Consider the following 72,089-nt stretch of genomic DNA (forward strand, 5'->3'; position numbering starts at 1 on the left):
CATGAATGAATTTCAGACACTTCCAAAATAGCAGAAAGCTCCTTTCACTGCTGCGTCACCCTGCTTCTGTTTAGGTCAGCAATATTTAAAGCTGGGGTCAAAAATAGTGAATTGGCAAATACCACTTCCCCTCTTTGCTGTTTGTTTGTGCTCGCCACGCTCCTGCGAAGGCGCAGTGCGGGGGAAGAAGCGATGAATAAGTTAATCAACGTGGGTGCTAGCGACAAGCTCTCGTTTGATTATTTTTTTTTTTTCTTTTTAATTCTTTCAGGTAAAAAATGCACCTATGGCAATAAATGCAAATTTTACCACCCAGAGAGACCATATCAAGCTCAGCTCTCAGTTGCTGATGAGCTCAGGGCCAAAATAACGGTCCCGTTAAGCCTGGGGAAAGAGGAGGAGAAGCGTAACTGCTCGCCGTACAGGACTCGGGGAGAGCCTGCAGCGCCTGACACCGGCGCAGAAACGCTGCGAGAAGCCAGCGGCCGTGCAGGGGCTTCCCGCTACCCCGGGCGGTCCTGGGGGGGCTGTCCTGAGCAGCCGTCTGGCATCTGGGCCAGCGGCCGCGGCTCTGACCTGGGGCTGGACCAGCCCTTGCTACAGCCAGAGCCGCTGCAAGACCAGCCGCTCCTGGAGAAGATGTCAGCGCTCTCCATTGGTGATGACACCTACGGCTACCACCGGTCCATACATACCCCTCAGGGCAGAGAGGTGGCGGACATCATCTCTCATCGCTGTGGTGACCTCAGGCACAACCAGTACTCGCTTCACCCTGCTCCGAGCTTGGAGCACGCCGGCTTACTGGGACGCCCTTTCCGGCAAACGGTGCTCGCGCCTGTGCGGGGCGGGATGCGCCCCGGCCACAGCTGGCCTCAGGAGCGCTGCGGCAGGCACAGGATGGGGCGGAGGAGCCGCTATGTCCCTGACGGTGCTCAGCACCAACAGGCCCTGGAGACTCGGCACCCTGTTTTTCTGGAGTCCGCAGCTCTTCCCCCTGACCCGCTCCACTTGCACAGCGAGCAGCAGCAGCACTGTTGCGCCAGCCAGCCCCCACGGCAGCCCTTCCTGTCAGACTCCAGCAACAGACTGGGCTTCTTCCAGAGAGCCTATGCTTACCCCGATGCCTCTTACAGCGACTACTGGCCCACCCCAGCTGCAAGGCCACCCTCTGCCCAGCAAGCAAACGTACACGGGGAGCTGTGCTCCCTTTTCCCTTATGCTGAGGTGAACCATGTCATGGCTTTGTACCCCGATATGAAGGATACTGCTAGCTTGACGTTACTGATTCAAAGACACAGAAACTTGTGAAGCCTCCAGATCAAACCTTTCCCAACAAGCACAAGTCCTGGGGCAAAACAGATGCTGCTCTGAGGTTTAACTTAGCATGGCAATGGCTATAGCTCTTCCAGGAGCACAAGTTTAAGCATCAATGAGCTATGTGTGTCTTATGGGGCATGAAGTCAAGGCAAAAGCCCTGGGATCTCATTCATCTCCTGGGGAAGTGAACAGGAGGGCTTGGGGTAACTGGGCTGTCACCATTTGAACCTCACTGGTGACAGGGTTCAGGATGGCATGGTTCTTCATTAACACCGTGAAACACTAGGCATGTTTTAAAGTCCTAACCTGTTGTTCAAATGACCGTAAAAGAAAAGAACCATGCTCCACGGTCCCCAGTAAAGGGCTCTCCACAGACCCCCCATGACTACTTACTCTGCTAGCATAAAAAGTAATTCGGCCCATATTTTCCCTAACACAGGGCTGTGCTCTCTGCTGGAAGGCATCTTTGGGTCCCTGTTATTGCCAGATACAGGCCCAGCCCTGTATCAGTCAGCTTTCAAAAATACAGCTCATGTTTATAAACCAATGCTGTGAACACATAGAGTCACTAGCAGAGGTGGTGGGGGTACACCAGAGCATTTAGAGGTAGCTGCAGATACGTTTCTTAGGGATCATGGACAACATAAGTCAAATCAGGGAGGTCATCTTCAATTAAGTCCTGATGTTGACTGAGGGCTCAGGGTTGTTAATTCAAAAAAGAAAAAACCTAGGTGATGCCAATGGAAAAAAACCCCAACTTTAAAGTGTCTGTTGTATTGAACAAGAAAACTATTGTTGACTTAACCCTTAATTACCAAACATGGTCCCACAATGCAATTATGCAGCTGATTTATGAGTACAAGCATGTTGGGACATGTTTGATTTTCAGTAAGCTGTAAAGCTGCTAACCTCTGCATTCTTCAGGTTATAATTCAAATATTAAGGTTGATCCTGAAGGTTTTTGGCATTATACCGAAGTTTAAGTATGTCAGTATGACATGTTTTAAAAATGCTTTAGTACATTATAAAATGGTCATCTAGAACAATTTGTTTTGAATAATGTTATCTTTTTTCTTTTTTGTGGTGGTTCCCCGCTCCCCCCCCCCCCCCGCAATTCCTCTTGGCATTGATGCTTCATCAAGTCCAACATTCAGGTGGGATTTACAAACTCTCTGACCCTGCAGTATCTCTCTTAGGTTCTTCTCTGAAGTGATGTTGGTCCCAGGCAGGAATTAAACACGGCCCTCAATGACAGCTCTGACTTCTCTTGCTTTCAAAAAGGTGACTAAGGACTAGTTATTTACCTTTAATGACATTATCACATAATGCATCTTTTGAAAGTGGTGATAGTTCGATCTGTTTCCCCTCTGGAAATCACCAGCAGCTTTTTTTTGGTGGTGGTCGTTAAAGAATCTTCAGGAAGTAAGTATACTTATCAGTTCAATCTCTTATGGCCATGTGGCTGGCTCCAAGAAATTCTAATTTGGAGGTATATTTTATCTTCACAGTTTTTTCCAATGTGTCATGAATTTTCCACTAATTATACTCATAATATATAACTGGATCACCAGAATAGCTTGTATATTTATCCACTGCATATTACATCAAGATTAGAAATGACATTAAAACAAAACTATGGAATAAATGCCCTGTGAAATGCTTTGAAAAGTACCCGAGTTCTACAGCCATCGTTAGTTGCGCTGACATATGCCACGCGCAACGTGCTGAAGCGACCTCGGACATCTCATGGATTAAATGCTTGTTATGCCTGTGCGAGGCCCATTGGCTTGCCCCACACCCCGTACCAGAGCTCTCCTAACTACTGCTGTACACACACACACACTGCCGTACACACACACGCACTCGCAGAGAAAGTGCGATGCACAGCAAACAAATATCTTCCACATACTCAAACAGAGCAAGCCCTAAATGACAGCATTCAGAAAATATACATGCAGGATATAACCGTACATGTCAACATTTATTTTTGTGCCTGGAATGTACATTACATATTCCAGCACGGAAAGAATTTAAGATCTATAGGAAAATTGGCGTGCTGCCTTTATATAGTGCCCTCGGCTTGCCGCAGACGTGCATAAGCTTTTTCTCCTTTTCCTTTGAGGGTGCGCAGGAATGTGGTGGTCCTTCAAAACCCTCTCTTGATGTTTTATAATGTATTTTTCTTTTGTTTCTGTCTTATTTACTGGGGAATCTTTCAGTGAAACACATGGAACGTGCATTCTGCTGAGAAAGCGTCTGAGAAAATACATCAGACTTTGGCACTAGACAGAGCTTGGTTTCTTTTGGCTCTTCTGCTCACCAGCAGGGTTTTTCTCATGGAGCTTTTGTTCGAAGGGCAGCTCAGCAGCAGTGCTGCGTCACTGCCTGCTTGAGAGGAGCAATGCCGCTGGCCGAGAGCCCGCGGGGAGCACGGGCTGGGTCGCTGCTTCACCACAGCACGAGCAACCGGGAGTGGGGAGTTTCTGCTGCAGAGCCTTTCACGCTTTCCAAGACAGGAGGAGTGCTTTCTGGCTTTGTCAGCTCCTGAGGTAAGGAAGGGGCTGCTAGCAGAAAGGAGGCGGCAGCTTTTGCACAGAGAGGGTAGGAGGTTGTTGCTCTTTGGTATCTCTGCTGAGATGCATTCGAGTCCAGCTCTCGCTGCCAAGTTGAAAATGAATCCATAAATCCCAACGGGCTCGGAAACCCCTTGACACTCTTTGCTTTTTGGTTGTCAAGACTCTCTTAGAAGAAGCTGGAAGCAGCGGGAGCAATTCTCCAGGAGACGGGCTGCTTTCCCAAGAGAGATTTGCAGAGTTGCCAAGTTCATTTTGAGATTTAAAAAAATAATAATAATGAAAAAAAAAAAAAGTCATAGAAGAGAACCCTCTTCCCTTCTCTACTCTTACCCTTTTTTCCAAAAAGTTAGGAAGCCATAGACGCCCTCCTTTGTGAGGGGCTAGGGAAATTAGATACAAATATTTCACTGAAAAGCCCTGGGTGGAAGTCACCCCTGCAACAGCTCCTCAGCATAAAAAGGGGGAAAGAGGGTGGTCCTCTGCACCCGACGCAGTCCTGGGCAGCCCACAGTACCTCCCTCCCGCCTTTTCTGAAGTATAGAACTATCAACCATCTCCCTCACAGAACACTGATGACAAGTCTACTAATTTGCTGAGTTTAGATACCATAAGAATTAATGCCATAAGGTGGTCTATGAAGTAGACGGCAATCTTGCTCTGTATCAAACACTCGTGTTTGCTGATGATTCTGAGAAGTTTTGCTAATATTTTAACTCGCTTCCCATAAGAGCTGGCAAAATTTGTAAACAAACATTTGAAACAATCACAAGCAACTAAACAGAAGATAACAGGTTTCACAGCTTCTCTCCTTGAAAATGCTGGATTGCTAGGGAAGAACGGGCAAGCCCTGTACTTCACCAAGCGTGACAGACCACCTCCCCAAGTCAAACCCCCCCCCCCAAAGCCTCCGCTGAAAGCCTTTAGCAGACAGACTGCTACGCTGGACACGGGTCCTTCACGTACATATCTCTACGATAACAATTCAGATATTGTCTTCCACCTTTTGCACGGACTTTCCCCACGGCAGGAGTCAGAACATCTCAGCTTTATTCCTGGAGCCGTAACTCGTTCCCTCTGCCACCGTAAGGCCTTCGCGTCTCTGTCGACATGCAAGACCGCCGCCGCATCTACCTCCTGGGCGCCAGTGGGACTGGGATGCTTTGAACTCCTGAGAAGAAGAGTTTAGTATGACAGCATCACTTGTCCTTCGCGTTATTAAGAAAGCGTGACGGCTGGCAATCAATGGTGAAGGGACTTTTATAGCATTTTAGCCTATAAATCGTCCCTCCTCCGCCCCGAGATGGGCTCCCTGCCTTGCAGTCTTGCAGCAGGCTCGGAGGAACTATTTAGTGATCTTTTTCCTCCTGTTCTCAGGATTTCCACTTTATGGAGTGGGTCACAAGTTTTACAAAACATTTCCCCATCCCAACCCCTCTCCTTCCACCTCTGCAAAACCACACGCCCCCACCCATGGCCACCCCAAACTCTCGTTTCGTGCTCCCTTTGCTTTCCTGCTCCGGGCGCTCACCTCTTCCCTTGCTGTGCCACGTACTCGTCCCACTCAAGCCCAGATAGCATCCTATCTCTCCCTTCAACCCTGCCCTCCAGCTGGAGGGTTTTTTAGGGGTTTCTTTCCTTTTTTTAAAAAATTTTCTTCTTTTTTTTAATTTTCTTTTTTTTTCTTCCTTTTTTAATAGTGTTTGGTTTTTGTTGTTGTTAAAACCATGCCATAGATACCTTTAGTCTGGCAGAGACCCGATATGCTCAGGCTGCTTTCCTTTCCTGGGGAAGGAAACAGGCAAAGTTACATTCACAGGTCCTTGTATTGACTTCGTACGGCTTTCTCTTCTCTGAGGATCAAACAGGATGCTAGCAGAAACTCAGCCACCATATGCTCTTAACTACCTTAAATCCTACTGTAAAAGCAACATTCATCCTTCACCTACCATCACCAAGATTGTACGTTTGAGGGAGTTACTAATGCTACTGGTTTCATACAGAAGACAAATGGTCATTAGGACATTGAATGGCAGAAGAAAACTATAGAGTAGAAGCAGGGAGCAAAACATGAATGGCATAAAAAAACCAGTCAAACTGGACAAACGGAAATAAATTTTCTCACAGAAGACCAAAAAAGTATTAAATAAAATTACAGAAATGTAGAGACGGTAGAAGCTAATAAGTAGTGATAAGACAACAGGAAATGGCCTCAAGTTGCACCAGGGGAGGTTTAGATTGGATATTGGGGAAAATTTCTTTATCGAGAGAGTGGTCAGGCATTGGAACAGGCTGCCCAGGGAGGTGGTGGAGTCGCCATCTCTGGAGGTGTTCAAAAAACATGTGGATGTGGCACTTCGGGACACGGTTTAGTGGGCATGGTGGTGCTGGGTTGACGGTTGGACTTGATGATCTTAAAGGTCTTTTCCAACCTTAGTGATTCTGTGACTCTGTATGTTACATACGGTATGATAAGCCTTGGAAAGGGACTGCTGTGCAAAGTAAGGCTGAAAAAGGTGGCTGCCATCCATCTGCACACATGCAACACTGAGCAAAGCAGGGCCCAGCTCTCCCGTGACTGTCAGCTTGCTGAGTTTGGTACCCGTGATACCTGCAGAGACTCCAAACAACTGAGAAAAACGCTAAATAAGAAGCGGTATCAACTATACGAACGAACTGCAATGTTGAACACAAAGACAAGACTAAGGCATGGTCACCGTCTGGCAATTTGGTTTCCAGATCAGACCCAGTTTTTTACTACAGGAATAACATTGTCCTCACACTGTCGGCAGGAGAGCTGCTGGGAGATGAGAACCGCCTAACAGGACTAAAGGGCAACCAGCACTTGCTGAGGGGGTAGCAGGAGAAGGGTGGAGGAATGCGATGGCTTTCATCATTTGAAATGGTAAATGGCAAAATGCATTTCATAAATAAAACCACATTCTGCAGCTCCAGGGAAACTGAAAGTATAAATGCCACCATAGCTTGGCAAAGGCTGCAGTCCATCCGAACACCGCTCCAAAAGCAGTGCTAAAGAAATTTTTAGCAGGGAAGCAAGTTTGACTATGACTTGTTATTGCCAAAAAATACACAGCCATTGGCAATTATAAATGTTACTCAAAACTATCATCGGCATGAGAAATACTGAGCTCTCCCCACAGGAGGTCCTGTTAGAAAGAGACTGAAGGGAGTACAGAAGCTTGTAAAAATGTTATTTCCAGCAGGGAAACATTCTCGGAGAAGAACTTCAGCATCTGAATATCCTTTTGCTTATAACATATGACACATGGTGGATTTGGAGCCCTGGCTTCATTTAAAGAAGCAGATGGAAGATCTTTAAACCTTTAGCGTATCTTTCTTAAGTTAGGACATGTTTAAGCCTTGCAGAAGGGGGGAAAAAAAGTATAATTTTAAGATGAAGTCAAAATAACATAATATTATGGAAAAAAGGGACAGAGAATCCAAGTTCTAGACGAGTAGAAAAGTAGGAAAAATAACCTCCGGTGGTTACTTCTGTTTATCTTTCATGACACTGCATATGCAACCAGGGACGGTGTTTGGGAGACACTCTTTTAGGTCAGCATCTGCACTTCGATGTTCTAATATTTGTATTTGTCTAAAGGAGCTTAGAGTTGTTGAAAGAAAAACCACAAACAGCCAAGTGGAATGCCTCTAGGAAACGTTTAGCAACTGACATCTGTAAGGCAGACCCCAACAATATATTTTTTAAAAAAACACGATGGCCAGGTCTACCACAAGGTGTCAACGTGGCAGCACTAGAAACGGGGTTGACTGCTCCGGGGATGACTTTCACCAGCCAGGCCCAGCCACTCGCACGGCTCCCATCATCAGGCCTCGCGCCCACTCCATCCGTGGGTCGACCGGAACCAACGCGCCGCCGCAGCGCGCCTTGGAGGGCCGCACGGCAGCGTTCCGGCTGCGCTCCGCGGTGCCCTGGGCCTCCTGGCCAGAGAGGCTCCCGCAGGCTGGGCGAAAGTCACGTACGCGCCGCAGGCGAGGCTGGATTCACAGCGGCTGAACTGACGCTGCCGCCTTCCGCGCTCTGCGTTTAACCGGCCCTGAAAGCGCGCAAGGCAGCTCCGGCGGCCTTAGAAGCTGCCGCACAGCGTCATGGCCACGGAGCAGCGAGCGCCAGCTGGGGCTCATTGAATAACCCCCCCTTCAGAAAAGGGGTGTTCGACCAAATCCACCCTTCCTTCCGTCATTCCTTTCTCCCCTCGCCTGCGGTTCAAGCTGCGGCTGCCCCGACGTCAGCAGCGCGGGGCTGATCTTGGCTGGGGCCCAGGCGCGGCTGCCGGGCTTCCCTCGCAGGGCGGCAACCCCGGGAGAGTCACTCGGGGTTAAGCTTAGAGCTCCAGGTTGGCACATTCTTAACGCAAGCCAAAAATAAGTGTGAACGGGGATCAATTTTATGAATTTGCTGAGCTGCCAATTATATTTTAAAAGCTGAAATCTGAAACCAGGTTTGCCAGTGGGGTAAGTATCCCAGCCAACCCTTAGACAGAAATTAATTGGAAAAACACTTTCTCTTCGAGTCCAGAGAGCATTGCCTTACGAGCGCTATCGCTGAAGTCTTTCCGCTATTGGTCAATCTGGACACAGGTGATTTTTAACTAATTAATTTATTCTCTTGCATATGTATCAAGAGTCAGGCAGATATACACCAAGTATTCCAGGCACGCAAGCGTAAAGGCAGCGTCGAGGGGGGAAAGAAAAGCAAGCTTCTTCCAAAGCACTTCAAAATGCCACCATTTCCTAGTGCCTGCCTTCTACACCGTCTTGCCTTGCGTTTTTGGGAAGCGGGGTCACCACAGCTGTACAGCTGGCCAAGGCCCGGTAGCTGGCTGGTGCACCCACACCTTCGTAAAACCGAAAATAAAACTCCCCGCGAGGCAGGGGAGTTGCAGCCTTGTTTCTAAGGTCCTTGCCAGAGGCAAAAATAACCCCCTCGGGTCCTGCTGTCACATCCCCAGCAACGCTGGCATGAAGGCAGGATGTCCTGAGACTCTTGGTGGAGCCGATTCCCGATGCTGTGCCACCCTCGCTTTCAGTTATTCATGGCCTACTCGAAATACTGCATCTGTGGTACCCAGCAGAGCTCAAAATGGAGTCTTTTTTTTTAATGTGTGTGTGTTCTGGAAAATGCAGGTCTTGTCCCATTTCAAGGCAGAATTTAAATCACAGTCATTAGTAACAATATTACTAAAGTTACACATGCTTTCTAGACTTCGTTGTTATGTACAAGAATGTGTAAAAACAACAGACACCCCCATCCTTTTTGCACACATCCTGTTAATTACAGGAAATTTTTACTCTTATATGTTTTTGATACAACTGCTCTCCAGAGATCGCCATGGTGAAAGCAAAGACTGCAAGAGGAATCAGAATCAAATAGGCCTCAATTATAACTGATTTCTTAAAGAGTTAAGTTGAAATCTTCCAGAGGACACAGGCGATGCTCTGGTGTATTTAGCCCCCGCACAAAGTCAGGTTACAGTGCACTGATACAGAGCTGGGACCTGAAAGGGCCCACAGCCCAGGCTGCACGCAGGGCTTTGCCAGAACGTCCCCGGGGGTGCTGCTGTGGCCCTGCCCAGAAACGCTGCTCTTCAGTACGCGGCGTCCGAAGTGCAGGGTAACCTGCGCTGACGGCTGCACACAGCTGAAAGCAAAGGTTCCCACAGGCTTGATGTGATTTTGGTCAAGCATTGGATCAGGCTGCCCAGGGAGGTGGTGGAGTCACCATCCCTGGAAGTGTTCAAAAAACGTGTAGACGTGGCACTTCAGGACACGGTTTAGTGGGCATGGTGGTGTTGGGTTGGTGGTTGAACTTGATGACCTTAAAGGTCTTTTCCAACCTTATGATTCTGTACGAAGCAGGAAACACCGGCTCCTCTCCTGCCTGCTCAGGGTCCAGACAGCTCTACATGGGATTAAGGCTACAATAAAACACTGCCAGCTCAGAGTTGCCACTCAGCAGCTCGTCTACATTACATCAAGCCCTACACCACCACACGCTCTAGCAGGGAAGTCAAGAACGAGCCACAAAATACAGAGTTTGGGAGCTCTCCGTGACCATACTATGATATAACCCCTCACAGCGCTGCACCAGGCTTAGCTGCTCCAGACTGGAAAGGGCTAAAAATGCAGGAAAAGGAAAATCCATCAGCCTCAGTGTCAGAGGCTGATGAAAAAAACATCTGGAAAAGGTCAGCAAGCACACTGGCTCATGTTACTACTTGAGGACGTGCAGAAGGAACTAACTGTGCCCGTGTCGCTGACAGCTGGCAGGCACTCTCTCAAACCATCAAGCCTGTAGCGTTGCATGGGGTTGTTGTGACCCAAGTGCAGGACCCAGCAGCTGACCTCAGCCCATCAATCCAGCCTGTCCCGATCCCTCTGCAGAGCCCTCCTACCCTCCAGCAGATCAACACTCCCACCCAACTTGGTGTCATCTGCAAACTCACTGAGGGAGCACTCGATCCCCTCATCCAGATCATCAGTAAAGATACTGAACAAGACCGGCCCCAGAACCGAGCCCTGGGGAACACCGCTTGTGACCGGCCGCCAGCCGGATTTAACACCGTTCACCACAACTCTCTGGGCTCGGCTGTCCAGCTGGTTCTTTACCCAGCGAAGAGTAAACCTGTCTAAGCCACGAGCTGCCAGTTTCTCCAGGAGAATGCTGTGGGAGACGCTGTCAAAGGCTTTGCTAAAGTCCAGGTAGACAACATCCACAGCCTTTCCCTCATCCACTAGGCGGTATATATACACCTTCTCATAGAATGATATCAACCGCTGCAGGCCTTTGTCTGTAACTTGTTCACTTGTGTGTTTTACTCATTGTTTTCTAAGTTTGCAGCAAATTGCTTTTGCTCTTAAAAAAGATGAAAAGAAAAGAGGTTATGGTAGTAACAACAGAATCCAATTGCATGGTGAAATGAGCTGTGTCACCTACCTTTGAGACCTGGCTAGTCATGCAATCAAAATTCAGAAAAAAATAAAATAAAAATCAACACTTGATAACATCTTCCTTTTGGCCTCAGATTTAGAAGCCCTTCCCCACTAGTTAGAAAAATGGCAGCAGCGACCAGTGGGCAATGCTGAGATGAGCCATTCCCTGTCACCCCTGGCAAGTGTGTGTCCTTCTCACGCCACAACACAGGATGAATGGCTCATTAATAGCTCCAGAGAGAACAGGAGCATCACGGAGCCCAACCCTGCGAACGAGTAACAAGGGCACTTCCAGCTGGGGAGGGGGGTGGTGCAATCCCTGCTCCAAAGCATTACTCATGCCTTTTGTCTTAAAGTCTCACGAGATGAATTTCACATGTGAAATTAAAAGATTTAAGCGAGTTGAAGTCACCACTTAGCAGCCTACCACCTTCTGGGGCAGTACTAGAACTGTTGAGTGTTTTAAAAACCAAGAGAAAAGCATGGTTGCCATGGGGTGACCGATGTTCAAGTGAGATCTAGATGCTAATTCAAGTCTTGAACGAAAACCACCATATGCGCTCAAAAATCAACAGGTTCAATCCTGGTATTGGTCCAGGAAAAGACTAGGATGAAGAGATAGGAGAGTATCAAATAAGCGAAAGAAAAATAAAAACCAGCATGAAGCAATAGATCAGGAGATGGATGATGTATTTTTCAACAAAACTATGCAAGACATACCTTTGCACGTCACTTATACCCACTTTGAACACGGCTGGGCTCTCGAAGTGGGAAGGCAGCATTCGAGCACGGCATTGCATGGCACAGCCGTGCCCGACCGTTGTTCTGGGTGCAGCTGTAAGTCACGTGAATAGAGAGGTATTTCTCTCCGCCACCCAACTCCGCTGTTGCTTCAGGAAGCGTTTGAGAACTGGAACGCACCACAGTTGCCTTGAAAAAAAGGTAAAGTCTGTTTTTCAGAGCAAAACTACTGGTAAGTTTGGAGCACGATGCTTGACAGCCAGGGCTGTGGGGCTGGCAGAAAAGCACTCCCTGGTGAGATCCCCCGGGGCAGCTGCCAGGCCCGTTAACAAAAGGAAATTCAGTCTCAGCCCTTGCTAGCTGGCTGCTCCGTTTCATGTAGTCCGGAGTCCCAGGGCCAGAAGTGAAGCTCGTAGGGCCAGAACACTGGCCAGGCAGTGCAGCACTCTGTTTCCTTAGGGGTTCAAACAGCCCAAGCAGTTCAATTTAAAAGCGTCAAGCTCAGCAGAAAAAAAAACCCAAAAGACATTACTAATCGTTCTTAAAGAGGGAAAGCTTTTGTCATGGCCTTCAGCTCAAAAACCACGAACATGACAATATTTTCTCTCTCACATACAGGGCAGCTGTGCCAAGGATTAGAAAGGGTTTCTAAGGCCAAGAGTTACGCTGCCTTTTTGATTCCCCCTCCCTAAGTGCAGCAGCAGCTGGGTTGCACTGGCATAGTAAGAATCTCTAATACACAGCCCCACTTATTGAAAACCTTAACATTCAGGAACATGGATAGAAGACGTGAAGAGAGGCACGCACCTCCGAATGCTTTCACAATTGCAGGGGAATCGCACAAGAAACACTGGAAAATGAGAAAGGTCAGACTGCTGCTGTGGGACAGATAGACACCGACCTGGGCAACTTTCTCCAAACCACCAAACAAGTCTGCGACACAGCAAACCATATTCAGACTTCAAGCTGGATGCCTGATGACAGCGTCCAACATCCTCTCTATGGCAGCAATTTTGATCTGTAGACTTTGGCTACCAAAAAGTGATTCTTGCAGACAGAAAAGATGCGTCATGACAATCTTTTCATAAGTGTGTCAGGTGTCTCTGTCAGAAGAGAGTATGCTCCTTCCCCAGGTCATATTTAAATTTGATTTCTGGCCCCAAAACAGAGAGAAGGAAAAGGCTCATGAAAGAAAACAAAAGACGCATCCCAGTTTTAATCCAAATTTTTACTGTAGCTACCAGATAGCTGCAACAAAATCTAGGAAACTTGTCTTGAGTAAGTTGTTCAAGTCTCTAACTAGAGAGGGGAAAAAGGAGAGCTGAAAAGACAGAGGCAGAGATAGGGACAGAGCTGCATGAAGGCACAGGCAACAGCAAAACCTTGGGTTCACATTCTGCACACCGCTCCGAGCGGAGCTGCCATGTCACCAGGGCAGAGCATCTTTTATAAAAAATGAGCCAGTGACACAGAAATACTGCCGAGAGAAACCATCTCTGTAGCAGTGCTGGCAGCCGTGGTAACCTCACAGTTTTTATTTAGTGTCTTCTGTGATCCTTCGACTACTTCCCTGCCCCATCCTGCCCCCATTAGCAGCAAAACCCGCTACTGCAACATAAAGGCTCTGAGAAAACATCTGTTTAACTTTAGGATGTCTTTACAGGTTGCACACACCAGAGGAAGTGTAGAAGCCCTGAAGTGGTGTCAGAAATCTTCCTGCAGAAAGAAGCGCTGGACCTGCTGCTGCTGGAATCGCTGCACAAGGTGGTGGCTCTTACAGCTTTCTGCATTTGCTTTCCCTGTCCTCTCCCACCAACAGGTCCCTTTAGACAAACTTCATTCTGGCCGAGTGCCTTGTGAGTGGTTATTTCGCCCTTTTTCACTACCGTCCACTGGCTCCCAGTCAGCTCCAGCCCCAAAGTAACCGGAGGAGTGGGAAGGGGCACAGCGCATCCAGGCATCTTCCTCGTGTTTCCTCCGAACAGCAGCTCCCCAGAGCGCGTGACAGAGAGCCGCCGTGACACTCGGCAAGGCACTCCGGGAACGTGACTAATGCAAACCAAACACAAACAACAAAAGCAAGACCAGGAAGCTGAATGCTAGAGGCTTTTACAAATTGCCAAAAGATTTTGTAAAAAATAAATCCATCAGTCCAATTATGTTCTACCCAGGATACATCACATGAAATGTCAAATATTAAAAACAGTAACCCGCCCCCCCGCAAAAAGTGCTCCCTGACTCAGTTTACAGCTATGAAGTACAGGGTTGCCACCACGAGTATAGTAGTTTGTAAATAAATTAATATTTTTTTAAATATCAACTGATAAGAGACATTCTGTGAATACAAACATTTGCTTTACTCATTATCTTAGATCAACAAAATATAAAGCCATTATAAAATTAATTCTTTATTTGAAGTACCTGGGCTGATAATTTTCCTAATCAAGTTTTCACTCCGAACAAGCATTCATCCTCTCATCTGAAATACGTGTTTCCCGTCACATCAGAAGAGCTATCACTATTCACTAACCTGTTCTGAGCTCACCTCCAGGTTTACTACTTTAATTAGAAAACACCACATTTTTAGTTTTAAGGGTTTCTTGTTGTAGCACGATGGTACAAAGCTCATCCGGGATTACCGATGCGTCATCCTCCTTTTTGAGACTACGAAGTGTCAGTTTTAAGAAGTAAGTGTCCAACCTCTGAAACTGTAGAAGCACGATATCCCATTTTACCTGCCGGCACCTCTCCTCTGCCGTGGGTGAGCGGCTCTGTACCGGTGCGGGGACTCACTTCCCGATGCCCTTCTCTTCGGAGGACCCTTGTGAACCTCTCCTTGGCACGTGGCCAAACGCGAGACCCCGGCCCGCCATGCAGATGCAGCTGCCCGGTGAGCAGACACAGAGCGGCAACACCTCCGTCTCTCTCACGTTAACGGGAAAGGAGTTTTGCGTCGAACTGTTTTTGGGTACCTCCCGCACCGCTGGCAGCCTCTGAAGCGTGCCTGACAAGCCGCTTCCTGTCCTGTCAAAATGCATATCCGTTGAGTACTCTGCTGCTGCTGTTCCCCAACCCTACTGTTCTTCTGCTGACCCTGCTTAGCATTGTATTGTACAAGTCTGCAAAGAAATCATGGAAAGGAACACATTTTTGGCTGTTGTACCCAAGAATGTAACACATCAACCAACCCAGTCAACCACCACGAAAACACGAATCCCCCCCGAGCAAATGGCTACAGGATGTGATAAATCCATTTACTTGTACAGACTTCTACGGTACCACCATTACAGACCAAGCACACAACAACTCTTCATGGCCAGGCACGGTACGGATGCTATGTTCCAAGTTCCCGACTGACATTTACAGCCTTTTCAGCTTTGAGGCCTTATGTTTGCCAATTTTTAGTTTGCACGTTATAGCGGGGTGCAAGAAAACCAATGCCACTTGCTTCTGCATGTGAAGAACAAAGGACGCGGCATTCCTTAATCCATTTCCTCTCTGTCTCCTTCACACTCTTCCTCAGCTCTGGATCTCTATCAATTGCAATAGAACTTGAATTTAGGCAAAACTTATCAGTCGCAGGCTGGATGTGGTCTGCTGAGTATCTACGAAGACAAAACTGCATTAAAACTGCTTAATATACATTCCTCCATTTGTTACAAATCAACTACGTCAAACTTGTGTTGGCACTATGCTCCTGTAAATGGTGTTGAAAAATAGTATGCAATCACAGAATTTAAAACCATTAACGCGATGCACATCCATAAAAAAATGGAATTAGGTTTATACAAGCATTTCAAATCACTCATTTGAGTAGGACCCAAGTTGATATGCTGCTCTTCTCCTACAAAATCTGCAGTCGCATGCAACATATTATTTTTAAAAAGCTTGCAAGTAATAGGCAGTTTGAACCCATACAGATAATCAGTAATTTTGACTTAAAGTCTTCTGTAACTACACATAGATATCTGCAACTTAAATCAATGAAGAGAATAGGACACGGGTAAAAACAGTCAGCTAAACTGATGCCTGCAGCAGTATTATATTGGCTGAAGATCGTTACATTTTGGATAAATATTAAAAATATCTGCACACTTGATGAAAACATAATTAGATCAAGTCACATTGCTGAGAGTCAATACGTCCAACGTCCAACTGAAGCAGGCACTTCCGAGTTCTACCAGCGCTGCCTCTGAAGGTGGTACTATTTGAGCAGCTCTACTGTAGAAGCAAGCGTATCACTGATACAGAACTGCTCAAAGAAAAACAAATTAAAAGCTATTGAAAAATTGTATCAAAAAGGTAAAAAGTCAAAATTTCATCTGATCGCATCATTGTCAATGTTGTTCATCATTCTGAAGTGTTCCTATAGCACTTCAGCTTGTCACAGAGCCTGAAAGTCCTCAAAACATTTCACATTAACTCTTCCTGTTCTCTCACTCTCCAGTAATTTTTACGTAGTTTACATAAAATATGAGCTTCATGAGGCATTTTGGACTACATAAAATCAAAGACCGTTCCTCAAAGTTAGCAATAAAAGAGCTATTCAAGCAGTCAGGCCTGAAAAAGGAATGCACTGTAGTTGTTCTACTCTGTACCAATGAAAGAAATTAAAAGTTTAAACCTAATTTGTATTCTCTGTTCAAGCTGTAAGTTTCTTTAACAACTAGGAGATAAAGTAAATAAAATGTCAAAGCATTTAAAGTTAGAACCAAGTATTAGTAAGAGTTGCTACAGATTCACAAGATACACTATAGGTGCTGTTAACTAACTGTATTGAAAAGTTTCTGCCACTGTTTTACAGCAATACTCCCATTTTAGAATACCGAAGTAGTAGTATGGAAAGGGGTAAATACTCAGTAGATTTCAGTACTTGGCTTTTTATTTTTTTTAAATTCTTGTTCAACATTTTTAATCAAGTCTACCGTTAATTTGTGTCCAGGCTCCAATGTACATTCAAGGTAGAGGAATTTGATTGAAGAAATGCAATACTGATATGGAGTCTCTCCTTAAAATAAGAAATGCCTTCTCTCTGGGCATCTACAAAATATGCTGAAGGTGGATGTTTCAAGATCATGAAATTGATTAAGCTCACAGAAATAAAACAAATACACATAGACAGGCACAAATACCAACCACGCAGTTTTAAAATTGATCTGTCATTAGCTTGAGACGAAGATATTAATCTTGCAATTAATCTGAGTTTCAGGGGTGCCAGACACTGTACTCCTGGGTAACAGAACAGCTCCACTGACTGGAGACTGCAGAGGACAAATGCTTTTCTAATTTATCTAGAAAGCTGGCAACGAGAGCTGAGGTCAGTTCTGCAGAGCTGACATGACACAGCAGCCTAGTTACCAGCTCTTGGTCTGTTTTGCTGATTCCATTTCTAAAGATGTCCAAATTCTGAAGCTTGACCAAGTGATGTATGTTTCACACATTCACAAAAAATAAACAGGAGCATCTCCAAAAGCCAAGGAATCTACTTCTCCCTTTCTGCTGAAGACTGAAATAATTTATTTGTTGGGGTTTTTGTGTGGGTTTTTTTTTTTCTTTTTTTTTTTTTTACAATTCTAGAGATCCCTGACAAAGACAGTATAGAAATGTAAAGCCATAAATCAGCAAACTACAATATCAAGTTTAACCTTACTGTAAAGGTTTCATTTTTTTGTATTTATCTTCTATGAGGAAAAAATTCAGCAGTGAAATCTAGTTCTATTTCATCCTTCAAAATTTAAAACTTTAAAAACTCCCCTTTAAAAACATACAGTAGCAAAAATGCCAATATATCTGCATCAACTTCAAGGAAGAGCTAATGAAAGACATGACCCAAAACACAGGAAGAACATAAAACCCCTGAAGGTGAAGGTAAAAGTCTGTGCAATAGACAACACTGGAGACTTCATTTCTCTCCTCCCACTATTCCAGGATCAGTTACTGCCCGAGACACCCTCATACTTGTGTGTTGATGGTTCTGCATAGCTACCTGGAGCTAGCATGTACTCACTCTTTTTTTTTTCCCTTTCAGAAAATAAACACTCAAATAAATGCAGGGAGAAGATCAATCACACATTTGATAGGATAAGCAGAATTCCATTTTACATATTTCCCAAAACATGCTTTTTTCACCCATAGCTGATTGGAGTTTGTTGTTTGATTTTTAAATACAGCTGCCCTCCTCACTCCAAACACTGTTTTTCACATGACAGATTAAGGCACTCCAGTTGATCAGTCAGTGTTAAATATTTTTTGATGGATCAGTAGTTAATCCGTTTATAGATGCCTCCTGAAGGGCTTTTACACAGCATCACTGTGTTCCAGGAAAGCCCAACTCCACACACCAAGTGTTTGTCTAGACAGGGTCCAAGTGGGAAACACATGTCCATGAACACTCCACATCTCATACCACTGTAATATACAGAGCACCAAAACACAGTTTAACCATATTAATCCTTAAACTGTGCTTGTATTAACAGTACACAAAGTACGTCATCTATTACCTTGGACAAAGTGGTTGCCCATTTTGAATTAGAAAAATATTTTTAAAACCATAAACCCTTACAGCATGAAGTGAAAAGGGTCTGTGTCTAGCTTACTACTTTATGATTAAGTGAACGATTCTCTGCTCCGGATACAACATTGTCAGTGCAACTTTTTCGGATATATTCCGTACACTCACTGAATTAGCATTAAACAGAATACTGCATGGCAGGAAAGACATGAGATTCAACAAAAGAAAGGCTTAAATAAAATCTCTGGTCATAAGACATTGGCCTAATGTTAATGCTTATTGTTCTGTTGACTATTCTGTTGCTCCGCAGCATGGAAAAAGCAAACAAATCACAAAACCAAACATTAGAATATATTTTTTTTAATTTTTATAAATAACTTATCTGTTACAAAGACAGTTTACCCAGCTAAATCACAAAACCATCAACTCAAGATATCCAAATTAGGTTTTATTAATAAACAGGTAAAAACTGATTTGTCAATCTTCACATAGAACTGCAGATGAAGCTGAAAAACAAGGCCTCATTTTATAAACAAAATGCATTGAATGCAAGTGCTTTGGGTCTACTGCCTAATTACCTGGGATTGGCATTTTCTTCCCACATAAAAAAAATAATGCAAAGCCTTCAAAACAAAGGCCTCTGTGCATCCACATAGATCACTTGTAAAACTCCTAATAAAAGCGTCCACTGGCAATTGTTTACAGTGGGTGACAGTCTACTTTGTCTCTTGCTACATTGTTAACACTCCCTCCAGCCTCACGCTAAGTGCTGCTACATAATTCTTTGCGTGCCGTCATTCATGCATACTGTACTGGAATTCCATTTTCTTGATCTCGGTTACATACATCCCCAATCAGGTGAGTATTTTCCTTAAAAAAATAGATCATAAAAATAAAGAGATGCTTGAGGTTGCTTCAGTGTTCAAGTCTGTTTGATTTCTCTTTTCCAGCCTTTGTTTCAGTTGTCCTAAATATTGCTATCCTTGTTTTCTATAAATACGAGACTTCACCACAAAGTCAGGTTTAGAAACTGGCTGCCAAAACAGGAAAGCATTTAAAGTCCTTGAACAAAGCTCTACGATGCTGCTGCTGTTGATTTTGGCACTGTATGTACTTCCCCAATGAATCTCTCTTCAGGAGTCTGCAAGATACCCAGCAGATGAAGCAAGCTTAAATCGGATGCTGATCTGTTGGTGGGTTGAAAGTTTCTCAGTATAAAGTTTCCTCACGCCAGACAAAATGCTACCTTGTGTCACCCACCGTAAAACTCAGTGTACAGAGTGAACTATATGCATAACTCTTCCAACTTTTCCTGCATTTTTACCACGCTGCATCTGCAGGTCTTCACAGATCATCAGCATTTACAAGAGCAATGTACAGAATGAGCAGAGGAAAGCTATTTTGTGCATAGTTTCTTATTAATGCTCTTATTTTAAGGCATTGCTTCTCTCAGATAAAAGCTTAAAAAAAAGGGACATGATCGTGCTTAAATCACTTAAAGGGAAAAAAAGAAAGTTAACAAAGACTATTACACTATACATACAGAAGTACAAGAAAATAATAAAGGTGAAGAAAAGAAATCACTTAAAGCAGGCTCTAGAGCTATGTACAGTAGGAAAAGCTTTGGGGTATTTCACTGTGTGTATTGTACAGACAACGCATGCAGTTTTTCCTTTTCATCTTTAGATGTGATTGTAGGATTTCTGGCTTCACAGAGATGTTTTCAGGGAAGACAAGGCAAAGAGTACCACTGATTTGTGAAGTTCTTCCCTTTATCGAAGGCACTATGTGGCAGCAAACAGTTTAAATAGTTAAACCTTGTTCCTTTTAGATCTCCTCTGTGCATGTAGTGTTTCACTGAAAGCTCTGAAAACAAAAACGCTAGCACTCTATTCCTTTCCCCTGTCAAAATTCAGTAGTGACATTGGGGCAGAGAAGAGGATGGGCAACACCCAAGCACTGAACATGGTGTGTGTTACTGGGATACTGGTAATACTGTACATGGTTTAGGCAGCTGGCAACTGAGTCTTTCAGCAGATTACCTTTCAGCTGATGAATTTCAACTGCCTGACACACAACACTGAGGTATTACTAGCTCTGTGGGCTGACATTTAACATTAGCAAAATACCATCTTGTCACACCTTCAATTTTACAAAATCCTATGCATAAATGCTTTTTTTGCCCCCCCCAACGACTGGATAGTTCCTTGTACATTTGCTATGGTTTAACAAAAGGTAACGGGCCTGTTGGCTCAGAAATGCCTGGGCATTTCACACTGTTCACAGCGATTTAAGGCCGGATGATTTAAAAAAGTACAGGCAGTACAACTCCACTGAGCTCCCTCATCTTCATCTGTGTCTGGAACAGTCTTTGGTGTTTTCACAATGGACCTCTGATCTGTGACATGAAAGAGATAAGATAAGCAGTTACCAACCAAGAACAGCATGGAAAGAATTTTGCGATGTTTTTTTTTCAGTAACAGAACTATCTTGTTCCTCTCAGAGCAGCTCAGTTATTACAAGTGACAGAGGCAGCTTTTTACCACCCCCTTGACTACAGCTTGATTGTAAGTCAGCCAAATGCCACAAGGTGAAACTATAAAAAGCAAGTTTCCCATCCCTTCACTCTCCTTTCTTCCCTTTTGGTCTCAGTTCAAAGCTGTTGCATGAAAAGGAGAGAAAATTTAGAAATTAATCAGCACAGGAAATGTGCACAAGAATTAGAAGTCTGAGGTCTATGGATAAAATTCATTATAACAAGAATAAGTGCTCTGTAACCTTTTTACATATTTAACATTTTGACCCTAGAATGAGTATCAGCAACTCTTCCTCAAACCAGATAGATACACTAAAGAAAAATCAATGACCAGCTCTGTCATGCTATGCAGTAATCCTCCCAAGCGTACAAGTGCATCTTTTTGCATGATGTGTTAGACAACAACCTTCAACTATCTTAAAAGAGAAAAGATGAAAAGAGAAGAGACATGAAAAAAGATGAAAAGAGAGAAGAGTGACTTCTGAAGCTAAGGGTTCCTGGTTTAGGCAACTGCAGCAAAGCCTTTTAGCCAATTATTTCAACTGGCAAACATCTCATTAACAACTAGCCAAATCAACTGCTGTAAAATGACAGCAACAGCTTCAGGAAGTACAACACTACCGATCACAACTGCAAAAATAATTATTTTTCATTCTTTTGTGAACAATGGTAATTCCGGTTTCAGTCACAGCCTACATCATTGTTAAGGTGAAACTTAAAATGAACTAAAAGTTAAAGTTAATGAAGTACTAAGATTCAGTAGTGATACTTTTTAAAATAGAAGGAAAGAGAAAGGATAGGAGGGACTTCAGAGGTTTACAAACCAGGCAGGGTTAACATTGCATTTTCAAGACAGGTTGTACCAAATTATTAAATACTTACATTTTTGAGTTCCTAGAAGATGAGTCAATGCAAATGTTAACAACTAGTCACAGAAAATTAAAATTAATTTTCTTCTTTGATAAGTTAGTTTTTATTTACTGTAAAGGGAACTACGGCACTGATAGAACTTCTGATAAATTCTTCATGGTTCAGCTGCAAAATGTGTCTAATATGACTGTGTATGGATTTAACTGTACTCGGTATTTTCACTAACAGCTTGCATGATGAAGTGTAAAGAAAACCCTTATAAAGCATGAACAACAGTACCAGTTTGGAGCAGTTACAGTCTGGAGGACAAAAAAAGTCCCATTTATCTAGACCATTTTGAAATACAGAATGATCAAAAATCTGTAAGATGAGATTCTGTAACAACACTTACTGCACACTACAAGGACCACTTACACACCCACACATATATGATGTGGAGAGCTTTGTGGACAGAAGGACTACACAGAAACATCAGTGGATTATTTATTTAATTCGGTGATCTGCCTACGGGTCACGATGCTGTTGCAAACAAGTTAATTTCATTCTCTGCTTTATGTAACACACAAGAGGTAATTATTCTGTTTTATTTGACATCCCAGTAAGGCAAAAAAAATAAGTAATGTGCAAAACTTAATGACAAGCAGAACGTTCAAGACTGACTAGTAAATTCAGCAATACTGACTGCCCTGTTGGGCAGCATTCCTCTCCTCTTCAACGACCTAAAGCTATATTTAACAACAGTCAGAAGGGGCTTTTATATAAATTGTTAATACAAAGTCTACAGTAGCCAGGTAACCAAACTGAGTTATTGTAACATGTCAGTAAATCCCCTCTTCATCAAGGACAATGATGAAATCATTTAAGTGAGTTTCACTCCTCCCTAAGCAATGTATCTCATACTCACTTAAAAACAAAGATGGATGCTTCCATTCACTTAAACAACCTCCCAACATATTATCCATCTTTAAACATACCCCATTTAATATACTTCTCTTTCCTGAATGTATGAATAGAGAGGAAATATGAACGAAACAGAAGCATATTTACTGCCAACACAAATAAAATGGAAGGTTTGTATGCTTTTGAAGTAATCTATTTCATAATCAACATTTAAACTAGACTCACAGAACAGAACTTGATATTAGAGGCAAACCAGATAGAAGTATTAAATCAAAGTTTTACCAGTACAGTACCTTTGGGTTTTGGTGGCACCGGACCAAGAAATCCAATATTATCATAAAAATTATGAATAGCACTGGGATTAAAATGTGGTCCTAAAAATAAAAAAAGAAGTCAGTGCAGCAGTTTTAAAATAAACTTGGGTAAGAAAGCATATCAGGGTTTTTTGGCAGTAATTCTGAAACAGTACTATTATTCTCTCATCACCTTTATATCAAGGTGTCAATACAGACCCGAGTGAGATATTAGTCATGTCAACACCACACTTAAAGAAACTTATTGCCCAAAATATACAATGTAAAGTCAGAAACAGAATCCAGCAGACCAAACTCCTCAAATATTTAACAGCATTTTGTTAGTAAACTTTACCTGAGTTTTCTAAATTGTAACTGTACTGAGATGTGCTATTTACTATGCAGTAGATTATATACTCTTAGATGTAATACTTAGAGGAACTCCTACCTCCGATTTACTGTACCAAACAGATATAAAATCATATGCAATTTGAATATTCTATTTAAGGTCAAGTTTTTAGCGTGGCATTACTTTCAGTACACCTGTTTACTTTTTCCTTATCTACAGGTACATTGTCTGAAGGAGAACTTGCATGGCTCATGACTGAACTGATCTAACAGCTCACCACTGAGGAAAGTGGAGAGCATTAGTCCCTTCTCTCTCACTATTCTCAGTTCTCCCTTCCCATGCCTCCCTCTCACATCAGCTGTAGTAAGCTCTTCCAGCAATGCAACATTTTTTGCTTGGCTAGTGAGCAGAATCAGCTCTGCAAAGGTTCCAAAAAGCTAATACAGAGTCAGAGGCACAGTAAGTGGCAAGAGAGGAAAGCAGGAATAGAGAGGGACCTCCTGTTGGCAGCTTGTGAATTAGCTCAGCTGTCTTAATTTCACCCTCACAATCAAAGGCTATGTCCCTGCAGACAAGGAAAGTGGAAGGACAGCAGCACACTGGAAGTTACAACTATACTTTGTATTTGCTAACTTGAGAGCCTACAGAAAAAGTAGAAGACAAGAGAGAGATGGACATATATGCATGGCTGTACTATTTAGAAGACTTCTCCCTCTTTGATACTCAAACACTGGGGGAAAAAATTTGGCTGTTAAATAAATGATGTTACAAGTTTCTCTTCTGAGCCAAGTGAGAGATAGGAATGACCATGGGATTAGGAAAAATCGTGAAGGCAACAAAACCAAACAGGCTTAGATGACAATTACTTCCATGGTTTCACACAAACTAATGTGATGATTTTGCAAATAGGGTGTATACTCATCATTTGAAACACAGACAATTTTGATACATGCAGACAGTGAAAGAAGAAAAAAAATTCAACATTTACAGTCGCTGATGTACTAAAATATACTGTACCTCTTGCTTGAAAAAGATCAATCTCTTTGGTTAGGCAATCTATGTCTATTTGCAGCTGTCTGTTACAACTTCTTAACTGTTGCATTTCTTCCAGCTGAAAAAACAAATCTGCCTGTTAGGCTAATTTTTCCCATTTTATTATCGGTTATCATTCACGCATAGGTAGACAGCATTTAGTTATTTCAGAAGTGAAGATAAAAGAGTCTTCCCTTATAATGACCTTTCTTTTAATCCAAATGTATCTTACGAAAAGCTTCCAGACCCACTGAATTCTTCTCTCTCACCAGACTTCAGAGCTGACTGAACAACTCCAGATTGTGATCAGGACACAGCCAATGGTCCACCAGATCAATAGCTGTGTCTTCTGGCACTGAAAACTGGTGCATTAATCCTTTTCTTTGAGATTGGTATATGCATGAAGACCAAAAAATATTTTGTGTGGAAAGCAGTATGAGTATTATGTTGTAGTCTGAAACATTAGGTGATCATGCCTTTAGGAACATCTGGAAGGACCATCAGGTCAAACCTTTTGTGACTGCCTTTAAAAGCAACACTTCACAAAGCAATTAGTGAACTGAAAGGTTGTGTTTAAATAACATATATTTAGCCTTTAAACTACACTGTTCACCAGTTTAATTCTATCTATACTGCCTGTCACTAGTGTATTGTCAATATATGAGCAACTGTTCCTTTAATTTATTGTGACAGACCACACTTGTGGTTTAGGTTTACAGCCTACAGACGTTTCAACTTACTGATGGAATTTGGGAAACTGAATTCGATCTTTTCAGGCGCCTTCGTGTTAGATTATTCTCCATTTCATTGACCTCTGATTTTAGTTTATCCAACTTTTTCTTTTGAATCTCAAGTTCTCGTTGAAGTCGCTCCATCCTGGCCTTCTGGTGTACCAGTAAAGCTGCAATACATAAAGTCCCATTTTATCTACTTTATTATCCTTCACATGGTAAACATCAGATAAAGATGAAAGTTAGTATTCTTTTGGGAAAATACAGACCAAAAAAACCCATCACTACAGATTGCTCTTCCATTCTCCTCACAAGAAAATCTCTGCCGTAAGACAGAGTTGTATTTTGAAAACAGCACAAATCAGTTACAGACAAGCAAATACAATGAGAAAGTCATACAACATAAGAAATGTCCATGTAAAATTTAGCTGTAATCTGTAAAAAATCTTTTTCAAAAACCCAACAAATCTACAAGAATGACTACCAGAAACCAACAACAAACATTTCCTTGCATTGTATTCAGCCCAACCATTGTAAAACAGATAGTATGAAGAGGATTTCAGAGAGATGGCTGCAATACAGAGCACTATATATGCTAGATAAGCATCAAGATTTTGATTTTTGTTGCTATTTGGACTGCAACATAATCCAGTGTTCTTATAATAGCATGAGACACCAAATGAAACTAAACCAGAAAGTACTACAAGCAATACCACTGGCAAACATCAGTTATATTTGTCAAAGGCTGCACTGTATGCCATTTTATCCCTAAACTATGGTACAGAACCATTAGCTTGGCTTCTAATTTCTAACACTGCTTATGCCATTTTCTTTACAAACAGTAAGGAGACCTAATTTAGAAATGATGAAGTTAGCATTTAAACCACAGCTTTTTAAAGCTATACAGAATATAAGTAGAATATGCAATCAAATTCATACAATTTAAGCAGTTTATTTCATTAAAGGTAGGTATACTACTAAACATCACCACACGAGCAGATAACACTGCTCAAAGCAATAATCTCCTTCTATGAAAGTGTTAAGCATTTCATTAAATAAATGCAACAATCATTTAAACTTCTGCACAGTTATTCATTCACCCATTAAATTACTGATTCATATAATCTGCAATCAGTTTCACAGACTATGGATACCACTGTGGAAATTATAAAAAAGTAGTAATATGAAGGTATTTTAAAAAGATTTAAATTAGAAGCATTCAAATTTGCTTAGTTAGGTTCCCTGAGTAGTAGCAGAGGAAAAAAACAGCACATCAAAAAGATGCAATTTTCCACATCTTCAGCAAGCAGATCTGCCCTCTGCTGCAATTCCTGCCCGTTCATTCATTCGCACATCGTATTTTGTCTTCCAGAGGTTCTTCAAAAGGAGGAACCATGCCAAACTATTTCTGTTCAGTGTTACAGAACTGCAAGGCCTTACTGAGATTCAGCCTAGGCTTTTGAGTCACATTTGTTCAAAACATACTGAAATGACAAAGCTGCTTGAGCATCTGCTTGGTTTTGTTCAATTTAGAGATGTTTGTATAAATAGGCACTTTTATCTGCGGTAACCACTAGTCATACTATAGTTAAAATTGCAGCTGTGCTCGTATGTAATATAAAAACATAGTAACTGAAATCCCAAGATAAAGATTTTTGTTGAAGACTTGGAATCATCAGATAAGTAGTCTCAAAAGACAGCCTCCCCTCCTGAAAAGCCTTCTAGAAACATCCGAAGGAACTTTTGACTCACTAATGAACTCCAAGAGTGACAAATGTAGCTGCAACTATAAAGAATAGAAATCAAAAGACTACTTTGCCTCTACTCTTGCAGGGAAGAGTACAAGCCCTTTTTCCTTCGACACTTCAGTTTCACTTTTAGATAGTCTCTTCATTTTCACTGACTTGATATTACTGCTGAGGTAACTCCTCGAAGCCCATGCTATGGGTACTTGACCTGCAGCAACACAGCTGTGCTCTACCAACCAGGTTCAGAACTCTGCAGACTTGTCAAACCATGGATGCAGGCTGCTCGTGAGCAGCCTGTATGCTGGACGTGGTAAGCACAAAAGAGTGCTTCCAGGATGCATGGCATGGCATGGCCTGAAGAGTACGACTACATCTTTGGAGGACTTTGCCCTCCCCCCCCGTGTCTTTAAATTACACTCATAAAGGGAAAAAATCCCACAGCTTCTCATTTCGATGTTCTCCCACTTCTGTGGTTTAGAAATTAAGCTGTCACTATGGAACCATACAGGGAGCAGAAGGCACTGATGGATGCCCACAGCACTATTAGGTGCTCTTCATTTTCACATCACTTTCCAGACATGATCCAATTTATTCTCCTAGAAGCTTTGCAACTACTTTACCATTTTACAATTTCAAATCTCAGCAGATTTTAAACACACATTACAAAATTACTATTGTGATTAAAGAAGAAGAATCATTTGATATTGCTGTGGTAAACTTCTACTATTAAAAATAACTTGGATAAGGGACTGGCAAGATATTGGTTTAAGTAGTGGCTTTCACATAGAATTTGGTAATTTTGCTTAACTACCAATTTGGCAGCTGTAGGGAAAAAAAAATGGGGTGGGGAAGACAAAGTCTCCCCATATCCCACTGCAGTATTTATTGATGGAAAACAGCAATTTAAGTTTTCAGCTCCCTCTAGTGTTGATCAGAGCAACTGAAAACATTACCAAAAAAACCTGCAGTGCACCTCCGAATCTAATGCAATTCAGCTACTAGATGTAGTTTACACTGTCCATGAGGAGACACTTAATGGTCTTTTTGATAATCCTGTGCTTCTTGCAGGAAGGAGATTCCACCTTTGCAGGCAGCATAGGCACACCCAAGTTTACTCTACATAAACTAACCTGTCTCGTCATTATTGTACTACAACCAGAATAGATTTCATGTTCAACTTTTTAATTATGTGCAAACAGGGTACTCTGCACATTCAATTTTTTTGACTTCTGCATGTTCACATTCAGCAGACTGGCAAGGACAGTACACTTCAAAGCTCTGGCAGCGACACCGTTTCCTTCGACATTCAAAGTGCACATTTTCCATAAAAAGACTGTAAATCATTATAATTACAAGGAGCATGAAAGTCCGGAGGAAAAATATTCATTTTTCCTTTTTTCCTAGAGACCAACTCAACAGCTGCTGAGTATACTTGTAAGTTCAAAAATGTATGCATAATTTTCTCAAAGCCTGTGAATCTGAATTTTAAACAATTAGTGCTTGAGAGGGTCTTCCGTTATCATAAGTGCTTCTAAGAAAAAAGCTAATCTAGGAACACAATGATTTCATCCTATTCTACAGACCTATGAATTTCTGAAATTTCTTAGTTTGCCAAGTAAGGAGGGGAGGGGAACCCTGGCAACGCAATTATTCTGTGGCAGTAGGTTTGTGAAATTCTCAGGACACACTTATGTTTGTGCACATTTTCAAAATCTGTATTTGAAGCTGCACAAAATTCAGTCATTTACTATGCCATTTCAACAAATCATATTGACCTTTTTTGTTCTCCCTTTCCAATACTTTCATTTAATTTTTAAAAAAGAGCATCACTCAAGAGTGGGGCCTGATATACAAAGCCAAATATAAGGCTGTATTTTTTCTACAATCACATGATGTAATGGGCCCTTGGAGCATGGGGTACAGCTGTATTTCACTCAAGTCTTTTTTTAAACATCCACAAGGACTGGTTAGGATTTCACAGAATCATAGACATTTTAAGAAATCTGTTTCTTGCAGCTGTTTTTTCTTTTTGAAAATGTAAAAAAGCTCCAAGAAACAAAAGCAAGAACTGTGCAAAACTAACTTAACTGTAACTGTGTCAAGTTACTAAACTAGTTTATCGATTAGCATATTTACACTGCTAAGTAAATGTACATCCACATACATACCTATAGTTGGTACCAATGATTAACTATATACATACTGTTCCCTTCTCAAGTTAAAGAAAATAATATGAAAAAGACAGATGGTCAAAAGCCAAGTAGTATTGAACTAAGTGACTGAAGCTCCCTAGTTTGAAAACATCAACCTAAAGATTTCATTACACTATTATATATTTTCTTGCTAGGATGCCTGCCCTTTATACAGATGGAAAGCTATACACAGAATGAACAACTATTAAATAATTGTTTAGCCTCACTATTCAACATACAAATGCATGCACAGTGACTGTACATCACAAAAAAACATTTCTGAGTACAGAATTATCAGTTTCTTACAGGATTTCATTGTTTTTCATCCATAAGACACTTTATACTACAGTAATTTATATATTGAAATATCAGGCAATTACTTCATATTAATAAAACTGATTATAAGTTGGAAATATCTGCTAAGTAATGAGATCTGATACTCCTGTACACACAGAGAACTGATACTAAATAGATTAGCATAAAAATGCATCCTCTTTTGGATGTCCTTTTGGGCACGCATCTAGCATTATTAATTCTTACTGACTTCAGTAGTGGATGAGTGCTCTCAACATTTCCACAAGCAAGTCTGCAGTATCTCAAACTGGAATTCCAGAAAATGAGAAACATCAATTAGCAACCACTTCTGGAAAGTCTGGTGACAGTGAGTTTCTTACCATCACAGTCAGTGGCAGAGATATAACCTAACGTTCCAGGTTAATGGTCAATACCTTAACTACATTGATTTTATGTGAGCACTACCCTACTCCTTTTCACTTCATGTAACATCCAGTTCTGGCAGCAAACAAGACAGAGGTCTGTGGCAGGCTTCTGCAACCCGGTGTGACTTACTGCAGAGAATAGCAGAGGAAACCACAGGAAGAAAAACAGAAGTCTAATAATGCAAAGAGACTGGAGTGTCTACACACACCATAACTGAAGTAGAGCTGTTCAGGTGGCAGACAGCAGCACTTGCTGATAGGTGCAACGCACCTTCTATGGCCCTGGCTTTTACCATACACATGAATGTTTTTCACTGGAACAAAGTGAAGGAAATCTCCTTTGACACCAAAGCAACTCCACCTTCCACATTCGTTCTACCACAAGCCAGTTTCAGTTATCCTGGCCAAGATAAGGAGTGTTTTGAGCAGAAATGGAAAAGCTGATGAAAATACATTTTTCTCTAATCACGGCCAGAGAAACTACTCTTCTGTTTTGGTTAAAATTAAAATGAGACAAGCACCTAGCATGCAAGGGTTTTTTGCACAGTCTGGCTAAATTATAAGCAGCTTAGAACATGGCCTCACAATGGAAAGCATCAAGTAACTAAAATAACTTCTAGCATGTAACAGAAATAAAACCAAGTTTAAAAGCAATAATTAGGACTTCCAGATTCAAGATAATTACGAGTAAATCTATCACACACTTCTCAACTTTCCGAAGATTAAATAATAACAAAAATTTAAAAAATATTGCACTTGTCACAGCAGAAATGGAGGGACACATGCCAGAAACCATAAACACTTCTGAATGTAAAGAACTTCAGAAGCACGAGTGTATGAACTAGTGAAGGACAGAGTAGGATGGTGTTTCCCTAAGGTCATCACAAAGACAAAAGGTGCACCAGCCCACACCATGTATCTACACTTCACCTAAAAATTACGTCTATGTCTTGGCTCCACAGCTGGTATGAGCCAGTCACCACTTTTGAACTCTACACTGCATAGTGGAAATGGGCTTCGCAAACTTGCCTCAGTTTGATAAGCTGGATGCTGATACCTGCAGACTGTAGAGATTGTGTAGAAAGTCAGGTTACAGTAGCCATCGCTACCAGCAGTACAAGAGATGAAGAGCTAGATCTGGTAGAAGTCGGTCTTATCAGAAATGCAGAACAGGAGAACGGGACACCCTTCCCCAACAAGTACCTAAAATGCAGAATGCTTGGGAAGCAAGTTCATGATCTAGAAGAGTGATTAGAGCCTAAGGACAAGACTGCGATTGCTTAATTTCTGGGTATCTAAAATCTTTTAGGACTAAGCCAGCCAGCCAAGTCTCCCTTCAGAGTAAGGAAAGGGAATACCACTTCTGAAGGGCAGTTTGTTTTACTTATCTACAGATAAATAGTTTTCTGAAGTTCTTTAACTCTTCATTGATTGTAAAAGACAGTCTAGGATTATTAGTTTTTTAGGTTTGACACCTCACCTTTAGACACTTGAGTTAAGATGGATTATTCTCTCAAAGATACAGTTACATCCAGAAGTAGTGCACAAGCCATAATCAGTTTTTGATTTACTTAATCACTGTATTACTCCAGATGCAGACCAGGCTTCCAGTGTCCTGATCACTGTACATACTTACACAACACAAAATGGCTAAATTAATCTGAAGAACGTTTAGAGTAGTTATGGAGCAAGCCAGTTTTTTAATGATGAATGGTTTGCTAAGTCCAAAGAAGACCAATGAGGTCAAAGATAAATTATTTTGATGACCTATCCTGAATACTGCTTAAATACCCAAAGACTCATTCAACATTTTTATCCAAAAGACCACAGAAGGGTTAATAAACCACCAAGTTGGTGATAAAAGCATGCAAAACCATGAAAGCAGAAGAAAAAGATTAACCAGTTGGGTTACTGTATCAAATATTTTAAGTTTTACCCTCCCATTACACCACCGATCCTTTAAAATAGTATTCTTTGGTGTGGCATTCCTTCTCACATTTAGCGTAACAGAAGTATCAAGACTTTACACATTTTATTGTCAGGCAGACATTAGGAAACATGGAGGCCAACAATTCGTCCCACTAATTGCTTTTGAAGTCTGCTTTTCTTCTTTCTTAAATAATGCTGGCAAAAATAGAAAAATGGGAACTTTATCCAATGGAAACAGTATCTCAACTGATTCAAAAATTTACCAGTAGACTTGTAACTTTAAATCTTTAGGACAAATTGAACAAGCTTAGATGTTTCTTTCAGAACCACATAAAAATGAAGACACTATGACTCCACTTCATTAAACAGGTAACATATCTACTTAAGACAAACAGAATAATTATCTCCAAGCATTCAATTACATATTTCACCATAAGAAGAAATCTATGATTTGCTTATAAAGCTTTTTATTTAGGAAATACTCATGAATGCTAAAATTGAAGATACTGTATTAACATCAAAAGTTTACTAGCTGTTTCCTGTTCTGTAATCTATGTACTGAATTGACAACCTGGTTGAAATCTCTACTATTTATATTAAGAATATTACCTTGCGTGTAGGCAGCATCATCAGATCCCATACTCAATTTCCGTGCATCACTGATCCTATCCACATGTGCTAAAACAGGGTCAGTAAGATGCTGGATACCCTCTGGTTCAACATAGTGATCGGGAAGGTTTAGAAGGTTTGTAGGTTCAAAGGTTGGGGACACTACCCCTGGGGAAACTGCAGGGGGCTTATTTGGAGAAACTGTAATTTTAAAAGTATATTTTGTGTTAGGCTGCGTAACCACCACTCGAGGAGAGGTTGCAGTGGTGCTGTTGCCCACTGCTCGACTCTTGGGTGGATGGTGATGAATAAATGCAGGACCCATGCTTACTTGACCAGACATATTCCTAGAAGTGGTAGATACTCCAGGATTTGTCGATATGAAAAGCGTGGGCTGGTTCCGCACAACTTGATCATCTCCTGTTGTGGCATTTGCTGAAATATAGACCTTGGGTTGACCACGTGTGATCACTTCATCAGTATTTGGAGGACTGGCCGATATGTAAACAGTGGGTTGACTTCTACTTAATGTCTGGCTGTTGAGGGAAGAGGGAGTAGTGGAGGTGCGAGGGCCAGTTGAACGCAACTTAGAAGAACTGTTTCTTTGTGGTGGTTCAAGTTTGATTTCAATTTGGTTTTTGCGAGGTCCTGTTGATATATTCTGAATGTTGTATTGGCTATGAGCAGAGGATTGCGAGCTACCAGATGAATGAATCATAGGTGCTTGTGGAGTAGTAGGAGAACTGATAGGCATATAGACATGAGAAGTCTGGTGGCCTTGCTGATTTGGCTGTGTTGAGTGTTGCGATGAGGTATGTGGCGTAGTACTGGATGTAGGAAGAGTAGTCCAGGGACTCGGCTGCGAAGGCTGGTAGACTTGCTGAGGGTGCGTGGGATTAAACTGAGATGCCCAGCCTGGCTGCTGCTGTGTCTGTCGAGTGGTACCACTAGGAGCTGTGATGTAAGGCCTAATATAGATAGAATTTCCCTGTGGACTGTTAAGTACAGGAGGAGGTACACCATGTATGTGCAAAGACGTAGGGGTATTGCGACCAGGCTGAATATTTGGGGCTAAAGTTACCATAATGGGGTTGAATCTGGGTGTTTGTTGAGACAAGTTAGATACTCCTTTGCTGCCTAGGTGAAATCCAAGATGCTGCCCTGGATTAGAAGTACTAACTGTATTAGACATCCCAAAGACATTAAATCCTTGTGGAACCTGTGCAGGTGCTGTCTGTGGTTCCTGCTGAAACAGTTCATTGTTGGACTGACTGGTTTGAAGGTGTCCATCACTAACACTGTGAGCTAGAGTCCTACTTCCATTCATTCTACTTCCTTCTCTTCCATGGTGATACACGTTCTGTGACTGCAAATCCAAATTAAGAGATGTCATGTGATTTCGTAGTCCAGGAATCCCAGAATCATCCGAAAAACCTAGGTCTCCTTCACCGTAGAGATACTTTGTGCTCTCCTGAGAGAGAACTGCACAACAGGCATCCAAATTATTGTTATTCTATAAGAGACAGATGAAAGTTTGACATTACTGATAAAATACCATCACAGTTAGATATATTTGCATCCAATCATTGAAAAATTAACAATGTAGCATCAAACAGAAAGCTTTAGGTGGTTGGCTAGCATAGCTGCCACACACGCCTAAGGGACTTGCATGTGAAGCTTACTATTTTGAGAACAGCAACTCAGTCACTGGCACCAAGGGCAGAGGTCTGCATTGCTGCTGAAGCAATGACAGGAAGATCTTGGACCTTGACAAGCTAACACCATACAGTATGATACACATTGGATGAATACTTTTGCTATTCCTTCTCAATTTCAGAACAATCTTCAGCAATGACCTAGTCTCTGGCTTGAGGGGGAAAATGACAGAAGGAATGGATTCACAGCACCTGCATATTATTCGTTAATAACTTAAAAACAGAAATCAAACACTTCAATACCAGTTATGCATTAACTCCTGCTGAAAATGGAACGTGAATCTTCTGCACAGAAGAAACATGCGAACCCAAGGAGTTGTACATGACTTCAGAAAAAAATGTAAAAATTTAGTTTATACAAATATAGCAGGATTACTCTTCTGCAAAATGAAATTACTAATGGAAAACCCAGGGGACATTGGTGTTTTCATTTTAAACCACTGCTTGCATAGCTTTTAGATACTTACATTTGTACAAAGTTACTTCATAAAACCTGCAATACAATGACTTAGAACAAAACACACAACCTAGCTAATTTGCTTTTTAAGAACATTTCAGAAGCAAACTGCTAATCCCTCTTTTTTCCACATGTTTAGTAATATTGTACTCGGATCTTCCCAATTTAGTTTCCTACATAAGGTTTTTTAGAAAACAGTGAACATGCATCAGTGGCATAATTTCTTAATACTGTGCTGTGTCCATATCACTTTTCTTACAGAACTCCCCTCCACCCCCAAGAAATAAAGGTTAATACTTTCAGCCACAAGAGCACCTGTTGAGGCCCAGGTATTATTAAAGCTAAATAGGTGTCAAATTCATCCAGCACACAGAAACAGTTACTAGAAAGAATGCATATAATCAAGGAAAAAAATTGCGTATACCAAGTAGTAACATTATCAGTTAGTTAAAGAATTAACACAAGGAAGATAAATTGATCCATGCTACATGCTTTGTATCAAGTTATTTTTGTTAAACTAGCAGACAGTAGTTCTCATCCTTCAACAGGATGAGAGGTCATAGCAATTGTTGCACAGACGTAGCAAGACTGTCTCTACTTGACCGATTTATGGAAAAAAAAGAGAAAAAAGAAAAAAGGACAGACATAACAGAAGTGGGAGAGGGAGGACAAAGCTAAACTCCACCCACAAAACCAAACTATGTGTTCATACAGGACAGATGCAGTTCTGAATTCTTAAAAAAAAAAAAATCCCACAAAAAACCTCAGCCACAAAACCTTTTAAAATAACAGGACTCCCTAAAGGCTATCTAACTAGCCAGCTGTATATAAAGATTGTTGCAGAAAAGTCTTGAGACATATGAAAATGAGTCAAACCAATGGTATGTATATCAGCTCTAGTTTGGAATAAGCACCAGAGGACAAAGTAATCAAATGAAGTTAGTAGTGAAGAAAGGAATCACACATGGACAGAACAGTGGGTAAGAAAAGATAAGAACAATAGCCTTGTACTTGTTGCAAAGGAGAAAAGGGAGCCAGAAAAGGGAGAGATAGGATGCCACAGAACAACAAGCTAGAAAGATCTTAAAGGCAGATTTTGCATGAACTTAAGTGAATTAAAATTATTAACAGAAAGGCCAAAAATACCAAAGCAAAAAGGAACAGGCCAAGCTTGCAAGGCCCTTACATTCAGCTTGAATGCATTTCTTTGGACAATTTTTTTTTCTTTTTTAAGACTGCATCCAATCAATTCCAAAATTTCAGTGACGTCAATGAGCAAATTGCAGAACTCAAAGGGGAAACGGGGGCACATGGAACCCCTGGCATCTTCTGGCTGGCAGAGGCAGAGTTTCAACCGCTTCTAGCTCTTTATAGATCAGAGAACCGGTTGATGGCAGAACTGAGCATATTCCAGCAAAACAATACCCCTCATCTTAGCTCTGCCCATGTCCCAATTGAGTTTAAAATGTTGGCACCCTGAAAGAGAAAGAAAAAAAAAGAAAGAATAAGAATGGAGGGAAATAAGGAAGCAAGGAGAGGATGTAGACTTGAGGAGCAAGTAGTTACAGAATGCTCCAGACACAAAAAAAGAACAAAAGGGGACAATGTCCACAGACTGGGGACATTGCAGCGACTGAGAAGGGGAGAGCTGAATGCAGGAGGCTTGTTGGGAAGAATGGAGGGATGCAAAACTTTTCAGGAACATTCAGTGGTGTCAGCCCAAGAAAGCAATAAAGCTTTTTACTCCCCTACATTACACCGGTTTAAATTTAATCCTATTAGATTTTTGGTGGTCCTCTGTTTTTAGTATACTGAATACTGTTTAGATATTTCAACAGTGGGCTATCCACCTCAAGACATTTGCATACTCTGTTTATCCTTAAGTTTTTCATATAAGCATATAATACTATAAACTTCCCTTAAAAACAAGCCAAAAGTGTTCGGCTAAAAAAAAAATTCAGAGAGAACTGAAATACCGGTATAGTTTTCCTGCACAATTCACAGTGATCTGAAGAAACTTTTCTTGTTATAAAAGCCTTCTGTCAATACCATTATGAACTGCATAACTGCTTAAACTCTTTCAGGTTCTCTCCTGGGATCTCTTCCTGGTTTAAAAACAACTTCACCCTGACACATGATTCTTGCGCATCAGGTAATGGGAGGGCAGGGCAAATGCACCATTTCTTATACCCGATAATGTCCTTAAGTACTTATCTCTGACCGAAACCATAGTTACTGCATTTATTGGAAATTCCTTGTCTTTGAGCATAGTGGAAGAAGGCAGAACTCAGGATTCAGACACCGTTCCAGCACTATTGCAAACACATGCAAAAGTACTCTCAAATTCTGCTTTCCAGTCTTTACCACCAGTCCAAATACAAAATTTGTTGGTTTAAAGAGGTCATGTTAGGCTTCTCAAAAAACCCCAACAACCACACCAAACCAAACCAAACCCACCACCCCCCTACCTCAGTGGAGTAGCATAGCTAGAAGCTAACTGGTTCAAAGAAACCAGAGCTCATGAAATTTCAAAGAACCACCAACATGACAGGATTTTGTTGGTGAGTCTTAGAAGCTCTCATTTAACAACAAAAAGGTAGCTTTATAGTGTAACAAATTAGTGTAATAATATTGCACATATGGAACATTAATTACCCTATAGAATTTCATGAGAATCCTCTTATGAAAGCTGACCTAAAACAATCCCTCAAAATCTAAAGCCTTCTCCCATATCTCTGTCAAAGTATGGGATGTACAGTATCTTTTCTTCAAAGTTATAAGGCTCCTTTTTAAAAACCAAACATAAAATCTACTGTATTCAACGTTATGAAGACTGCTAAGTCTTTCAAGAGCCAAGCACTGGCTTTTAAATTTATCAAGAATTACATTCAAAAGGTGATTACTAATGCATTCACTCTGTCAAGTCCATTGACCTTGCTCGACAAGCAGTTCCCATGTTTGAAGAACAAAACTGTAATTGCAGTGTAAGAATTAGATTAGTCCTACAGCGAACTAACATAAAAATGGTGGTGTACAATCCTGAGAACAAATACAGGCAGTTTAGTCTGGTTCAGTTTCCTCTTCAGCTAAACAATTAGGCAGAAAGGTTGGGGAAACCTTGAAACCTCACAAGCCCCAAGCAAAATTTTGCCCTTTCGCAAATCGGAAAGAATTTTCTCAAAGAACTCTACTTTCCACAGCTTCTTACTCCAGTACGCAGAGTCGTGATAAAGTCTTGAACATATAAACATGAAATTGGCACAGTCACACTTCTACTCCTAACAGTACAAACATTGTGTTTGAATGCACATGTGTGTAATTACATATACATATGTAAGTATACACATATATGTATTTTATAAATAAAAATACATATAAAAAGCAAGACAAACAATTATGATATAAAGAATGTTGAGTCATAACCACAGATGTCCTAGCTATAGTCCAGAGACAGCTAGCTTCTGGGAACTCATGACCAATCTTTCTTCTAATCAAGTTGTCTATACTGATGATCAGTATGAATAGTCAGACAATCCTCTTATTATCCAAAGTACTCCAAGGTTGAACACCTTAGATAATGAAAAAAAAAATCCAATCAGTATGGATGCTTTGGGATCACTGGAAAATGCAAAGCAAACACGTTTAAGCAACAAAGTTAAGTAAGCCTGTCAGCATTTGTTAACTCTAGGCATTCAGGTGTTCCTATGTCAGGCTTTGGATGGGCATATTGATTTACCTCCTGAAGTAACTAACGTGATGTTATAGAGCAGAAGTTGATACAAAATATGGGCATATTAAGTATTCTGATAGTGGCAGTACAGAAAACAAACAGCTGGAGGTAGAAGTTGGTGATACGGCAGTCTATAGCCTTAGCACTAACTGCAGTATGAGACAAAAATGCTCGTGTTACTTCCAAGCCCAATAGAAATCCATAGATTAGCGGCATGGACTCCAAAGCTACAACAAAACAAATAAAGCCCATCTGGCAGCCAAAGCCCTGGGAAGCACTGGGCAGAAGCACACCAGTGCATCATACCCACTCAGGTCTAACACAGATGCTAGGCTACAACCACGCAGTCTTGCCTGATTCAGGCTGACTCAAGAGAACTTAGAAGTGCAATGTGGGCACACCCAAGTTCCCTCCTGCAAAAGACACGTAAGGATGCCAGCACTGCATCTATAGGCCAAGTCAGCTGCTAGTGGAAAGCAGTGGGCCAACCTGGATGGAGGCAAGGGCCAACTAATTACCTTGAAGCCTGATGGAGACCAGGTAGCAGAGTTGCTTCTGGACCTGCCCTAACCCTCAAAGGAAGGAAAAAAAAAAAGCCAGCTGCATTTTTGTAGTACTGCCTTAAATTGTCCCTGCTGGACTCAAGTTGGCTTTGCATCCCTCCTTTTGCCACAGTTTTGGCTCCTGAGATGGCCAAAAGGCATGAGCATACTGATTGGCGAGACAGTAGTCTCCATGCACACACTGATTTACAGGCTGGTTTACCTTGGGCCACCCCTGATGAGACAGGAAAAAGAGAGGCCAATCGAACACTTAGCTTGCTGTGCAACAAAGAAATTGGCTGTGTATAATATTTGTCTCACTCAAAAAGGAAAATAGAAGGAAAAAAATGTGGTTTCAAAAGTAGACCCCCCATACATAATGCTTAAAATAAGCAATGCTGCTTACTTGTATAGTCATTAACAGAACACTGACCTGTAACATGCATCTGGATACAACACCTTCAGGTACCTCAGGAAACTTCTGTCGCAGGTCATGTAAAACCTGAATATCAATTTGCTGGCTTCCTTGGGCCATTCGTATATTGCCTGGTCAGGATTGGTTTTCAACAGGCAGTTTTAGGCCTTAGTAAAGGGAGTACTCATCTCTTCTGTCCCAGCATTTTCTGGAAGAGGAAGAAAATACTTAACACACTGAAAGCAGGCACTTTTGATGTAACAAAAAACAATGAAAAATAACCCCAAAGCAAAAACACACCACACACACACAAAACCCCTTTTCAGTTATGAAATATAAATCTGCATTTTATGTCAATGTTTTCCCACGCGACATCTCTGGCTAACTAACTGACCTTCACACATTCCTAACCTTGAAAATTGCCCACAGACAGACACATCTCCTAATCAGTTTCCTTCTATCTTGGTTTTTATATTGACATTATAAAATACATTGGGAATAAAAAATATTTTGATTTATCGAAGTATTAAAATCAATGGTTTTAAGAGCAGCGTTTCTACTTATTTAAAACTCAAGTAAACATGAAGTCCACATCAAAAATAGCAAGAGAATGTTCACTCAGCTTTTGAGTATACCTACACTGTTATCCTTACCATCACACTTATTGTTTACTATCAGGATATTGTAGCTAGAAGTTTAGTGTTTCTAAGTTTCAGGGTTTACCAGCGATAGCCTACTTGTTTTTCACCCAACATACTTATGAAATATTCTGAGATTATGACTAGAAGGAGATAACCCTATTAACAACTCAGGTTTGTTCAACCATTTCTGTCTCTCCTTTGAAGGAAATTATGAAGAGTTATGGTGAAGATTATATCACAATCACCCAGTCGATACATTTATACAAATTATCTGCCATATGATATCCGTAGGCTTTTACCAAGAAGAATTTCTACCAGTTAAGTTTGGAAGAATGCACCTATGTGTTAAGCAATGGAATGGTATTGTCTTCATATAAACTAATATTACAAATAAATGTGACCATATGGTTTATAAAAACCCCACAAAGTAGTCAACTCAAACGTTCATTTACCTCTTAAGTTAACAAATCTTATTCAAACATCTCTTATCAATTTATTAATTTTCTCCTCCCCTTCTCTACCTGCTTTTCCTTTCTTTGCTTCATATCAACATGCACTACTACCCCATGTGCTGACTCTCGGCAACCTGCAGCAGAGAACTGCCTTCAGTACCGCAAGGCATCTGTACACGCTGCTCCCTGGATCCCATCAGCTCAAGTTCCTTCCCAACAATCCCACTGGGACATTCACTTTCTAAGTGAGCCTACGTGCTTATGCTTATGTTTCTGTACTTCTATGCACTAAAAAGGGGACTAGTGGCAAGTTAATTGGAAAGCATTAATCACAATTTTCTAGTGCATTAACACCACTTCTGATTCAACTGTAAGGTAGTGCAATGCTACAACTTCTCCATCTTTTCAGTCTCAAGAGAAAAACTGCAAAGAAGTGATGGGAAAGCACAAAGCACACCATTTGCAGCACAGACGACAAGACAGGCATAATACTATTCCAGGACTGAAGTCCTGAACCACTCTTTTTTAAGACTTTTTCAAATCCTATGTCTTCTCTGGTCTGAAGTGATACAATCACCAGTCAACTGGTAATTGGGGTGAACCAGGACACCTCCAATAACACCTGAACATGATCCAAAAAGCAAGACATTAAGCAGTTCAATTTTCTGCCAACAATTTAAGAATAGCTCTGAAGAAGTAAAAAACTGAAACAACCCAAAATATATGTTACTCTGGAGACTCCACCTATATGCTACACATGGGAAAAAAAGAACTTGTTAGCTTATAAAACACCGAAGACTGGAAGTCCTAAGAATATTCCAGGAAACATCTGCTCATTATTTTAGTGCCATAAATGCCATCTTCTCTGATACAATCACAATACATACTTAATTAAAAATACAAGCAAGAACAGAAATTTTGTTAGAATAATATTTAGAGATGTTCTGATAAACCATACATTAGAATCCTACCCACAGTTTTAGTATGCATGACAACACAATGTTCCACTATTTAAAACAGTACCACAACTTCCAATCACCTTAACGGATGACAAGTACCAGCCAAGACTGCTGGTTATGGTATTCCTTCCCAGAATACACATTCTGTTTATCTCACTATGCAAGTCCAGCTTCCCTTCTCTTTCTGCACTTAATATTAACAGAGCTACAGCAGCCCAACTCTTCAGGAGCTAGGAAGTCTGGTATCCTTCAGACCTGTAGGATTAAAAAAACCCCAAACCTATCCGCAAAGAGATGACCAGTATGAAGAGTTGGGAAAATAGCAAGCAAGGCAGGATTTTGTGAGAGTCCTACACAAGTCAATTAAAAAAGTAGTGAGCATGCATTTAACACTAACAGTCACAGCATGATTACAGTTTAGATACACACCCACGCTAATCCTGCACAAATTTACCCTGCATATACCAAGAGTGCTATGTCAAAGGGACAGATAAATATTGAACACAACTGCTACACAACACACCCTGTGGCTGCTGCTATCAGTACCCAAGATCCCTAATTTAAATGTAGCATGGATACAACTAAACAAGGTGTGGTCATACTTTAGACTGACATTTAGACACACCTAAGAGGCCTCAAACTGCAGTGCTGGACAAGCAGAGGATCAAACTATTTTGTTCTGAACAACTGAAGTAATACATCTGAAAAACCACCGTGTTCAAGAGCCAACTGAAGCAGCTAATCTTGGCTTACACAACTGAGAAAAATCACCCTGGTCAGAGAGAAACACAAGTAAACACCTCATCTGAAACAAAAACCAGTAATTTATTTTCTACCCGAAGGAAGTGTCAGGCTTCTACTCCCTTATAGAGAAAAGCTACAGTAAACATATCATTAGTATGGTTAAAATAAGGGATAATAGCAGCAAAAGTTAAAATGAAGTCACAAAACAGTCTTTAAACACAAATTCAAGTACTAAAGAATTCCTTTTGCCTCCCATGCACTAGCTAGCACGATGTTCTGTATGTACATACACTGTTAAAATGATGCTAAAGCTTGTTTACATTTACTCAGGTATAAAGCAATTCATAAAGGTTTGGGAACACCGAATACTGTAAAGAGTCCCTGAAGAGCTGCAGCAAACGGATGTTCGCTACGGCAGACCCGAAGGAATAGCTGACGATCCTGGCAGAGCGCACAAGGTGCAGCCAGACCAGAGAGCAGGCCCTTGAGCACACACTCCTCTGAAAGCGCCTTGAGCAGCTACCCGCCTTCGACTTGGATTAACAGCAACTGGAGATCCCGCTCCCAATTGTTTAAAATACATGCCCTCAGACAGAAAATGTGAGCTGGACTGACACCACTCTGAAATCTCACGTTCTTGAACTCTGAAAAAGTCAACTCCGTGGCAGTGGTGGCCCAATTTAAAAAAATGAATGAATCCACACCTCACTAAAAACACAGCCCTGTTATTTCCTCAATGCTTTAGAATGCTAGACAAATCTGAGCAGTGAGAAAACAGTAATGATCTTACACTTTCTTTTAAGCAATTATTAAGAAAAACACTGTTCGGCAAAGAAAGAAACCCAAATTAAGCAATTAAATAATTCAATTGTTTATCAATAACTGTACTGCAATGCTACTCTAATTAAAGTTAAAAGCTGTCAAGATCACAGTAAGTCCAGAAAAACACAGGAAGGCAACTGGCTTACCTTCGTTCGAATCAAATGCCACCCCTCTTTTACCGAGTAGCCCATTAAGCTTACTCGCTAAATAAACAGTTAACCTACCCTCAATCCTCCTAAGACCTCTTAAATTTTTTCCAATTTATCTAACCTAAAGTAACCCACACCACAATACACTATATCATTATCAGAACCGGAAATTCTATACTCTTGATCTCAAATTCCCTGTACAGTACTAGAAAGTTTGTGTTTACTCTTTACATAAATTTCCATCTTTTGTCCGATGTATCAGATTGGCAAAACAGCACCTTCACAACTCTTACAATAAAAACTGCACAGAAAAAGATTCATGCAACCATTTTTTAAATGAAAAACAGAGACAATAGATTAAAAAAAAATTTAAGACTTTTAAAACCAGGAGGATGTTCCACATAGTCCCCCCAGTCTTTCATTTCAATAAAATACTTTGTATTCTAGCTCGTTTTTCAGTGTCTGTGGTCTTGATAAAACACACAATGACCACAATTTCAATTTATTACTCTGAAACTGCAATAATAATTATCTTAAAATTCAAAGAAGTGCTGCAGAGAAGCTTTTCTGCATCTTCAGGAGTCATAAAATGACTTATGGGGCATCATCCAATGTTTTCAAAATCCAATTATTTGTTGCTAGCATGCAATACTTGGCAGACTGCTTATTTTTATTTTACTACTGTACTTCTACGTTTTGGTGGCTTAGCACCAAGAAGATGCAAGTAGTTAGTGCAGGAAGAGTTAGAATTAACATCTACTCTGTCATTTGACTAAGTTACTACAAAAATTTTGTATGCATGCATCAAATGTGTCAACATGGTGGAATATGATTATATTTACTGTAGTATGGGAGAAAGCAAACAAATTCTCTGTTCCCACTATCTTCATTCAGAGACATATATTCAAATTTCTACAGGCAGTATATCCACCACATGCACAAAAAAAAAGTTTTTTTTCTTTAGTTTCAATAGGTAATGAATATGGCTTCTCTGACGGTATCGCATATGAAAAATGCATTTGTATCATATGAATATTAAGATCTCACTCCAGTCATCACTTAAAGAAAAATCTCCAGCAGAAATCAAAGATATTTAAAGATTATTAATAAACTCAAATTAATCTTAAAGTCTGAAGTGGCAGGCAAGGAGGCCTCATAAGGCCTCTCTAATACAGACAGATTAAAAGGTTTTTTCCCAATTCTTGATGTGGCAAAGGAACTGTAAAAAGAACTCTGCATCCATCTTGCTAAAGGAAAGCTTAAAGGAATTGAAAGTTATTTTGACAGATGCATGCCCAAGGAACAGAAACATAGCACTGTTGTCAGCCATGGCACTCAGAATTTGGCAGCAGGACATCCAGAATATTGTTAGAAGTTATACATACCAGTGGAAAATAAAAGGCACAAATGCAAGAGTGAGCAGCCAAGACTGCCAGTAAATAGACCGTAGAAGAAAAGGGTACCAACAGGAGGTAAGGGAAACTGCTGGCAGCAACATTTTGGCTTCATTCAGAGACTCAGGCGTAAAATAAAGGCAATACAGTATTACAGAAGTAAACTGAAAAAAATCTATTCAAGAAATTAATTACCAGCAGAAATGAAATCCAGCAATGGTGACTCAGAGAAAGAACTCTTCCTAAAACCATTAAAAGCAGAGTTTACTTACAAAGGAAAACTTATAAATACTGGAGTGCAGTACAATATAAAGTTATTTTTGTAGTAATGCCCATTTACTAATCCTTTTTCATAATGCTTTTAGCCATTTCAAAAAACCCTTCAATGTGACTTTATACTGTTGAAGAGAGATGTGCACAACAAAAAGCCTAGTGCTCACTTATGCCAGAAATACTAAGTAACTGGAAGAATTAATTAGCTCTGTTCTTTTAAAGACTACTGGCAAGATCCCCAGATAACTTAAAAGGCCTGGCAACTGTAACTTGATGGAGCTCCAGTTGAAGCTTTATTCTGTGAAAACTATCGATATGAAAGTAAACAACACGTCATCTCCCAAAGGCTACTCAGAACCATGAGTACGAGACACAAAATAAACTGCTTATCTTGTTTATTAAAAAAATAAAAAAATCCAAAGACACCTTACTGTGAAATATGATTCAGATGCGAAATACTGGGCTGTTATAATGCTGGACCAATAGCTAGTTAAGAAATAGATTTTATATCTCCTTTCTTCTGACAGAGCACACTTTCAACAGATCAGAGAAAATTCTTTAATACAAACTTAAGCTTAGGATCACATTGACTTTTCACAAAATGCTTATAATGGAAGTATTCTTCAGAGTAAATTCTGCCAAAACTGATTTTATGAAATAATTATACCTAACAAAATCTAAAAAAAAAAGTTGACAGTCTAGAATGTTATCTGCACTTGTTCATTACTAATATTTTCTGACCACAACTTCACATACAGTGCATGCCGTAAGAAATATCAAAGGTCACTGTGCAAATATTAGCATAACTACTCTACTGAACAATTCCAATTGAACTTGTGGTGCACTCACAATGACTGAAGTCCCATCTATGATCAGCTACCACTCTGGAAACAGCCTTTGAGTTCAAGAGAACAGCTTTTGGAAATAATGCAAATGCTGCAACAGGAAACAGCATGCCCTTCACCTTCCCCAAAATGAAATGAACAAAGCCTTTACACCTGCCCTTATACTTCCGCTACATCTAATAAGTAAATTTCTCATGCTTTTCTGTAGTTTTAATCTGATCACATCTGATCTGTGTTTTACTCACATGGCTAAGAATGCTATAGAAGTAATCCATCTAAAAGCTTGTTTTAGAAACATGGCTGTAAATATTTATTAAAAGGGTGCTGTGAATGCAGGAACAAGAGGACATTTCCTTGTAGCATTAATGGTGCAGATTATAGATGTGCATAAAAAGGCTGCTGTAATGACAACAAATTAGATACAACAAGTTGCAATGCAAGACCAGTAGAGGTTGCTAAAGAGCCTGTTGAGATAGCAGCCAAGGGATTTCTGGCATTTCTTTTGATGGATCCAGGAGGTGCAGAAAGACAGCAGAAACAGATAAGCAATTACAAAGATGACTGAAGAAAAAAGCAACAAAAAACCCAACTCAGCAAAAAAAACCAGCCACCCAACCCCTCTACAGTTATCTCGGGTTCCTTCAGCAGGACTAAGTAGTTCCCCAGTTCTCCCAACTATTCACGTACCCATTGGATAGCCCACTCAAAAAAGGAAAACTGTCTTCTCCCCTCCTCACTCTTATACTTTCTCCAGCAGTAGCTCCCCTATATATTTAGCTACTTTTCCCCTGTTATCTTACCCAAATACCTATCCGAGCACCAGGTCACCAAACATTAAAAAAAAAAATTCTATGGACCCCACTTTTCAGCCAGATGGCAATTCTGACTTACCACTCCAAGTTTCTAACTCAACTGCAGGCCAACCTTAGGTCACCTTCCACTGAGGATCTCCTTACACCAAACAGCTTGAATTATAAAGCATGGCTGATGTAGATACTGCTAGCATTTCTTTCAGCTTTCTTTCAAGAGTATAACGATATCTCTGGTCTATACTGAAGACTGGTAATCCCATTATAAGCTTATGAACCTCTATCCACAAAATAACCCCCCTAAGCAGGATCTCATGCTTCTGGCAGTAAGTATTGCAAGTAAGTATTGCAAGTTTATTAGCAGTTTATACTAACTTGTTACGTCTCAACACTCTCACTCAGAATTAGGCTAGGGGTATATTTTTATATCCCTATTGCTTGGAAAAAACTAGTTAAAAAAAAAAAAATCAGACTGTAAGTGCCATATTCTCCTCTTGCAACCTGCCTCTCCAACCTCTTACATACTGGTTTCCACACCTATTAGTCCTATAAAAATATGGGACTGTAGGTCTTCATATTAGACTATACAAGCTTACACTAACATCACTACTGCTTTAAATGCATATTTTTAAAGAAAGAGTATCCAAGAACTCGATGATGGAAACAGGATTATTAAATGTTCCTAACAGAATTTAATTTTTCTAATACATTACCCTGCTTTTCCATGGCTCTTCTGAAACATTTCAACAGTCCTTCAGCAGTATCTCACTTAAAATAGAACAATCTCATCAAAATCACAAGTTATCCTCCATGCACTACCATCCATCTCCTAAATATAAAAAGAAAAAACAGCTCATCACAATGTTTCTGGTCTCATCCTCAACCTACTAAACAGTGTCACTTCTATTTAACTATTCCTGGAGATCTCTACCCTGCACTGTTCTGAATTCAAACAAGAATGAGAGGGGATATAAACCTGATTTTATCACATAAAACCGAAAAAATCAGAATTACAAATAATCACGACTAAGAGTTCCCCCCGAAACACACTAGAGGATTGGATTACACCAAAAGATTTCTATCAAATAATTAACAATGAGCAAGGTTAGAGGAAGATTGTAAACTCTGCAACAGTTCAAAGAAATAATCTGTTCCACAGCAAAAGTGTGGACATGTAAAATATTTAAAGTTTAGTCTGTCAGGTATTTCCTTGGAAACTATAAGCACTTATACAATTTCTTCAAGGAAAATCAGTTAGTTGGGTTTGTACTTTTACTGCAGGCTGTTCTGTGGATTCTACCAGAGCATAGCTGACTTTTTCATAGCTCAGTGATATGTTAGCAAACCTCATACATGAGCACCTTACATGTGAGTTCTCAGATCACTATAAATAAATTCCTCAGGAATACAGTTTCATTAGAGAAAAATCTATCACAGCAGTTATCAAGCTTGCCTCAAGCTATTGTTACAGTTGACAGCTTGCAGTTTGACCTGTATTCTCTGCACAGCATGGTAACCACAGAAATATGAAAGCTTTGAAATTTGTAGAAAGGGTTTCAATTAATTTTTACTGGAGATGAGGTTGAGGTGAGAAAAGAGAAGCATCTCTAAGACAGCTGAGAAGGCATTTTGAATTCTTTCTATGTTTATTCTCAAGGGCACATCCAACCATTTGAGAGCAATACTTCTCAGAATCACTAGGTTGGAAGGGACCTTCAAGATCATCAAGTCCAACCATTAATCCAGCACCACCATGTTCCCTAAACCATGTCTTGAAGCGCCACATCCACATGTTTTTTGAACACTTCCAGAGATGGCGACTCCACCACCTCCCTGGGCAGCCTGTTCCAATGCCTGACCACCTTTTCAGTGAAGAAATTTTTCCTAATATCCAATTCTCATGTGCTCTCCTGTCCATACAGTTCTTCGAAAACCACTAAAAGCTTTGTATCACAAGTTAGGCTTCTGGCTAAGATGACAACATACCAGTCCCCTCTGCATCAAATTAGTCTCACCAAGTTGAAATAAAAAAAGTCACCAAGAGAAAAATCTAAGCATGCTATTTTTCTTCACTTTTATTCCCTGATAAATAAAGTGAAAGTGCAATTAATTGCTATCAAATAACCAATAATTTGTTAGGTATTCACATGAATCTGAAAATAGGGGCTCTACCCAGTAAGTTACACTGCGAATATATGTGAAGACAAAAATCAAGATGACTTTTTTTACTATTTTACTCAGGTAATCAATTTGCTCCATCTCTAAGCAGATTTCTTCCCTTTTCCTATGCATCCACATATTTGCTTCCATTTTTCAGCTTCCCAATGAATGAAAAATCCTTTATTAATTCAGGGAAAATTCAAGTAGCAAGTATTAACCTTCACATTCCTAACTGTGATTGTACGAGGTTTCTTCCACAGATTAACAATATGAGAAATCTGCAAAGTATATTCCACTTTTCTTTTTCCTTCTGCACCCTCTAGTTTCTACTATGGCTGCAACATAAAGCCTTCATAAAGATAATCTTCTGTGAACTCCCTGGAGTCTACTGTCAAATGTAGGTATTGCTATTTTGAAGACTATGCATTCTTTCTAGTGCAACTGTTCGGAGATTTGGAGGAAGAAAAAAAAAAGTCAAGACAAAAAAATGTCAACTGGAGAAAGACACAGGAAAACACCTGTATGAACAGCCTTTATTAAAAAATAGTTTGAAAACAATGACAATCTATACAGCAGCAATATTTGCCTAATTAAGCTTTTTATTTTTCTCTTGCTTTCAACTTGCTTGACTATATTTCCTTCAAAAATCTGGTTTTGAATGATGATTGACAAATAGAAAAGGATTCAAAACCTCCCAAAAATGAAGCAATGATTTCAAACAACCAGTTTAAAACTAACTAGATGCTATAATCTCTTACAGATCCTCTGATCACAATGCACACATATAACAACGTACGAAATATCCCACTGAGTCTGACAAATGGTCATTTTAGTTCAGTATTGTCTGCAAACAGGGGCAACAAAAAGCAATATTCAGGAAGAACATGTAAGCCTGAGCCTTTTGTAGTATATATAGTATATACAACTGTATAATTAAGTAAATTAGAGAGCAGATGCCTGTCTACTCTTTACAGACCTGTTGACAATGTATTCATCAAATTACTTTTCTTAACCTGCTGAAATCATCTGCCTCCACAATATCCTGTAGCAAAGGATTCCAGAAGTTTACTAGTCTGTGCATTTAAGAGTAATAATAATAGTAAAAAAACCTAAAATCAAACAACAAAAAAAAAAATCTTCCTCAGACTCTTTCTAACCAGTTGTCCTATAAGCTCTGAGTGCTACAATGTTCTAAGGTTGTGGGATTTGGTGAGTAACAGTTCTGCATTCACCACCTTCAAGAATCTGTAAACTTCATTCATCAATCCTCCTATAGCCTTCGCCTCTCCAAACTGGTAAGTCTGTTTAAGTCCCTCCTTGAAAAGCAAGAGCTGTCATCTTGATTTAAAGAAAAAAAAAAAAAAAAAGGAAAAAAGAAAAAATCTTCTCACTACCTTCTGTAATACCAATATATCCTCCCTGAAATATGGGGACTGCAGCGCACACAGTACTCAAGAGGAGGGCTCACCCGAGCTTTACATAGGAATGAAGAGACACTATTTCTCATGTCCTCAGTTTCTTTCTGATGATGCTCAACACCCCTGCAGGCTCTTCTGGCTGCTGCTGAATGCTAAGCCAATAGTTTCAGGTAACTGCCATGAATCCAGGATCTCTCTTCTGAATTGTAATGAGAGTTCCAAATATAGTACCTGTAGGCATCACTAGGCCTATTACACACAAGATTACATACTGGAACTTTAATTACCTATTCCTACCCCTCACTCCCATGTATGCTTTTCTTTCTTGATATTTAGTTCCCTAAACATCATTAGCTGTGAAAGCCTAAAACATTTTCCAATGTTTTACTACTTCCTAGTTTGTTGAGTAGGAGATACCTTGGTAAAAGCTGCAACAGAAAGAAGAATTAGACTCATAGTCAACAAAGTTCTTCATACCTCAAAGTCAGAAAAGTGTTAAGCTTGTGATACAAAGCCTGTTGTACGTGCTGGTTATGACCACAGTAACAAGTAGGGTGACAAGCACCTGACAGTCTAAATTTGTTTATTTCTATCTCCCTGCTTTTGTGAATTTTAATCACTACTCTACACAGAACAATTCCAAAAAGACTGGCTCCAGAGCAGTTTGTAAAGTTCCAGTTTTTATATCTGACTTCAGTCCAAAACATATCAAAGACTTCCTTGAACAAGTTGCCCCTAAAAAGCTGTAGATGTTCAGGGAACTTGCCAGTAACCCACTGCCAACAGCAGCAATAAAATCGACATAAATGACAAATTTGTTCAAAAGCTTCAAGAACCTCTACAATAGCTGACTCTGGGCCACAGGGGACTACCCTGTAGCCTAAGTACACAGAAACCCATCTCAAAACCTCTTGGCTCCAAATACCCTCTCAATAGTATGAAACTACACTCCAATTAGACCTGGAGCTGCAGAGCTTTCAGACTTCTGGCTCCACTGCTGAAAACCACAGTCCAGTACAACAGGCTACTTCAGAGCTGTCAATCTGAACTCTAGAGTCACTAGTCCCATGGCAGTTTCACTGAATCCAGGTAAGATTCAGCTTACACTGGCCAAGGCCATATTTCATTTAAAATCTTCAGTTAAATGAAACAGACATCTGATGAAACAAGAATTATGATTTCCAGGAAGCCATAACCCTAGATATTTCACAGTACTTCGACAGTAATTTCCCAGTTTAAAAGCAAAACAAGACAGCACACAAACTGGCTATCAAACTTTTTAGAAGAGACCGATGCACATGACTACTATCAGAAGAGCCACCACAGGACATCACCGTATAGAAGGTGACACATAGGAAGAGTGTGATACTTTTTGCTCTTAAAAGACCACACAGCCAGGAATATCTCAGGTTTACTCAATGTAAAGCTCTCTTCAACATTATACATAATCAATTTGTTTTTAGGAGACAGAAATATGACTTGTCAAAGAAATAAATTTAGATAGAAACAGTTTGAAATTGGATTTTAAAAAGCACAAAGAGAATCAAATCCACACTGGAATACTTGGGTAAAGAACAATTGCTGGGCTTCATCATGAGGAGCCGACAGATTCTGTGAAAAAATATTTATTCCTTAACATACAACTACTGTATGTATCACCCTTTAATACAGCATTGCTACACAAGTTTCTCACAAATCAGTTATGCACAGCTTGCTGTTATCTTGCATATCTTTGCTCTCATTCTAGAAGAGAACAGCAAGAAGTATCACCACTTCAATTCAGAACTAAATAAAAGTATTGTGACTACACCCTTCTCTGTGGGAAGGCTATATTAGAGAGGCACTTCAAACGCAACTGGTTTGCAACTGAAATAACTGTCAGATTTATCCATGAAAAGAGTTTTGGAAAAATCTTCAATTTCATAACCAGAAGTACATTACTATCTTTCCTATCGTGCCAATTCAAAGATGAAAAAATGCAAAAGGCTGAAGTGCTTAGCTACATACATTACGTATATTGCTTTTTCTCCCATTTATAGTGACCTGCAATTGTTGGATGTAAAATTATCCCATTGTCACATTTCCACAACAGTGGAAAGTCTCGGAGTGAACTTTGTGCCCTTTTAATATGTTCCCGCTGACAGTATTATCATATTTCTTCAAAATTCATAGAACAACATAAACAAGATAAGCCCTGTTGTGCCATGTTCTAGCTGCTTGCTCTGTAGCTCCATTTCTGATATGTAGTTTGGGTTATTCAGTTCACAGCAGGAAGCTCTGGAAAGCCTCTGTACCCAGGCAAATATCTGAACTTCATCAGTTCAACACTGAAGTCAGCAACAGCATTACAAATCTCAAAGCTTCCATTATGTAAGCCAATCTTACAGTGGTTTTGCTTATGACTAGATTGGTAATTGAAAGACTTATCTCCGTGTCTCATACTGATACTAAAGCAACTACCCCTAAAAAAATGCTAAGCAGTTCTATTATCCTACAACTGTAAGCCAGAAACAAATCTAATCAGAGATCAAGGGACATGACAGCATTTTAGGAGGCAACATTCTAGAATCATAGAATCGTTAAGGTTGCAAAGTATCTCAGTAATTACCCATACCTACAGACAGGCAACTCCGAAGAAGGGGTAATGATTTTAAGCTAGAAGAACATACATTTAGATTGGACATAAGGAAGAAATTCTTTATGAGGGTGGTAAGACAGTGGAACAGGTTGCTCAGAGAAGTTGTGGATGCCTCTCATTGGAAGAGTACAGGTTGAATGGAGCTTTGAGCAACCTGATCCTGTGAAAGATGTCTCTGCCCAGAGCAGGAGGCTTGGTCTGGACAATCTTTAAAGGCCCCTTCAGACCCAAACCATTCTATGAATCTATATCAGTGACATCCAAACCAAAGATAACTGCAATTCTTTTAACTGCATCAAAACCCAATGCATTAAGTAATACCTTAAGAATTTTTTTCCTACAATTAGATAATGTTGAAGTCAGGCTGTATAGTAATTGTATGTATACGACTTGCATTAGAAAAAGAAATTCACAAAAATCCTAGTAGTAACAAGGTATGTCAATTGTTGGTGTTTGGGGGTTTTCCCCCCCACATTATATGCTGTTTCCTTTTTTCTAATCTATAAGTTACCTTTTTCCTTAGAGGAAAGAAAATGGCCTAAAATGTTGTTATAGCACACCTAGTATATCAACAATGATATTTTCTGAAACAAAAAAAGCTCACACCAAGTATTTTTAAAAATTAAGATGAAGATGCTGTTTTGACTGAAAACTTTAATTTATGGAAAAAAAAATCAGAAGCCATTTGCCTCTCTCTTTCTTAGGCACACATAATGTGCAGGCTATTTCCTGGTTTCACAAGCAAGATTTTCTTATTATTTCCATGATTTCATTACATCAGTCTCCATTTTTTGCTTTGTAACTTACATTTATATCTCCTTAGTTGTGCAACCCAAGTCCAAACAGTGACTCGCTTTGGCACAAGCTGGCCACTGCAGCATGGGCCAGTGACAGTGGTGTCCACTGTCAGGAAACAAAGATACAGGAAACAAAGATCTGAAAGTCCTGCTCCAACAAAACCTGGTCTCATCTTTAAGAAACTGACCTAGCCAGCATGGGCTGAGGGGAAGGAAAGGAGGGAGAAAAGCCAAGCCACAACAGACTTGGAATTGTTCAGCCTGGAGAAGTGACTGCTCCAGGAAGACCTTATAGCAGCCTTCTGGTACCTGAAGGGGGCCTATGAAAAAACTGGAGAGGGACTTTTTACAAGAGCATGTAGTGATAGGACAAGGGGTAATGGCTTTAAGCTGAAAGAGGGTAAATTTAGATTAGCTATAAGGAAGAAATCCTTCACTGTGCAGGTGGTGAGGCACTGGAACAGGTTGCCCAGAGAAGCTGTGGACATGTCCAAGGCCAGGCTGGATGGGGCTTTGAGCAACCTGGTCTAGTGGAAGGTGTCCCTGCCCATGGAAGGGGGGCTGGACTAGATGACCTTTAAGGTCCCTTCCAAACCAATACTTTCTATGATTCTATGATAGAAAATGTATTTTCATTTACCTCTAAAATATAGGCTACGATTTGTCACCTTCTTCCACATCTCACTGCACCCCCCTCTTTTTTTTTTGTTAAATGTGAAATGTTTATATGACTAGAGAAAGAAACAAAGGTGAGCACATGTTTCAAGTTCAGGACTAATTGCACCTTTGACACTCTCTCCAGTTCTTTAAAATTCAAATCAAAATTTACATGTTCTTATTTGGAAGATGTTCACCTTCAGCAAGTACGGTCTTCTGCTCCTCCCTCCCACCCCTCCTCATTCCCCTTATGCCTCCTGATTGTGATTAAACCAGGTAAATAGGTAACTTTAGCTGTGGTTTAGACAAGCAAATGAAACAAATTCAGAAGGTGTACAGCTCCATATGTTAGTGCAGCTTACCAATAAGAGTGGTAAGTGGTTGTCTAAACGTTGACAGTTCAATCCTCTTACTGAGGATGAAATACAAGGGTAACTATAAGGGTATGAGGGAACATAGAAGATACAAGGCTAACTCCTGCCATAAGCAGAAGCTGGAGAAACAAAAAGGCTAGGTCTGGAAAACTGATTTGGAGGGAACTACTACCTCTGCTCTAAGACTTATAAGAATCTTGTTTTCTTTGTAATGTTCCCAGAATAGAATCAACCAGTCGGAGACCTCCACATCCTTTGTTTATTTTGTTTCTCCAAGGGTTGTTACAACTGCAGCAAGGGCAACACTGATGCTAATGCTTTAGAATGCAGATGTCATCGCACAGTGCTGAAATCTCCTCAAGTCATACAATTAGAAAGGAAACATTTTACGAAGTTATAACTCAGCCAGTGAGATGCAGTAACATTTCACAGGACAAGCAAGAGGTCTCTAGTTTGAGGAATTCTCGTTACCAAATTTTAGCAGTGAGCTTTATACAACAGGTACATTAGAGATTCTTTAAAATTCTGATTTTCTTCTACAATAAGGCTACTATGAACAGTAAAAATCACTATGAAAAATATTCCTTCTGTATTTTTTGCCTTTGCAGACATGTTACGTACTCACATTCTACAAACGAAAAGTCAGAGCAATGTAATACTGAATATAAGGCCTCAAAAAAGCATGAAGGTACCAAAGGCAAATTCAATCTAGTTGTGATACTCTGCATTACTTACAAATTTAAAGGTTGTTTATCATGACAGCCAGACTCCGGAAATAGTACCTACTTTAAATATCTCACTTTTAATTAATTATTCTTCATTTGTATCTTAAATTGGTGTATAGTGTTCAACAGTTGATACATCTATGGCAGAGCACACTATATTAATGGTGACAACTCAGTAAAGACTTTAAATACACATCCACATAAAATAACATTATTTTTGCAAAAAGAATTAAAAAAAATAATCAAGCACTGGGAAGTTAAGAAGAGTAAAAAAAATCAGTAACATCACAATTAAGCCACATATGTGTATTTGTGTGCAGATCACTCAAGTCCTGCCTAACATCATGCAATAACTCTACAGTAGTGCCAGGAATAGAACTGCACACTCCAATTTTAACACACTGGAACACAACCAAAGAGACAATTTCTCTCTTCTTATCATACTCTAGCTCATTCATCATCTTTCTTTCGTATTTCACTGGGCAAAATGCTACACTTCTGAACTATGATATCTTCCAGTCCTATCAATGCAGTCTCTTTGCTGGTCTCATTTTAGAACATAGCAGCAATTCTAACTTGTGAAACAGCATTCTTCCAGGTCATAGGGTCAAAATCTCCGATTCCACATATGCTAAGCAGGCACTTGGATAATATTAGTATTTTGCAATTTGCGATTCGCAGAGTTCTTCGAGAATGCCTGGTTTATACAAAACACCACTCAAAAGAAAAGTGTTGGAAGTGAAAAATTCCTGAGCAGTACTACTGGCTTTAGAGCTTATCTGCTTAGAGAAAAGCAAAAAAGATACCAAGGATAGCTTGAGCAGTAATATTTTGAGCAAGTCTGTAAGCTATTACAAGTTACAAACTGCATGGTTTAAGAGCAAAAGAAATTCATCACACATCACCTTCACTGTTCTTTCCTACAGAGTATAGACAGTTACCTATATGCAAAAGATATACACCACATACAAGTGTAATATGAAGCTCTGGTGGTGGAAACTGTGATCCAATTTACATGAAAGCTATTGCTCAAAGCATTAAAACGGATCATCACCAACCCATAGCTGTGTGCTTGGACTGTTAGTGCACGGCACTAGAAGATGAAGGAACAAGCTGTTTTACTTCTTCCTAGCTGTCATGTATAGTCATGACACCACACAGTTTTTACTGTTCAATTCACTGAACTCACATCCACAGTTTAAGCCTTCTTTACGACAAGCCAAATCCTTTTGTTCATGTTTCAATGAAGATGTAAATGAAGTTTAAGTTGCTTGACTTGTATTCATAACTCTGTATCATTAATTAACCAGTCAGTTAGGATTACACTGCAGAACTATCACTTCTGGTATATCAAAGTTTCCTTATGAAATGCTAATATCAAAATCATTCATATGTGTAATTTAAGTAGATTTATACAAGGCATGGTACAGTGGTTAGGACAAGAAGCATTTAGGACGGTGTGAGGTCCAGGTTCTCTCAAGGGTAAAATCCTGCTTTTCTCTCTTGAGAACTTCTGGCTGGCACTTCTCCTTTCTCCCTTGAGCAAGCACTTGCATAAAAAAAATTAGCTTACTTGTTCAGATTACATCTCAGTCTATTTAGTAATCCCATTTTTTTTTTTTATTTAGGTTAATTTTAATGTAAATCAGTTTCCCAAGCTTGCTCAGCACTCTGCCAATCAAATGCTCATGCCAACTGAAGCAATAAAGGCTGGTAGAAGCTGTGCCAGCTAAAATCATTCTGAAAAACTATTTCACAGAACGCTAATGCTTGCCTTCTTCCCTGATGTTCTTCCCTAGAGGGAAAAAACTAAAAATTTAGTGCCAAAGAAATAAGCTTTTAGAATGTTTTTTAAAAGTATGTCTATAGCAAGACAGATACTTCGTTCTCATTTACCACCCAAATGGAAGGAGCACAAATTCAACACTTAAAGAGCTTTCAGCTAGTGTTTTCAAACCTTACCTGCAGTTTAAATTAAGTGTGGAAGACTAGCTAATTGTTTTTAAAATATACCATTTACAGAGAAACTGGAAGTTGCTTTGGACTGTTAAAGAAAGCAAACAACAGAACACATATAGTTCTATTTCATATATACCCAACTTGAGAAAGTATTCAAACAGTTGCTAAGCAGCAGCAGGCTACAGACATCACATCAGATTTTAATGTTTCACTGACCATATATCAGAGAAAGCTTTGCAAAAATCATTTATCAAAATATTTTCTCAAAGGAACTATTTAGCCAGATTTCAACAAAAGTAGAGTTGAAAACTTATTGACTAAACACTACAACAACTAAACAAACACAGATGCTGTTAGTACTACAAGTAACACGTATCTATATTTCAGTAGTCTAGAGCAAAAGAATAGAGAACCAAATGAAAGAAAAAGCTCTTAGATTTTGTCAGTGAGCTTTTCCCCTATGGACAGAACAGGCTGTCCCCACAAAAATCAGTATTTACCAAACGTGGCTCAATGATCAAATTACACTTTCTCTGGCATCTGCCAAGTAGTGAATGCATGTGTCACAAAAAGCCACAAGGAATCCAAAAAGTTTAAGAGTAACTCCAAGTATTCCATTTACTTTCCACATACTCCTTTCAAAAAGTGCTCTCAGTTCCCTGGCCTGTATGCAAAAAGTGACTTATTTTATATATTTATATTTCAAGAACGTATCATTTCAATCAATCAAATAAAATAACCTAAAAATAATCCAGTAACTTAAATCATTGGTCCAGCATGGTAATGATACTGATCATAACATGCCAAAAGCAGGACTTTTCTTATGATTCAGACTGCCAAACTACGAGAATGTGGCAAAAACATATTGGAAATGTATGGAAAAAGAAAAAGAATTAGTTCCTAAAAAGAGAATTGCGCTCACTCATATTAAGGACTCCACAGGTAACATTCATCACACTCTTCCTGAAGATTCCTAACTTTCCTTTCTTTGTTAATTAAATAGCAACATTTATTTGAACATACTAATGCAAAATAGTAATCTCAAGTTTTACCAAAACAAACTATTTAAGGCCTTTCATTAATTTCCCCTTTCTCCCCAAAAGAAAACACCAACTCAAAATATTTTAGCTAAAATCTACTGGCTTGGATAAAAATGAAAGCTGGCTAGTCAGCTACCTAAGAGTTTTCAGATTTTCAACTCTTCAAAGTAATTTCAGAATTACAATCTAGCCTACTTTGCTTTTGGAGAAGTAGCAGAAAAAAAAAAAAAATCCTCTGAAGATATATGTCCAAAATCTCTATGAACCATTCCAAACCAAGTATAAAGCCCACTCATTGCTGCAAATGCAAACAATGAAGCTCCAGCATTAACATTATCAGATCTGGCAGCTGCCTCCTGTAGCACAAATCCAGAGTGCAAGCTACCTTAGCCAGGAAGGGACAGAACCATCTTGAGTTGATTTTGGGTTTTTCAGCTTTAATGTCCAGACTGCTTATGAAGAATACTCAACAAGTCCACTACTGCTATTCTTGCTCACTGTGAGGATAACATTAAGTGAATCTTCCCTTGTGAGAAGACTTGAGCTCCCCTATGAGATGTGAGATATGCACTGCAAGTTAATTGTCTGGCAGTAATGGTCAACCTTGCATGCTCCTTTACTAATGAAGTGCTTAGAGATTTAGGGTGAAACTACATGAGAAAGCCAAGAAAAATGAAAGCTTCAGTAAGAGAATGTGTCCTTCCTTCTCCCTCCACTCTGTCCTAGACATTGCAGTTCTGCCATCTTTCTTGCTCTGGCCATGATGCTTGCTGACCTCTTCCCCAGGTCAAATTCAAGTGATTAACCTACTTAATCTAGAAGATAATACCTTTCTTTTTTGGATTATTCTTTATGCTTCAGCAGCAACAGGCTGCTGCATAAGCTCAAACCATCTTTGTTTCAGATTTCATTCACGTGTACCATATCCAGTAGATTCTATGGCACACTGGAAGATTCTACCATGCAAAAAAGTCTGAAATTGTATTATTCTGAAATCAAAGATTTCACCGCTGAATTTAGAAGAACAATGAAAGAGACAGACTACACCCGCTTTCCAAGAATTGTAATTAGAAATTTGAATTACAGACCCTGTAAGTGTGGCTAGACTGAAAGCCGAATTTGAGTAGTGAGTTATGAGCCATGTATTATATTATTTTAGCAGCCAGCACTGGATCAGTGGTATGACTGCTCCATTTATATATTCCACTCCTATTATCTTCCTGTGGGACTGCATATTAAACCAATTCCACAAATAGAATAGGTATGTAAGAGCAGTGACTGCCCAAAATCAAACCAAAAACATTTCTAAGAAACATGTAAAAACATATTCTGGGAAGCACTAGTCTCAGTTTATACAGCCTCAAACAGAGGAGGAATTATACAATCTAAGACTGGATTATATATAATCTATATAATGGAATTATATAATCTAAGACTGCCCTGTCTCAAAACACCTCCTACAGCATCCCTGATAAAACAGTATTGATCTGGAATGTTTTATAAACTTGGACCTGCAACTCTGGAATACCCCGCAATAAAAAACAGCTCCGTTTTCATAGAATCATTGAAAAATTTAGGTTGGAAGGGACTTCTGGAGGTCAACACCTCCAAACACCTATTCCAAGCAGGACTAATTTCAGGTTTAAACCAGGTGCACAAGGCCTCCGCAAGCCAAATTCTGAAAGTCCCCAAGGACGGAGATTGCACTAGGTTTCTGGAAAACCACCTCCACTAAGAATTTTTTCCTCATGTCTAGTTGGGATTTTCCTTGTTGCAGTCTATGATGTCTCTTGTCATTTTGCTCACCACCTGAGAAGAGTATGCCTCCCCCATCTTGCCTGTAATTCCCATTAAAACAACTTAAGACTACACTTAAGTCCACCTTTAGCCCTCTCTTCCCCACATTCAAGAGGCAGAGTTTCCTCAGCCTCTCCACATACATCACTAACCATCTTAGCTGCCCTCAGCTGAACTTGCTCCAGTTTGTCAGCATCTTGCAATGGCAGGCTCAAGACAGTCTATCAGATGCATCCTCACAAGTGCTGAATAATCACATTCTACAACATGACGCTCTTTATGTTCAGTCTGAAAAGCCCTTCTGCCTATGCTTTCATAAGACTTGACACATTGGGAAGTACTTTGAAGCCCATTTAGATTCACAGCTGTTTGAAATATGCTTTTTTTAAAGCAAGGTTAATTAACTTGAAGCTTTTACACTGCTTTTGCATCAGCAATTGTATTCTAAATGAAGTAAAAATAGGTATCTAAAGAAATATAATAATTAGTATAGAAATACTTTTTCTCTACTTTTACATGCATAATACTGTCAACATTTGAATGTACTTCTGATTATTTTGTGAACACACACACAACCTGCAGAACCTGGAGAAAAGCATTCAGTTTGACAGCTGCCTACTTAAGAAACTGAAGTGGCAAAAAACATGCAGAGAAAAATGAAAGTTATGGGACTGAATATGCTGTGAGGAAGAGCTATAGGAAAAATTATAAGCCTCAACGCATTTTGTGATGCTGAGCCCAAATTAAGTTCAAACCTCTGTGCCAACTATTTTTCCTGCTACTGTTGGGCTCTATGCAGATCCTTAATCAGTAGCTTATGTGAGCCCCAATTTTCTAGAGACCTTTAGGTCCCTCTCCACTAACTAGGTGTAAACATGTTTCAGTAGAATTTAGTTCCATTTGACTAAGACATTTCTTTCTAGCCCAGACACCACAGAGAAACCATTTAAATATTTGAAATTCAAATTTTAAAATGCCAAACAATGCCAAAAATCCAAGCCATTGCTAACAATATTTTCACAGTAGGAAAGTTTTAGATGCCAGTATAGACAGTGGAAAACTTTTTCAGTATCATTTACTGAATTTCAGAAAAAGTTGTCAAGCCTCATATCTTCCCTATCTTGTCATAGCAGCTGGCAGATCTTGCTCTGCCTTTGCAGATGGCCACCTACTGACTAAGAGAATAGTAAACCTTGTTAAGTGAAAGAGCATATAGATATCAAAAAGGGCTACTATGAGTTGTTACTGGCACCAGTCATGATGAAACTAAGAAAAAAACCCAAACAAACCACCACAAACCCCCAAACCAAAAACAAATGGTTTCAGATGGACTTTTAAACTTCGTTTTCCCTGCACTCCCTTGAAAAGTAGCTTCTTTCCAACAAGGAATGGAAACTGCTACACTTTCCATGAAATAAAAGTTACCACCATGTTGCAGATGAATGGTTAGTTATTTTAAATGAGGTGGTATAGTTAATTCCGTATGTGGAAAAAACCCAATTAAAAATATTTTGAACACTCTTATCCTACAGATCTTCCAGAAAGCCTACTGATTAGTCTTGAGACAGACATACAATCACTTTTGGTCATTACATGAGAAGTCCTCAAAACAAAAGCAAAGACAACAGCCTATGAAATAATAATGAAAGACTACACCTCCTTAAGGTTAAATGTCTTTTCTACCTTACCTTTAAAGCTATGTTCAAGCTGTAAAGAAGTCATCAATCTGCCACTGGAAATGTTACAACCTCATTCTGACACTGTCAGGCTACTCTTACATTTTAAAAAAGGAACCGTTTTAGCGAGTGGGCCACTGCAGGAATCAAACAGCATAAAATTCCAGGCATCCCTGGAACCTGGCCCAGTCTGCAGATGAGGACGCCTCTCACCCCAAGACATCTTAACCATTTCATTGGGAGCCACAGGGGATAGGTACAGCAGCTTGGTTGATTGGTGTGTAACAACAAGTAACTAGATCACATCCAGACAAACTTTTAAGGCATTGAAGCAGGAATTTTGACCATGCTGTGCGCTTTTACATCAATGAGAGCTATATAGGTTTAAAATACATGACTAATTTTAGTCCCTATAAGAGAGGCTTAGTGACACCGGCAACAGACAACATCCAAGGAAGCAAGTAAAACACAATGCAAGTCTTCCACAGAATCCACTGAATTTGCAACACAGGTTATCATAAATAACTTTAATAAATGTACAGCCATTCCATTTCACAGTTTTAAACATATTCTGAAATATTCACACTTGGTTCATTGTTTCAGCTACAGTAAACTCAATCCCTTTTTACCAGAGAGTCCTAACAGGAGTAATTGCTCCAGCCAGATCTAGACTAAATGCCAATACCAATACCACCAACCTGAGAGGCAAGCTACAGGCCTATATCCTTCAGGAACAAAAACCAAACCAACGTATTCTAGAATAACAAAATCTACCATGAACACTGCCATTTCAGTCATATGAATTTAGTCTAAAGAATTATGAAATGCTCCTAGGCTTCAGTTAATAGTAAAATTAATATGTACAATAGTAGATTAAAATATATTCTATCCACTCTAATGTTTCATAGTAAAAACTAATCTAACAATAAATTACTTGAACTCTACAACAATAAAATATAACTTGCCTTTTTAACAAGTATTCCTTGTATCTCAATTTATATCATAAAAGAGGCAAAAGACAGTTCTTTTCATAACTTAAAATTCTATAAAGAAAGCCCCCTTACAAACAACACTGGAAGTTAGAAATATATTTCTCATAGCTTCAAGAGCAAGGGGAACTACTATTATGGTGAAATGGGTTGCCTGTATGCCTTTCTCCAAGTTTAGAAGAAATTCTGCATGACTCTTCTTTATGGCTTCTGAACTACTGCATAATTTTCTCAAATATCAGTGATTTTAGCAATTTCAGTCTTGCACAGATCGGTAAGTTTACCCACATATTAAAATTTCTCTTCAGTGCTTGGGAAAGCTACAAAGAGTCAGCAAAAAACTGTCTACAAAGAACAGATCTGTGTGCTCTTTCCAAGCCACAAAAAATGGAGAAGGTTAGGAGCTGCTTTCCTCCCCCCCCCCCCTTCCATTTTAATGAAACCTTAAACTTTGCATAATTAGAAAAAGCTCTTTCCAGTTGTTGCCATAGGGATAGTGAACTCTTAAAGGAATATACAAAGCACAAATTTCTACGGTAACACTATCTTAGATTTCTCAATCGATTTGTAATTGTTTGGCATTAACATTACATGGTAAGTAACATTTGATAAAAGCATTTAGGATACTAGTTTATTTCAAAACCTAAGATTTCTCATTGTCCCTATATTACAAAGCTCATTCTAGACTGATATTTGGAAGTTGAATTGGGCAGAAAGCATTCCAAACACTAATTACCAAACGAAATAAATAAAAATCTTTTATAGCAACACGTGAGCTTAGACATTTTTCAACTTGAAGAGAATAAAAAAATCTAAATAGTATAGCAATTAAAAAAAATCCTATAAATACACTACTAGTCAAATATGACTGAAGGAAGCCCACCTTAGCTGAATGGTACCTGAATACAAACAAATGTAATAACAGTTTAAAATTATTCTTCATTGTATATTATATGCAGGATTACACATTTTAAAAGCAAAGCATAAAAACCCCTCAAATTCTTTAACTATTCCAAGTAGAGAGAATACTTGCCTTTTCTCCCCTCATTTATAGCATGAGACTAAGAACCGAAGTAAACTGACACCTAAAATGATACAACCACCAGATCAGAAAAGAAATTAAAGAATCTAATTGCCTGGGTGCAGGAAATTTGACAAGTAATAGAAGAGCCCAGGCTTCTGGATAAAGAATCAAAACATTTTGATGCTTTCTTTCCCAAGTGGACCCACAGCTGCATAACCACCTAAGGGCATACTTACAAAAAAGGAATCCTTAAGAAATTCCATATTATGTCCCAAAATCTTAAACCTCTTCTTCAGAGCTTTTAGCTTCTTACTGTATCTACTCAAGAATTGTGAATTTCATTGCTTGTAAGACTTCCTGTTGCCCTCACCTTCAAAAAGAAAGATTGCTATTAATCTTTCATCATCTGCAGGAATACTGATGCGGTTAGAGATGGAAGCAACTATCTCAACATTACACGTATTCCAAGTACACGGCACAAATAAACAGAGGATGCTTGATTTTATAGGTCTTCCATTTTCTAATGGTCCATAGTAGTTCAAATCAGTTTATGTGAAGAACAGTAATTTTTGTACAGAATTGACAGACATTTGTTGTATATATTACGTATTTTGACAACATAGAAGTATTAGAGCAAAATCCACACCACAATTATCCTTTTCTCCATTCCACAATCAAAAAAACACTGTACTGATGAAAGCTGCATCTGTGTGAATATTTTGCCAGCATAGTAGAACTGTACCAGCAAAACACCTAGAATACACAGATTAAGCCATAGGCTATAGTTTCACAACACTTTTTCCACTGCAGTACCAGCTTAAGCAGTCCTCATCGCTCAGCTGTGCTGGCACAACTGTTTGTGCAGCTGAGCAATGAGGCCAGTCAGGGAATCGATCCAAGTTAAAAATAATATTTTTCTGATGGTAAATTCCACAATCTGCTTTGCTGCATAGCCACCTGGAACATTAACTAGTTATACTAGTGCAACTGAGGGGCAAGGCAGGAATAAGAAGCTAAGGTCAGGGCAGCTCATGCCAGTGCTGACATGGAAAGAAATGCTCACGAAACTACACACTTGGTCTTTAAATGTTTTGTCATTCCCTGATTAAGTGCACTATCAAAATAGCGCAGAATAAAAGAGAATAATACTACCTCACAAATGTGTAAAAATTAGAGAACAGGAGGCTTCCATCCACTTTTCAGGAAATACCATGCAATGGCTCCAAGAAATTCTCTATTTTTTAGAACAGAAGTTGCAAACTGCCCCACCCCCCATCATCATTCCCTGTTTGTGTGGAACAAGTGTATTCTATCATTTACTGTTTCTTTCACTAGTTCACACACAAAACCTGATATTGGATCTCTGTCCTTCAGGAAAATGGGCAAGTTATGCTACTGCATTTGTTCTCTTTAACAAATCCTGGACAATGGAAAAGGAGGGGAAAATAAACTATAAGCTATGACAGTAATATTTATTTACAGCACCTTTATAAGCAAGCACATTTTCTGTGCTACAATAAAGTAACAAGACTAAAAAAATACAACTCATCTCATAATACTAGCTACTCTTTGTGTAAGGGCTATACCCTACCTCCACGATAAGATTTTAATCTTCAGCAGCAATAGGACAAGCCTTTCTGTTAGTGATCTGTTCTACTCCTCAAGTTTTTCAGTACAAAGAAACTATTGGATAAAGATGTCAACAAGACCTCTAAAAGGTATGAACCCTTGCTGGCTGCACTCTACTGATATACGATATGATATATTGATAAATGCTTTCTACTCCTGAAAGAGTAGAAAGAGCTACTGGCATACAAACTGCTAATTTGTCATTACGTGAATAAAGCTTCCAGACAGAAGCTGGTTTATATCATATTAGCATGGCATACAAGACACAGGGAGCACACACCTGTGTCTTAACAATGTTCAAAAGCAGCATCCTTGGCACCTAACCTTCTTCCTCTTTCTGGTTACAGTACAGTTTTTGAAAGGATTGCAGTTAGTACCCAAAAGCAAGTATATACTTTTACTCAAAGGAAAAAAAACCTCTCATTTTGGGAACAGTCCATTATTTAAATTCATACCTTATTCACACATACACGCTTCACACTTAGGCAGGTTTCCGTACACATCTCATAAAAGTTAATAAATCAAATGTTATCTTTTCAAATGTTTAAATTGAAAAAAATCAAACAGCTAAGTCTGACTTTTGTAGCTTCCTTCTATGAATTTGCTCCAAAGCATAAGATTTTAATGCTATCAACTTAGAGAATAAGGAAATAAGTGCATTTTTTCACCTGTTAGCTTCAGATGTTTATAATGAGATTTAATTCAAAGTACAGTTTAGAATTTCAAGGGAGGAATACTGTAATTAAAGACTAAGTCTTATAAAAATATTCTGAGTCAATATTAATGCCAAGAATACACTGTACTCTTTCCTGACATCACTGGCAGAGGGCACTTCTCATAGATGGATCACGAGCAACAGATCTTGTTTAGTATTTTGATCTTCTACTAAACTTCCAACAGATGTTACAATGCCACCAAACAGTTACAACAACACATGAACATCTGTTGACTTGGGACTTTTTTTTTTAAACCTCAAGCAGGAATGAATTTAGTGTGAAACACTGACACAGGCTTAATTCAGGTTAAGACAGAGTTACCCTCTATCTTGAATACGACTTATCCTACCATAGAACACATCCTCCCAGGAGTTAAGGTTGTGCAACTCCAAATCCATTCAGATAAAAATACTAGCCAAAAGTGTGCACTTCTTCAGCAATTAAGAGGCACAAAATAATGATAAGCAGTTTATTTGTCAGACCTAGACCTCAAACTACTCATAGTCCTGTAGCATAACTCCACAGTAGTCTATTTTGTAAAGGAAACACCACACTGAAGTCCTGAGACAGTAGGCTGGTTTCTCATCTGGTCTGAACACAGCTCTTCAGGAGTCAGGTTTCACAGCATTACTCTGTTACAGTGGAAATTCTGATAAACTCACAGTTAAACTAAACTGTAGTCTGCGGGAGCCCATGAACATACAACTTGATTTAGGTACTTGTTCTCACACCTTATCACAGCTGTATAAGACCAGTTAAAGAGTCATGAATTTTGATGTGCCTAAATACATCAACCAACACAAGTATTACCTGTTTATGCACAAAAAGTAAAATCCATTAGTTAAAAATGTATGTTTCCTCTTATGTAAGTCTTACCATATTATTATGGTACAAACACACATCTAAATTAATCTACCTTCTCAGAAGATCCTACAACAGGTAGTTGAGCAAACAACAACAGCTTGCTGCCACTTGGAGGGGTTCCTTTCCAAATACTACTGCAGAGCTCTTTTATTAAGTGTCCTCAAGTTAAGCATTTTGCATCACAACAACTTCCACAGACAGAGTTCTTTCATAAATCCTTTAACAGGGCATCATTTATTAAAAGCTAGCAAGTTACCTTACATGAACTTTCTTCACAGGTTTATCATATACCTGGCCTCATTTTTCTGGCCCCTCACACCTCCAATTTAACCCAGTTCAACAGGGTTGCTGCTGCCACCTACCGGGAAAGGTTTTACTCCTTTCTCCTCCACGGTAACTTTTCTCTGGCTCTTCTGCTCACCGGACACTTCAAAGAGGCAATTCCATTTGCTAGTACAGCAGAAAGTTATTTTTTGGTGGGTGAGGGTGAGCCTGAATTAGCCTCTAGCAAATTGAGCTGGCGAGAAGAGGGACCTAAGAAATGCCAATACAAGCCCACATGTAGGGGAAGAATACAGGCTGGGGATATATTTCCCTTGTTAACAAGGGAGACCTTTAGATTGGCACTTTATTATTTCCAATTATAGGAACAAGCAGAATGACTGCTGAACTGTAGCAGCCAAACAAAATGTTGATAGTTATAAATAAAGTGATCACTGTGACTGCTATCATCAACAAATATCTAACGATATGAATATTGCTTACAGAAACTATAAAAAGTTGGTTTCTCAAGACTACCACTTTCACATACACATTTAAGGACACTTGAGCCTTTAAAAATAAACACTTAGTTGACTTTCGGTACCTTCTAGAGTTCTTGATCTTGCATCATTTTGTGTTTAAAATACAGTCTGAAGTTCTGAATTAATATGAAGTAAAATTCATATATTTGTTTCCAAGGTTTCAATTAATCTCCGAAGAGTTAAGACAAACTCCTCCTTTGTTTGCCATTGGGCTGGTACCCATCAGTGTGGTAAGAGAACAGAAAGTAATCTCCAAACGCCAATTCATCTTTCCACTAATCTCCTTAAAATTTGAATTAAATCCCCTGAAGTTGCAACTGAACTAAGGCAGAGACTAAAATCAAGTAAGCCCAAGTGTTAAACATTCCATGAACACAACCACAGAACAGTTCTACACCAACACACAGAAAATCCTTTGTCCACATCATGAAGCAAGAACAAAGCATATCAAGTAACTGAGCTATACAGGCATCTGGCAATTCACAAAAATAAGCTTGGCACCAGACATGCAATAGTGACAGTTTTGCTCAGATCCGTATTTTACCACTCAGTTGTGAAAACCCTTCAGAATACCAGTGTTTCAATAGGATAGTTTTACAACTGTAACTTTGCAAAGGTAATTTTACATCAATTATAGTTACCATCAGCACGGAGCTGACTAGAGTGCCTGCAATTCCAGTATTAAAGGTAAGAAAGTCATCAAAAAAGAGATTGCCGTGACCACATAAAAATGAGCTTCACTTTTCTGAAAGGCTTCAGGCAAGAAAGAAGAAAAGAGTTCTTATCAGTATAATTTCTTTTTCTCTCTTTCACTTTGTTTCATTCAAAACAAGAAGCAGTTATACCCTTTATTGGAGCAGATTAAGCATTAGAGGCTAAGTTTTGGAAAATTCTAAGGTATATGGGAAGACACTAGGCTCTATGAGTCTGCCTGACAGCATGGAAGGCAAAAAAGAGTAAAACCACTCCAGAAGGTTAGAACTCTGAATGATTACAAACTCAGCACAGACTTTCAGTTTCACATTTGGTGGAAATGCTTTTCTACACATTCTGACAATTTTATCTGACTGAAGGACTTGGAAGGGAAGGAACTTGTCTTACTCTTGCAGCCCTGTCCTCATTTCTCTCCTGTTTTCTCCTTTCATTTCCACATCACCCACAGTCCACCCGTTCCATAGAAGCGTTCAAAATTAATCTAGAAAACCCTGGGTTCTTGTGGTTTGGGGAGTTTTGGTGGGTGGGTTTTTTTGTTTGTTGTTGTTGGGGTTGGTTTTTTTTTTTTCAGATTCCCCCCTCCCCCCCAAATTTTTAACCTTGAATTTTTATATATGCAGGCTATGTTCTGCAGCCTTAAAGGACAGAAACTTGTGTTTTAACAACATTAAAATTCTGACTTCAGGAGCTAGGGCTCAAAGAATAATAAGTATCATGAAACTCACTGAAAAACCACTAGAGTTGGAACAGTGTTTCTTTTTCTACTTGTTCCCCTCATCTCTTCCTGCACATCCTACCAGTAAATCAAAAAATACATTCAGAAGTCACAGAACAAATCTATTCAGAAACGAACACTTCAATTACACTACATCCCTTTTTCTCCACTCTGTCATCTGTTAAAGAGCAACCACAACAAGAAATTTCACTTTCTAAACATAACAGAAATTCCACTTGCTACAGTCAGCAAGACAAAAGCAGCTACAGATGTGGTTCGAAACAGAGCTTCACTACAGGCTGGAAAAAAAGGTTAAAAACAGGTACGGCAAGAGCACAGTACAGATTCCGTTGTAGGACACTCAGGAAAATGAAAAATAGAGGAGAAAGGGCCTGAGAAACAACCACTATCGAGACAAAACCTCACATAGCAGACACTCAGTTTAAACAGCAGACTTTTGGAGTGGGACAGGTGAGTTAGTAACAGCTACTAGAAACAGTCTTTGACTACCCTCTATAGTATTCTTTTAACTTATGTATTATTGATTTAAATCCTACCAAGTTCTGTTTACAAGTACAAGGTCCCCAGTATGGAATTCAATGTGCCTACAGTGATTTGCTGATACAGTTCTCAGAAACTGCATCTGCTCTTGAAACATAGTTTTACTGGCTCATCTGCTAAAACTCTCATCTACTTCAAAACATCAGGCACCAGCATGATTTTAAGACTCAAAGCTCAGCCTCTCCCCCTCTAATTACAACAGCCTCCAACACTTAAATTTCATTCTCTCAGTCCAAGACATGGAAAGAAAATTGCCTCAGCAGCCACCCACAAAGTTGGATGACGGATTTCACATGTAGGGACAATAATAACAGCGTCCCCTTTTTGACAAAGGAAAAAGTAAACAAACATGATTGTAAATGAGAGAAGAGGAGTAGAACTCTCAGAACAGGTTATCAGAGAAGACCTCCCATACAGACACAGCTGTACAGTCTGATGTCCCTGACTTGCTATTTTCTCAAATACTGATAAAAGCAAATGTCTGTTCTGCATGTATGACATTAAAGGTAAAAATAAACAATGTATATTGAATAACCAAGTAATTTAATGATGTTACCAAGACATTTAAGTAATTATACTGCAAATACCTGAAAAGTATAATCACAGAACACTATCCCTAACTGCTGAAGAAAGGGGGAAGAAATCAAAAAAACTTCTCCCATACAAACATCTGTAATCACCATGCTTCTTAAAAAAACCCCCAAAAAACCCAAGAAAACCCCAACAATCTGGTGACAAAAACTACCAATTCCTTTCATTTAAAAAGTGAAGTAAGAACCTTGAATCAGAGCTGTCAGGAGATCTGAATCTAACCATAAAATAGATTAAATTAATTATTTAAGCCTAATAAAACACTAGTTTGTTCAGAATATCCAGGCACAAAATTAGGTTCTCCAGCTTTTCAAAGAAAGTAGTCTCCTCCTTCCTCTTTATACCTTTCGTATACAGCATATTTCTTTCTGCTCAAGAAGAGCTTCAAGTAAAATGTTTCATTACAGACAATATCACTTTGAAATGCTCATGCTACTACAATCCAGAAAGTAAAGTCAGTGTATTAAGGTGTTTCACACATCAATTAAAGTATACCACACAAATTATTATACATGTCACAGCCTAAGTCTTTATCAAACTGAAAAGCAGAAGTCAGGAAAAAAAAATATTTATTTTTTAAATTTTCTCTGGCTGGCTAAAGCAATCAGTCATAGGTTTCTCTTATTTCAATGAAGCACAAGTAGATTTGTTCTAATGGGGGCAAACATTTTTTGTTATTTCAAGGATTTGGGCAAAATTCCCATGCAAGACTTTATTCAAAGAGGTCATCTTTTGAGAACAGCAGACTAAAAAGATACAGCATAATAACTAAACAGATGATTAAAAGATACATCTGAAGATCAAATAGAACACGTTTAGTTTTCTGCGTTGCTGCACTTCATTTCACCCATACTTTCCTGAGAAAGCAACTACAATTATTAAAGAAAAAAGCTTGAACTTTCCTTGCTAGGCTTATAATCAAAATTAACTCTCAATTTTTTTCCATTTTGCCACACTTAAAAGTTTTTCCAATAACACTTGGAACTGGCACAGAAGGACAAGTCTCAAGGCAGTATCAAACCCAGCTCTCTTGCTCTCAGGCACGACCTTGTCCTACAGCCTCCACAATGGTGAAGTCTCTTATGGTTAACTCCCATTCCACAGCAATTTGATCAGCTGAGAGGTGAATAGGTGGAAGGAGGCTAACGAGCAAAGAAAAAAATGCACCCACTCCTTGAAAGTACACTGACAGTTTTCAAAACCACATCCACCTTTTGTAATAAGTATGACGGTACCACCTACCACTTCCAACTAGTAAAAAGAGTAAATTCTGTGACCACTGTCAGGCACTTAAGTATTGATAAGAAAGTCCCATGTCCTATTTCCCACAGAAATAGATGTGAGCAGAACAAAAGGCCTGAAGCAACAGGATCAGCGGGCATGTAGTCAGATAATTAAGCAGCTAAGTACCATGAGCTCCAACTCCCCTCTTGTTCCCTAATCATAAATGGAGAAACTAGAGGGAAACTTCTACTCTGTTCTCACTCACCCTGGGTGACACACCTTCAGAACCATATCAGTTTATTTCAGAAACTTTGAGATTTAATTTCCTAGCAACCCTCATGCTATTCTCTCTCAGGGCAAGGAGCACAAAGGATTGTGTCATGCACACACTCTCACTTCTGGGCTGGTTGAACATTTTGTAAAGAGGGGAAGAATGGAAAAGAAAACTCAATGTTTTTTTTAATCGATAGGAGAAATGTCACTGGTAAATCCAGCATTTGGGTAAATACCTACTGAAAGCCAGACTCTGGCAAAATATAAATCCCTTTTTCATCTTAGTCAGGAACTTGACTTGTTTACTAACATATCGTTTACTCATAATGCTTCAATGACAGTAAGGCTGAGTATTTCAGCCACTCCTTAAAATGCTGTTCCAAAACAATTCAATACTGCCACTGTCATTCCTCCGGCTCCCAGGCATGCATTCCCCCTCTCCTTCCAGTGATCTCGGCCAATGCTGGCACTCCTCTGATCCTGCAGCAAGCCAGTGCATGGAGCAAAACCAGGGGTTGGGGGCCAGGCAGGAATAGTGTTAATTTTCTGCTAATTTAGCTTTGAGTCAGATGAATGCCAGTGTGAACACAGGGAAAGGAGGAGAGCCAACTTACACTGATTTACAAGTCACACTTAATTTTTCCTGAGGGCAATCTTAGAGGGGGGGAAAAAATGAAGGTTGTACTCAACACTAAAATAGACTTTTCTGATATTACCTTAGCACTAGAATAAACATTTAGGAAGTTAAACATCTAGTCCAACTGCACAAGGCT

The 72,089-nt window shown here is 39.7% G+C and overlaps 2 protein-coding genes across 3 annotated transcripts in view; one reads left to right on the forward strand and one right to left on the reverse strand.

Annotated features, from left to right (window-relative positions):
- The window catches only part of ZC3H12D (zinc finger CCCH-type containing 12D), a gene marked incomplete at both ends in the record, with an annotated part of 9,396 nt that extends 8,088 nt beyond the window's left edge, over positions 1 to 1,308 (forward strand). The window contains one exon of the mRNA XM_081998555.1: positions 272 to 1,308. Coding sequence (XP_081854681.1) covers positions 272 to 1,308 — 1,037 coding nt within the window. The remainder of the gene's footprint in view (positions 1 to 271) is intronic.
- Positions 1,309 to 20,369: 19,061 nt separating this feature from the next.
- Positions 20,370 to 39,314, reverse strand: TAB2 (TGF-beta activated kinase 1 (MAP3K7) binding protein 2; the record flags this gene model as incomplete). Of its 2 annotated transcripts, none has more annotated exons than XM_081998351.1 (6): positions 38,903 to 39,314; positions 32,026 to 33,538; positions 24,838 to 24,998; positions 24,083 to 24,176; positions 22,717 to 22,797; positions 20,370 to 20,515 (listed from the first exon to the last, which is right to left on the reverse strand). In XM_081998351.1, the coding sequence occupies exons 1-6, from the start codon at positions 39,002 to 39,004 to the stop codon at positions 20,370 to 20,372; spliced, it is 2,097 nt and encodes a 698-aa protein (XP_081854477.1). In that variant the 5' UTR covers positions 39,005 to 39,314. The 2 variants fall into 2 exon arrangements, with proteins under 2 accessions (XP_081854477.1, XP_081854476.1); XM_081998350.1 differs by lacking the exon at positions 38,903 to 39,314 and adding an exon at positions 35,384 to 36,024.
- Positions 39,315 to 72,089: the final 32,775 nt, after the last annotated feature.

The sequence above is a fragment of the Phaethon aethereus genome (genome assembly GCF_964289735.1).
Source record: "Phaethon aethereus genome assembly, chromosome: 3".
Taxonomy (NCBI): Eukaryota; Metazoa; Chordata; class Aves; order Phaethontiformes; family Phaethontidae; genus Phaethon; species Phaethon aethereus.